General features: G+C 41.5%; 2 protein-coding genes across 3 annotated transcripts in view; both read right to left on the bottom strand.

Moving 5' to 3' along the window:
- Positions 1 to 1210: 1210 nt before the first annotated feature.
- Positions 1211 to 26260, bottom strand: GCNT4 (glucosaminyl (N-acetyl) transferase 4). Its single transcript, XM_032144958.2, has 3 exons — positions 26210 to 26260; positions 21713 to 21853; positions 1211 to 2643 (listed from the first exon to the last, which is right to left on the bottom strand). The coding sequence occupies exon 3, from the start codon at positions 2640 to 2642 to the stop codon at positions 1281 to 1283; it is 1362 nt and encodes a 453-aa protein (XP_032000849.1). The 5' UTR covers position 2643; positions 21713 to 21853; positions 26210 to 26260; the 3' UTR covers positions 1211 to 1280.
- A 15760-nt stretch (positions 26261 to 42020) lies between these two features.
- ANKRD31 (ankyrin repeat domain 31) overlaps positions 42021 to 72089 on the bottom strand; it is a 175456-nt gene continuing 145387 nt past the window's right edge. For both annotated transcript variants that reach the window (XM_032144985.2, XM_032144984.2), the window contains 4 exons: positions 61743 to 61883; positions 53513 to 53615; positions 48616 to 48687; positions 42021 to 42383 (listed from right to left, as the gene is read on the bottom strand). In XM_032144985.2, the coding sequence (XP_032000876.1) occupies positions 42238 to 42383; positions 48616 to 48687; positions 53513 to 53615; positions 61743 to 61883 (462 nt within the window). In that variant the 3' untranslated portion in view covers positions 42021 to 42237. The remainder of the gene's footprint in view (positions 42384 to 48615; positions 48688 to 53512; positions 53616 to 61742; positions 61884 to 72089) is intronic.

Consider the following 72089-nt stretch of genomic DNA (forward strand, 5'->3'; position numbering starts at 1 on the left):
TAAAATATATATTTTATATAGATTACATGTATAAAAATATATATATTATATATATATATATATTTGATTCATTTGGTGGTTTTCTCAAGTGTGGGTTTTAGAAAATATCCTTAATGAATATTCTTGCTGTGTCCTTAGGAAAATTAGCTTTTTTCTCTCTGGAACTAAGCTGAGAAAAAGACTTCAAGAAACTTAGAGCTTTTATCACTTTAAATCTGGATTCCAGTTGAACAGTTGCCAGAGAAGAAAATATTTTAAATGACAATAAAAATTAATTTAGAAAGCTGTCGTATTTCACACAACCTTTTCAAGAAAGTTTAGTGACTCTTAGCTTGATAGTTCCATACAACAGAGTTATAATGATTCCATAGAAAGTATTCCATTGTAAAGAAACTTATCTAGAATGATAACTTATGAATTGAGGACTTAGGCCTAATGTTCTGGTGTGTGACACTTGGAGCTATTGGTCAGTTCTTATTTTTAATCAGTAAATGCATTTTAAAGAAACAGTTGAACTAAAAAGGAGGCCATTCATGATACTGTTTTGTAGCACGATAAAAATGTTGTATAAATCCCTTCGCTCCTCTTTAGGTACTACCTGTCCCAACCCATATCCTCACCCCGTTCCTTAACTTTCATACACTATAAATGCCCCCCAACAGTCTTTTCAACCCTGAATTGACCAAGTAATGCACCAAAAGGCAGATTATGCTTTGGCAAGCAGGAAATTGGACTATTCTTTGAGATTTTTCTGAGGTAGTGAGTCTTTCCTCCTCTACTCTAATGGTTAAGAAATGTCTTGGAAGCTGAGCTAAGAGACAAGTGGAGTGTTGGTCACAGTACTTAAGCACTACTCTGAAATGGGTGGTTCATATGATCGGATGATTACCACAAACTTCAAAAGCTTCTTCAGTAGAATCCTGACTATTACATGGAGAATTTAAAGATACCGAGGTTGCTATGATGAGGATAAGCTGCAGTCTCTAAAAAAGTGCCTGTCATACAGTTAGGTGCTCAATAATGTTTGATGACTGACTGAATGTTTAAGATCTCTGATTTAGCTCAGTGAGATTACAAGCAAAAACAAACATTAAAAAAACCTAGCCAACTGCAGGCTAATAACATCAAAGGCTAGATCACTTTCCCTTGTGTATGGAATTTTGGACACCTTTTAAAATATGGGAGGACTGAGTTTAAACAGTATTGGGCATAGTATAGTATTTAATTCCATACTGACTCCATTTATCAGGCACCCTCTTATTTCCATCCTGATTTTACTATCATGATGTGGTTGTGAGATTTCTATCCATAAACAACTTTTCTGAGGACAAAGTGATCCAGTTTCTCTGTTGTTCTTCAAGCTTTTCTGCCAAGCATTTAATCAAGATAGGGTCCACCTTAGAATCAAATTTATTAGCAAACCAGTGTCCATCTTTGATAAGCCACCTTAATTCTGCAGCTCCATAAATACACACACTTCGAAGGTGAGATCCAGTACAACCGGGATAGAAAAAGCCTTCATAGTAATTCCACTTGACAAGGCGGGTCTTACTCTGCAGATCAGACACATCCTGGGCTGATCTGGAAATCTCCCCAGGTATTCCTGGAACCCGAATCAAGGTAGCCCAAAAGTGCTCATCAGGAGAGTATGTGTCTTTAGACCAGGCAAAAAAGTCTTGAATGACGGAGTTGTTGAAAATATATTTAACGAATGCTTGACTTAAAACAAAATAAGCACTGCCAACAAATATCTGAATGTTATGGGGGGGTGCTTCCTTGGAGATGTTTGTCCTTATTGGTAGTTTCACATATTCATAAGGCACCCGTCTAAGTTCATGATGGTAAGTGAATCTTTCCAATTTACTGTTTGGGGGTTTCACCGTCTCCAACATATTTGCTCCATTGAGTTTTTTCAACTCTGACACTAATTCAAAATTTGACTTCAGGGGAAAATCTTGCCCACACAAGTTGATAACATATTTCCACTGGACTGAAGACTTCAGAAGGTCCGACAAGCAATTTAAATCAGCTTGGAGTCTGGAAATGTGGGCATATTCCACAGCCTCTAGTTTGGAAGCAATGAAAATATTGGAGAAGCACTTAGCTAAATTGTTCATGGCAACTTTGAAGGTATCAGGTGCCTTACGATCATAATGGATGCAGTAAATGTTGTGCTGGTTGTATATAGCATGGATAAGCCTTTCAACCATAATTGCATCTTTGTGGACAACCAAAGAATAGGCTATTGGGAAGCTTTTCTCCTCCTTTGAGACAAGCTTTTGAGCATAACCTCTTAGAGTCTGATAAATGTCACAATCACTGGTCATTGCCACAACATCATCATCCTCCAAGTCAATGATGTCCCTTCTTCTTATTTCCAGACTCTTGCCAATTTCCAAAGGCTCCTGTTCATAGATACCCGAACAGTTAACTTCATACCTGACTTCATCCTTAACGTGAGTGTATCTGTTTCTTACAAAAGGCGAGGTACTTAGGGAGTACTCAACCAAGTAAATGTCTTTTTGCGGAAAGAGTCGTCTCACATTTAGAAGCTTTAATAAGGAGAGCAGCCATAGGGTTAAAAACAGGATGAAAACTTTCTGCTGCAGGGTATGTTTACAGTAACATTTGAATATCTTCATTCTGTAAGAGGAGAAATAAATAATCCAGTTGGAATATTAAGAGAAAATCAGGTCAGTTTATCCAAAATCTACTGGGTGCCTACCACATACTAGGCAGAATGCTGGCCCCAAAGATGAATGAAACAACGTTTTTACCCTTCAAAGAATCCAGAAATAAGGAAATGGAATTATGAAGAATGGTGGTATTTTGGGGTATTCTGTGTTAACTATACCTAATTTTGACAGATGCTGGTTTCCAAATAGAAGCGAAGGTAAACTCCTAAAATATAAATATAGTGTTTCTTATATTGTCTGCATTTCTGCTTAGCATATTTGAGGAGGGACTGCTCTGGTTTGGGCAGAGGTCTAGAGAACTGGATGTCATCAAGAGGGCATCAGAGGTGCAAAGGACTCACCTAAGGCCAAAAGGAACATTCGTTTTGATTCTACCTCCAGATCCCAATTAGATCCAGGTCTGAAGTTAAACAAGGAAAGCGCAGGGAACCCCACGTTCAGAAAGAAGGGTGGTGGGCAGACACCTAAAGGAGCTATACTAAGTACTAGAGACTGTAAAATGTATAGATAACAAAATTGGGTAAACCTGCATATTTTCCTTATTTTTTATTTTGTTAACACCCATTTCCACACAGGGATTAGCAATTTAGCCCTTAAAATAAAAAGGGCGTGAACCCGGGAGGCAGAGCTTGCAGTGAGCCGAGATTGCGCCACTGCACTCCAGCCTGGGTGATAGAGCGAGACTCTGTCTCAAAAAAATAAAAAATAAAAAAAAAAAATAAAAAGGGCCTGATTTTTCACTGAGAGTAGTAGGTGGGGTATAAAAACTACCTTGGGGGGGGGCAATTTGGCAATACCTGTCAGTTTTAAATGTACCCACCCTGAAGATCCCCTGTGTGTGCAAAGTCAAGCATAAGGAGGTTCCCTACAGTGTTTTGTATTCAGGCAAGACAGAAAATCTCTCAAACATCCTTGAACAGTGCATTGATTAAATTACATCCATGCTATAATATGTGAAAAGGCCTGAGACCAATCTGCATGTACATGCCAATGGGGAACAATCTCTAAGATATACTGTGAAATAAAAATAAGCAAAATGCAGAAGCATGTCTAGTATGCTTACATGTCTATACATACAAAGAACATACACTAGCAAACTTTTTTCTCTTTTATTTTTTTCAGATAAGGTCTTGCTCTGTCACCCAGGCCAGAGTGCAGTGGTACAATCATGGCTCAATGCAGCCTTGAACTCCTGGGCTCAAGCGATCCTCCTGCCTCAGCCTCCTAAGCAGCTGGAACCACAGGTGTGTGCCACCATGCCCGGCTAATTTTTTCTTTAGTAGGGACGGAGTCTCACTATGCTGCCCAGGCTGGTCTTGAACTCCTGGTCTCAAGTGATCCTCCTACTTCAGCCTCCCAAAGTGCTGGGATTACAGGCATGAGCCACCACCCTCAGCCTATACTTTTTCTTAAAGGACCAGATAGTAAATATTTTTGGCTCTGCGGGCCATATTGTCTCAGTCATAACTACTCAACTCCACCCGTTGTGGTAGGACAGCAGCCACAGATTATATTTCAATGAGTGGGTGTGGCTGAGTTCCAATAATACTTTATTTACAAAAACAGGCAGCTGGCTGGATTCAGCCCACAGCTGTAGTGTTTCCAAAAGGATATTGTATCCACATAACACTGGTAACAGGAGTTGCTTTGCAGGGTAGAGTGGGAAAGGACTGAGGACTGGGGCCTAGGTAGGAGGAGGATTTACTTATCACTGAATATCTTTTAGTATCATTTGCATTTAAAAATGATTGTATTACTTTTTCAGATGAAAACAGGCTGACTAGGAGGAGGGTACAGATGTACTTATAGGGAGCAGCAAGAAGGGCGGCCCCGGAAGTACTAGCCCAAGGCTGCAGGACAGGAAGGCTGGCAGAGCTTCCAGGGCTACTTCAGGAGGCTCAGATACTGAGAACTGGTGGGGTCTGAGCGCCCATGTGCAATTTTCTAACATATCTCAATAAACCTTAAACGGAAGACAATCATTGTATCCAATTTCATTCAAGAGAATTGCCAAGAACTTGGAACCCAGTTTAATTTTGTAGATTTCATCTATACACACCAATTGACAAAACTCTCCCCTGGGAATGAGATCCCACCTTCCTCATTCATCTCCACTTAAACCCCCTGTTTAAAGAACCACACCTTCACCACCATGAACTGTACCGCAGAATCCCACCTCTTCAGCCACATCTCGTCTCTCCTCTGTGAACTGCCCCAGGCTCCTATCCTCAGCTCACTTCTCTTCTCCTGCATACTTGCCCCCTATCTCTAGATTCCACCTTCCACACTGATGCCTTTCCATATTCCAACACCTTTTCCCCTAGCCCTCACCTCTTGCCCAAGCCTCAGAGGTGAACCTCCAGTCGCTGGATGGACATCGCCACCTGATATCCCGCAGGCACTCAGCCTCCACGAGTCCAAAACTGAACTCGACATCCTCACCTCACCTGCGTCTTCTGTCTCAACATGTGGCGAGACCATCCACTCATGGCCCATGTTTGAAACTAGAGTTACCCAACTCGTCCATTTCACTCATACCCATGTCAACATATCACCTCATAAATGTGTCTCAAATCCATCCTTTCTTCTCCATCCCCACTGCCAAGTCCAGACAGCATCTTTGCTGCATCAGCACCCAGGTTAAGAGACTCCTGGTCAGGCTCATAGCCCGGGGTCTATTGACTGGTCTCAGCTTTTTGCTCCTCCAAAGCACACTGAACAGGGTCCCATCACTCAGGCTCAAGGCCAGGGTTCTTGCCAGTTGTTCTAAAGCCGTGGAAAACTGTCCCCACCCCCGACTGACACACAAGGCAACTCACTGCAACTCCAGAAGCCTGGGCACATGTGTAGAATTGGGTGTTGTGGTACAGTAGAAGACTAATCAATCCCAAATAGGAGTGTGTGTGTGTGTCATTGTCTTAATTCATGGTTATTAGGCATAAATAGTATGTAGCTTACAGAAATGGCTAGAATTGGAAGGGGTCTAACTCAAAGTAAATTTTGGCTATTTCTTTTCTCACTTTATTAGTCAATGGAGTCTCTAATTAACATAAGCACTTCCCCCTGACACCACAGTGGTAAAAAGAAAACACCTCACATTCTAGACAGATTTACCAAGTCTCCCAGAGTTGTCATGTCATTTAACTATCATCTTCACACTTATATAAAAAAGACAAAGGCCAGCTCCCTGCCTTGTCACTCATTTCCAGGGCCTCTTCTGCATCCAGGCAACCTTGCCCTTCCTGAGAAGGCCTGGGGCACACACGTCCTGACTCTAGCCCGGGTTGGGAGAGTCTGAGCTGGGCAGGAGGCCATGGTTGCCTGCCCAGAGATAGGTCACAGGACATCCAGGGAAGGAAGAGGTGGGAGGCACCCAGTGAGAAGTCCTTTGGAAACTGGCTCAGGGGCCCACATCTGAGAGCCAGGAATGAGAGTGAATTTCAAAGAAAGAAGGGTAGGAAAATGGGACAGCCCAGGCACCTCACTTGCTGATATACCTTCACGCAGGGCATCTTTAAGGGAGAGAGTTTGTTTGTCTTGGGCTCAGCCTTTGATATCCTTTGAAAGGAGCAGCCTCTCCAATATTACCCTGTCTGAAATCAAAATAAAACCCCTTCACCTGCTTACCATGGCCAGAAATCCATTTATTTATTTATTTATTTATTTATTTTTACTTTAAGTTCTGGGATACATGTGCAGAACGTGCAGTTTTGTTACATAGGTATACACGTGCCATGGTGATTTGCTGCACCTATCAACCCATCATCTAGGTTTTAAGCCCCACATGCATTAGGCATTTGTCCTAATGCTCTCCCTCCCCTTGCCCCTCACCCCCCGATAGGCCCCGGTGTGTGATGTTCCCCTCCCTGTGTCCATGTGTTCTCACTGTTCAACTCCCACTTATGAGTGAGAACATGCGGTGTTTGGTTTTCTGTTTCTGTGTTAGTTTGCTGAGAATGATGGCTTCCAGCTTCATCCATGTTCCTGCAAAGGACACGAACTCATTCTTTTTTATGGCTGCACAGAAATACCTTTAACTGAAAAGCATTCCTTTCCCCAAAGAGGTGCGTAGGTGCAAAGCCACTTGGTATGGAATTTCTGTCAAATCCTAACAGGGGATGTTGGCCTCTTCCCAGCTGCAGTGGGCACTGATAGTGAGGGGATGCTGGCAGGAGGTTGGACAGGACCACCGGTCCCCAACCTTGGTTCAGCTGGCTTTGGCTTCCTCTGAAAAGAACATCTGCATAACACCCTTGGGCCCCTCCCATTGGACTCTACAGGGGGTACACCCCCAGAGCAGCACAGCCCCAGGAGACACAAGTTGCAGGGGGTGGAGGTGTGCTGGCAGAGGCCCCGGGCCTGGAGAAATGGGAACCAGCTCCTGAGGTCTGACCAGAGTCAGCTGGGCTAAGGCTGGCTGTCATGTTGGCCACATGGTTCCTAAGAGACCAGGCTAGCAATGTCACCTTCTGCAAACACTGCACCCAGCACTTTCCCTCTTAAAGGCTTATGGGCAGGAAGCAGGCAAGTGTTTTGCTGCCAGGAAGTGGTCCTACAATTACATTACAAATAATGCCTCACCCACAGGAGAAGCAGTATTTCCCCTTTTACTTGTCTGGGTAGACAAGGAGGTCTGACCTGTTGTGGAGTTTATTGCCACATAGGCACAAGTTCCTAGTGATGACAGAACTGAAAAAGCTGTAGCAAGGTTTGATGGCTATAACTCAGGTGAAATATGGTCTATAATAATTCAGTAAAAACCTACTCCTCACTAAAGTCCCAATAGGGATGTTGAATAAAGCATTTTCCCCAAACCATGTTCTTCTCCCCACCCATCCAGGCATTGTTGGAGCCTTCAAGGAAGCAGCAAGAACACAGAGGTGCACCCCAGCTAAGTGGACATGACCGCATTCAGGGACACCACAGCTAAGTGGACATGACGGCATTCAGGGACACCCCAGCTAAGTGGACATGACCGCATTCAGGGACACCCCAGCTAAGTGGACATGACGGCATTCAGGGACACCCCAGCTAAATGGAAATGACGGCATTCAGGGACACCCCATCTAAGTGGACATGACCGCATTCAGGGACATCCCAGCTAGGTGGGCATGACCGCATTCAGGGACATGCCAGCTAGGTGGGCATGACCGCATTCAGGGCTAAATGGCTACAACCATTAGCGGCTCTTCAACTAACTCTTCTTACCTTGGCAATTTAAAAACCCAGGACTGTCAAAGAAGTACAGATGCTTCCTTTCCCAGGGAAGAAAGGGGAATGGTAAATCAAGAATGGAAGGAAGGAGACTGAGGAGAAAAGGACTGAGTAAGATTGAGTTTGGGGACCAAGAATGCCTGCGCTTTTTTCAGGAACAGGTTGTGGGGCACTTGGGAGAGAGGAAGAAAGGAGCTGGGCTTCAGGATGCCACAGACCTTGGGCTTGAGTCCCTGGATGAACTCTTAGTAGCTGTAAGACTTTGATCAAACTATTTAAGCTCTCTGAAGGCCAGTTTTCTTGTTAAAAATGGGACTGGACTGCTCTAGGAAAACGTGGCCCAGATTGCTTTTTAAAGCGGCTCCATGATCCTGTTCCTCCTCACCGGGCGTGACCTCCCAACCGGGGTATCCAGCTACCCCCACGCTGGTGCTTTCTGGCTGACAGAGATTTCAACCTCCCTGGGATGGGCAGGCCACCATCTTTGCTGCTTTGCAACTTCACTGTTGATACCTGCAGGTACTGGAAAATCTGAGATGATTAGGGACTTCATGGCTTCTTTAAAGATCCTGCCCAGACCTGTGGCTTACTGTCCTGTTTTTCAATCTACCTCCTATTTCTCCACAAAGCCTCAACAAATTCAGTATTTTAGAATTAGTGCCCGAAGGCCTCCATGTAATGCTCTTTGTTAATTTTATGTATATTCATCCCTCAGTATATGCAGAGGATTCATTCCAGGGACCGTGTGCATACCAAAATCTATGCACACTCAAGTCCCACAGTCAGTCCTGAGGAACTAGGTATGGGAAAAGTTGGCCCTCCATACACGTGGGATTTGCATTCTGCAAATACTACATTTTCAATTTGTATTTCCTTGAAAAAAAACAAACACCTGTGTATAATTGGACCCCCTGAAGTTCAAACCTGTGTCGTTCAAGGGCCATACTGTAATTATTAATAATGTAGAATCACTCAATAAAGAGTTGTCACTAGGTGCAGTAAGTACTCTAGACGTAATTCAATCCCCTCAAGAGATCGATGAGGTAGGTACTACTGTTATCCCTCTTTTATAAGAAAGGAAACTATAAGGCAACTAAATAAATGCCCAAGGTTACAGTTCTAGAAAGTGCTTTAAATGGAACCTGAACCCAGAGAGTCTTGCTCCAGACTTGCACTTTTAACTCTTTATGCAATACTGTCTCTCGGAATATAAAGAAAAAATTCTCCGTATTTCCCGCAACAGTTTTAGCACTTGACTAAATTTTCTCATTACTATGTCTTCTCTACATGTCCTAGAACAGGAACAGGAATGGATTCCAAACATGGTCTTAAACCCTGTTTAAGAGATGATTTCCACGGAGAATGAGCCTGGAGGAATGCTGGGTGAGGAATCACATTCCGTTTCTGCAGTCAGAGGCTGAGCCCGATCAATGAGCTAATGAAGAGCTTAGTCAGTCTTCCAGCTCATAGAATCAATTCCAGGAAGAGAAAGCAAGCTCATCCTGAGGGATTCTGCCATCGGTTACTCCTGTCCCGTATCCTGTCACCGATGACTTTATCAATTCATTTGTTCTTATAGTTATCTGTGACACCATTTAAGCACAGAGAATTGCTAATTGTTTTAGAAAACTTTCTGGGCGAAATTTCTCTTCATGTGGAGAATATTCCCTCTTCAGGCCACCTTAAAGTTCTTAAACTTTGTATTATTGAATATCAGTTTGAGAAATAGGATATGAAGAGCTTATTGATTTAGAAATGTCAGGGCTTTCGCTTCTGTCTAAAGCCTTACTAAGAAGAATCATCAGTTAAGACGATCAATATAAAGACGAACTCACTAAAAAGCATCCTGATCTAGTTGAATAAGCTAACATCCTGCTACTGCAGCTCCTTGATTTCAATGAAGGCACTGATTCTCCCTTGGTGACTCGCTCATTGCCAAGCCCAGGGGATGTTCTGGAGTGAGACCATTAGGTGGGAGGATGACTCAGTCAGATGCGGTTCCTCAACACTCCCACAGCACTCCAGGAGTCATGCAGAGGAGCGGAAAGACAAGTTGCTTGCCTAGATCACCTTACATTCTTACTGTTCTAGAGGAAAGATTGCAAAAGCAAATAATAATCAGATTGTAAGCAGGTAAACATAGCAACTATGCAAAACACAAGGAGAGGTATGACTCGGTCAGAAATCCAATACAAACTGAGGACGAGCATTTCTCAAACAATAATAAGATATGGTCTCTAAAAGGAAAAGATTTTCTATTCTCTTTTTATAAAGTAAACACTTTCAGGCCAGGCACAGTGGCTCACACCTGTAATCCCAACACTTTGGGAGGCTGAGGCAGATCAGCCTGAGTGCAGATCACCTGAGATCAGGAGTTCGAGACCAGCCTGGTCAACATGGTGAAACTCCATCTCTACTAAAAATACAGAAAACTAGCCGGGCATGGTGGCGCACGCCTGTAATCCCAGCTACTTGGGAAGCTGAGGCAGGAGAATTGCTTGAACTTGGGAGATGGAGGTTGCAGTGAGCTGAGATCAAGCCAGTGTACTCCAGCCTGGGCAAGGCAAGATTCAGTCTCAAAAACAAAAAACAAAAAACAAAACAAAAAAAACCAGAAAAACAACATGGCACATGGATACATATGTAACAAACCTGCACATTGTGCACATGTACCCTAAAACCTAAAGTATAATAATAAAAAAAAAAAACACAGAAAAACAAAAAAACCCAAACCACTTTCATTAAAAAAAAAAAAAATCAGAAAAGTCCAAAAATGAAAATAAAGCTCACTAGGGGCCCATCACCTGGCAATAACATTTTGTAGACAGTATATCCTTCCAGACTGGTTTTAAGAAACACATTTTTTTTTTTGGCTTTGCTTTATAACAGGCTCACTATATAGGCACTGTCTTATCTGTTTCTTTCATTTCACAATATATTATGAACAAGTCCTAACCAAAACTGGGTCTGTAAATTATTACAGAGTAAACAAATGCTAACAGAGGTAAACATACTTTTCTACAGGAAAAAAAACATTCAAATAATAGAATTCATGTATCTAGGTCTTCTCCACCAATGCTTAATAAACCCACAGTTCCTGAAGAAGCCCAGAGGTGCAATATTAAAACTGGAAATAACTTTATAGGTGATTGAGCCCATATTTCTTCTCTAAATGTGTCTAGTGATCATTTAACCCCATCTCATTCCTGGGGTGCTGGGAATACCTTTCCTCCTTTACATTTGTGTCTTGGTTCATTCCTGCTGCTATAATGAAATAGACTGAATCATTTAGAAACAATAGGTATTTATTTCTCGCAGTTCTAGAAGCTGGGAAGTCCAAGATCAAGGCACAGATTTGGTGTCTGTTGACGGCTGCCCTCTGCTTCCAAGATGGTGCCTTGCTGCTGTGTTCTCACATGGCAGAGGGCAGAAGGGCAAAGGGGGGGAGGGGTGAATGGGCTCCCCCAAAACATCTTTTATAAGGGCACTAGTCCTATGCCTTAGGGCTCTATCTTCATGATTTAATCACTGTCTAAAGGCCCCACTTCTTAATACTCTCACACTGGTAATTAAATTTCAACACATGAATTTTGGGGAACACATTCAGACCATAGCAATATGTGTCCATCCAACTGCTCCCTATCAAGGGATTGGACAGAGGAGGGATGCCCAACTGCCCCTATTCAGGTCCCTTATGGTGGCATTCGGTCCAGCCTGGCTCCACTCTCCACTCCATGGAGACTGCTCTGGCTAAAGTCAACAAAAGCCTTCATGTTGCCAGAGTCAGTGACACATACCTGTCCCTTCCTAATGACCAATGCTAAGAGATAGCACTATTTCCATGATCTTATTCACTGTTTTTTTTTTTTTTTTTTTCAGATAGGGTCTTACTCTGTCACCCACGCTGGAGTGCAATGGCACAATCTCGGCTCACTGCAACCTCTGTCTCCTGGGTTCAAGCGATTCTCCTCTCCTGCCTCAGCCTCCCTAGTAGCTGGGATTATAGGCACCCGCCACCACGCCTGGCTAATTTTTTTGTATTCTTAGGAGAGACGGGGGTTTCACCATGTTGGCCAGGTTGGTCTCGAACTCTTGACCTTAGGTGATCCACCTGCCTCGGCCTCCCAAAGTGCTGTGATTACAGGCATGAGCCACTGCACCCGGCCTCTTATTGTTCTTATCTTATACTCAGTTCAATTATTCTATACTCCATTCAGTACATCTATGAGATAGGTACGATTATCATTACCCTCATCTTTCAGATTAAGAAATCAAGTCAGAAGATAAATAACTTACCTTAGTTCATATAGCTAGTATATTGGAGGAGCAAGGATTTTCAACTACAGTCCAATTTTCAACTATGGTCCAATTTCAGAGCCTAGACTACTAACCACAGCTCAAGACTGCCTTTCTGATTTCCTGGCAGTAGTAGAACCTGTTCTACATCCAAAATGTATTTCAAATCCACCTACCTCTTTCCATTCCATGGGAACCTCTCTAATCCAAGGTAGCATCAACTCTTCCCTAGATACAAAATAACCTTACCTGGTTTCCCTTGCTTTCCTCTAATCCATTCTCTGTACTGTAGCCAAAATGATTTTTTAAACATACAAATCAGATCACTGCCCCTCCCTAATCCCACTCCCTACATCTAAAACCCTTCACTGGGATTTCACGTCATGTAGAATAAAATAAGAAATCCTTTTCATGTCCATAAAGGCCCAGACAGTTCCCATGGCTGCCTTACTCTACGAGTTCATCTTATTCTACTCTGTCTTTCTCATAAAACTCTAAGCAACACCAGCTTTCTAAGAGTTCCTAGAACATCCTAGTCTCTTCCTTGCCTCAGGACCTTTGCACCTTCTGTTCCCATGTCTAGACTACTTTTCCTGGATCCTAGCATGACCAGCTGCTCTAGGAAAAGACATAGCTTTTCCTCAGGTCCTCTCTGATAACTTTTTTTTTTTGAGAGAGTCTCACACTGTTGCTCAGGCTGGAGTGCAGTGGCGCGAACTCAGCTCACTGCAACCTCCGCCTCCCAGATTAACCCTTCTTAAATCTCTCTCCTATCACACTCCTTGTTTTCTTCCGAGCGCTTGCTACAAGGAGTAGTTACTTTACTTGTTTATTACCTGTCTTAAGACAGAAACATAAGGTCTTTGAAGGCCGCACTCACTACTTTACCCCCAGTACTAAAGACATCCATACCTGGCACAGGGTAGTTGCTCAATGGGACAGAGTCAGAAGACCTAAGTTCTAGTCTGGGCTCTGCTACCAAAAATTCTTCAAGTGACCCTACCATATCACTTAATCTTGGCAAGTCTTTCTTTCCCATGTGTTAAATGGGATAATGTTTTTTCTATCCCACAGTGCAACTGTGAAAGTTTATGATGTAATGCATGTGAAAGCCATGGGGAAAAAGACAACTTTGGTATGCAAATGTCAGGTATGAGGACCTCCACAAGAGGAATGGTTTCTTGAGAAAACTGAGAAATAGTCAATATGTTATAAGTTGGTTTTATTTTTCTAAAACAGTATGTTCATTATTCCCTTCATTCTGACATTCTAATTATTGTTGGTTTTTCGCTACTTGACAGCACCTTTTTTTGTTAATATCTGGAGTATAAATTGTCCATAAAGTTTCAGAATTATGTAGACAAATACCTGTCTTGGATTTTGAGAGCTAGGTAGAAATGTAGTTAATCTTTAGAGTTGTTTTTTACCCCAGTATGCTCGATATTTTTCAAATTATTAATTACCAAAAAATTTATTTAAAAGACAGCCAAGAGCACATGCAACCAGTTTCATGCAGAGTTATGATCGGCTAAACGTGGTCTGTAAGTTTATGTGTTGTAAAAGCTATAAGCTTTTCCTGTAAGTTCATTATCTTTTACGGGCAATTCTCCAGGTATTGCAAAAGTGCAATGACTTGTTCTTGCATCCCTGTTTGGCAAAGCCATCCCTAAGGACCATGGAACCCACAAAGCAGTACTGAGGATTCTGCAGCAATGTGAATACACAAACACACCCTCACACAGGGCCTTTGCCAGTCCTCTGTCACTCAGATCAAACATCAGTGAGACTGGCTCAGCTCAGTGAGTTGAGATGCCCTCATCTAAAGGAGCTCTGTTTGATGTTCCTGCGGAATGTTTGACAATTGACAGCTTTCTCTCTAGGCCTGCAATTATGAACGTCATCATCTTCCTTAAATAAAGGACTACTTTACCTGCAAGATTTGGAGAATAGAGACCTAAAGGAAAACACTGAGCATGAAAATAATTCTATCAACCACCTCTACAGATTATAATTCTTCTAGCTAGAAACTTTACTGGGGCCTCTCACATTTGGGCAGAAATAAAGGACCTGTAAGATTACATGGGAAATGAGCAACCCACATCAGGATGTACATACCCAGGCATAGACCTCTCAAGGTCATTGGAAATCTGGGCTGTAGCAATGTAACAACAACAACAACAACAACAACAAGCACAGAATTCAGCCACGGTCACACCAATTGGGAAACAGTAGACTTGATTCTGGGCTTTATTTCATCTGGTCCACAGGGCAAATATCAAAAGCTGAGTGTGTGTGTATCTAGCTGGGCAAAGCTACATGGCTAAAAAGTCTTTAGCAGGAAGTGTAAAGGGCCATATACAATGAAACTGAATGAAAAGTTTTTGTTTTGTAATAGATTGTGACCCTCAACAGGGAGTAAAACATTAACAGTTTTTCTCTAAAGAAAATTCTAAAAAATATCAGAAAATTCAAAAAAAGTCAAAAATACTTATGCCTTCAAATTTCAGTTTGATGAAGAAGCTCACAGGAAATGTTTGCTTCTTTTTGGATATAAAGGATTATGAAAAAGGGGTGAATGAATGCATTAGATCTTTGCCTCTCAAGCTTTATCAAAGAGGTTTCATTCCTTCTTGGGATCCCCGTCTTCCCTGCCCTTCTCACTTAGCTTGACACAACATAAAGCCAAACTACATTTTATGTTTCATGTTCTAAGTTAAAAATATGGGTTGACATTAAAATCCTACAAGAAAACTTAGGCAATACCATTCAGGACATAGGCGTGGGCAAGGACTTCATGTCTAAAACACCAAAAGCAATGGCAACAAAAGCCAAAATTGACAAATGGGATCTCATTAAACTAAAGAGCTTCTGCACAGCAAAAGAAACTACCATCAGAGTGAATAGGCAACCTACAGAATGGGAGAAAATTTTTGCAACCTACTCATCTGACAAAGGGCTAATATCGAGAATCTACAATGAACTCAAACATATTTACAAGAAAAAAACAAACAACCCCATCAAAAAGTGGGCAAAGGACATGAACAGACACTTCTCAAAAGAAGACATTTATGCAGCCAAAAAACACATGAAGAAATGCTCATCATCACTGGCCATCAGAGAAATGAAAATCAAAACCACAGTGAGATACCATCTCACACCAGTCAGAATGGCCATCATTAAAAAAGCAGGAAACAACAGGTGCTGGAGAGGATGTGGAGAAATAGGAACACTTTTACACTGTTGGTGGGACTGTAAACTAGTTCAACCATTGTGGAAGTCAGTGTGGCGATTCCTCAGGGATCTAGAACTAGAAATACCATTTGACCCAGCCATCCCATTACTGGGTATATACCCAAAGGACTATAAATCATGCTGCTATAAAGACACATGCACACGTATGTTTATTGCGGCACTATTCACAATAGCAAAGAGTTGGAACCAACCCAAATGTCCAACAACGATAGACTGGATTAAGAAAATGTGGCACATATACACCATGGAATACTATGCAGCCATACAAAATGATGAGTTCATGTCCTTTGTAGGGACATGGATGAAACTGGAAAACATCATTCTCAGTAAACTATCGCAAGGACAAAAAACCAAACACCGCATGTTCTCACTCATAGGTGGGAATTGAACAATGAGAACTCATGGACACAGGAAGGGGAACATCACACTCCGGGGACTGTTGTGGGGTTGGGGGAGGGGGGAGGGACAGCATCAGGAGATATACCTAATGCTAAATGACGAGTTAATGGGTGCAGGAAATCAAAGTGGCACATGGATACATATGTAACAAACCTGCACATTGTGCACATGTACCCTAAAACCTAAAGTATAAAAAAAAAAAAATGGGTTGAGAATATTTTGGCTTCTTTTTCTATAAAGTAGAAAAACTGAATTGAAAAACATGTCTGTTTTTGAAAATGTGTATTTATTGCACTAGAAAGAAAATAACTTTCTCCACCTAATATCTACATGGTATGCTTTTTCCCCCCTCAGAAATTTCTGGAAGCATTTATTTTGGTATTATAAGGCTAACTCCATATTTTTTAACTGGTCAAAATTAATTCCTCAAAGATTCCATGGCTAGCTGAAGAGGTATGGGTGACTGATTTCTAAATGTGCATTTAAAGTAGAATCTCCAATGTCCATCGCAGAGGCAGCACAGGGATAAACAGACGTGAATCAAGGGTATTGATATCAGAAATGGCTTGAGGCCAGACCATACTCTTCATGAATGGATTAGACACCCTGAGTTTAAAATCATCACCCTTAAAACCCTGAGTTTTAAGTCATGAGAAGAGCTTGTTTGTTTTCTGGTTCTTCCAATATGGTGGGGAGCTCAGCTGGAGACTTCAACATGCTTCTGCACTTCCACTGAAAAACAAGACTGGCAGCTCTTGGCATGACTTCATCATTTAGCTAAGATCTGTGTGTTTCTTGGCTTAAAATGTACATATTGCTCTCAGATCTTGTGTGCATATTAGACACAATAAAATTAAGACTCGGGAATTCAAAAATTAAGTTAAAAGGATGGAAGAAATAAAAATCTGCAGTGCTCGGGAAAATTCCGCCACAATAGGAATTTCAAAAGCAGAGATTTCAACCTACCGAAAGTCAAATCTAGAAATGATTCCAGAAAGCTCGCCAACTGCCATCTCCTACAAGGATCCCTTCTAGCCATAGTTTTAATTAAGTTAACAGGTCTTTCTCAATATGTAGGTTTTATTTCAGGTTAATAAAAAGTAAAAAGATTGTTTAGTTTACTAAGCGTCTAAGCCAACTTATATGTCAACTGTATACAAAGCAAAAGTGAAAACCAGACTCTTCAGATTTTCCAACAGATTATGATGTTAAAACAGTATGGTCTGGTGCCAGTATAAAGAGAGATCTGTGGGATAAAATCCAGAAACAGATCCATGGGTAAGGGTTTTATATATGGCTCTGGTAGACAGCCAGTTGCCTTTCAACATCCATCCTCTCTTCTTTACTAAGAGAACACTATATTGTTGGAGGAAGAAACACGTCTCTTGAAAAGACTTTTCTCTAACTTCTATTGTAGAGGAATAAAATATAATGTGGGATTTTGGGAAAGTTTTCCTATAGGGGACTGATTCAGGTAGGAGGTACGCCATTTTGTTCTTTCTTTTGTTCTTCTTCCACTTTTCTGCTTGGAACTCCAATATGATGGCTAGAATTGTTGCACCCACCTTAAGACCATGAGGAACAGACCAAGAGAATAGCAGAGACCTCAGCCCCCGTATCCTCAAGCCACTGAACCACCACCAGAAAACACCCACCTTGAATTCCGGTTACATGAGAAAAGTAAGCCCTTATATGCTTAAGCAACGTGCACTTTGAAAGATGACCGTAGGAAAAGGAAATGCTTAACCAACATATACATACGCATGTCCAGGAGCCAAATTAAATTTAAACCAGATTAAAGTGGCTACTTACACAACAGTACATTCCTATATATAGCCAAGTGCAAAATAATGTGTCTTAAATGATGCTGAACTCCTCATCCATCTATATTTAGAGGCAGATGGAGGCTTTAGGTAAACATCTGAAGGAAAGCAGATGCCAAGATTTACCAAATTAACTCTGATGTTGGCAAGAACTGTGCAGTCTGCTCACCATGCCTCAGTTAAGCACTCTTCAGCTGATGGCAAACTTCCTCTGTGTATGGTTTCTAGTCACAGGCAGGGTACAGGTCACATAATCCCTGAAGGTCACCTTGCAGGTTGGCTGTCTTCTTGAGAGCTTGTTATGTAACAGGGGACTTTGGAACCAGCTTTTCAACAAATAGCTATCAGTACCATGTAGATATCCACTCAACAAGTGCCATGTTGAATAGTTCTGAGCCACCCCCTGAATGTGCCCCTTTTCCCTCCCCTTGCTGCCTGACCCCATTCCTCTTCTTTCTGCCCCACACTGGACCCCCTCCATGTTACCTTCCTGCTTTACTTCTGTGTGTATCATACAGGTTTAGAATTTAAAGCCAATGGTTCTGAACTGAAGTCCTGAGTCTGCTGCTAATAATATGTCATTAATCTAGTAGCCTTCCGCCTCCTCATCTGTGAAAGAGGAACAAGGGCACTGACTCACATGGTTACTGCAATGACTAAATGAGCTAATGCACTGGGCACATTTTGGCAGGAAAAACAGCCTGGCACAGGGCTGGATGATGGTAAGGGATCAAAAGCATTTGAAGCAGCCAAGTGTCATTGACCAGTGGCCATTCTGTAAACAAGGACTGGGCTTCAGCTTCAGCATGCTACGTACACTCCCGCACCCAGACACCATCTCCAAAGGCAACAGCCACGGATTTCCGCTGGGTAGACTGGTACAGAAAACACATCAAAGGCTTCCACGCTTCTCATGGTCAAGGAAGAATCAGACAAGGGCCAACTTGTACTATTTTTACAATTTTTCTTCAGGTTTGACATTTTTTCAAAACAAAAAATTGATTTTTTTAAAAAAGAGAATCATAGGGATAATGGGGAGAGGGCAGAATGAAAGTGCTCTAAGTCTGTGCCTCCTATTAGGATTCAGGCAACACATTTTTAGTAGCACGGTTTTGAATATTTTTTAGGTCTAGTGTCATTGCTGTCTTCTTGCTATAACCTATACTTTCCAAGTATTATCTGGTTCACTTCTTTGTTATAAAAATAACTTTTCTTGTTTCTTATTTATAAATTAGTTCATGAACATATTCTTTTTTTCTATTATGGTGGTGAAATATACATAACATTTACCATTTTAATCAATTTTAAGTGTACAGTTCAGTGGCATTAATTACATTCATATTGTTGTGCAACCATCACCACAATCCATCCACAGAACACGTTCATCTTCCCCAACTGAAATTCTATACAGATTAAACACTAACCCCACAATATCCTGCTTCTGGGCCCTGCCAACCACCATTCTACTTTCTGTCTCTACAAATTTGATTAGGCATCTATATCATAGGAATCATACAATATTTGTCCAATATTTGACTGGCCTATTTTACTTAACATGTCTTCGAGGTTCATCCATGTTGTAGTGTGTGTCAAAATTTCTTTCCTTTTTAAGACTAAATAATATTCCATTGTATGTATACATTACATTTTGGTCATCCATTCATCTGTCAGTGGATATTTGCTTTGCTTCCACCCTTTCAGCTATTGCGAATAATTCTGCTATGAACTTGGGTGTACAAACACCTGTTTGAGTTCCTGCCTTCACTCGTTCGAGAATATCCCCTATATAAACCTTACATTCTTAGATATCCAATTTCTATCCTGGTTGCCCATCCATCCCACAAACATTTACTGTGTGCCTACCATGTACTAGGGAGGCACTGTGTTAGATTCTGGAGAGATACAACTAGAAACTGTACTGCCTGGAGGAATGCAGAGAGAAATAAACAGTGAGGTCCTAGGTGACTGATAACACAATTCAAGAAATCCCAGTTATTTTGTCACATTTGAATTCCTTTTCTATAGAAATTCTCCAGAAAAGACAAGTCACTAGCTAGCATTTGGAAATGTTTTTTTTACATTCAGGGATTTTCTTGCCATGATGTTGAATTGACGTTCAATTCAATGAATGATGTTCAATTCAATGTTCAACATCAGTTGAAATGATGTTCTTTCTTTCTGAGGATCTCTTCTCCAGTTCTGCATCCCATCTTTCAGCTCTACAATCCTTCCATTAATGTTTTTTTCACATTGTAACTTTGCAACCTAATTCGTGTCTACCTTGTGTATCACTCCATTTCTTTCTCCTGACACATCTGCCATTATGTCTCTCTGAATTTGCCAACCTCAGAGGAGGGCAGGAGGGTTGCTGGAAAGGCTAAAGGAAGAAGGAACCTGGTAGAAGGTGATGGCTGGGCAGAGTGAGCTCCTCCCTGTTCCACTGAGGTAGAATGTGGGGGTGTAGAGAAAGGACACAGCACAAATATTGCAAATGTGCTGCAGTGACACAGAGAGCAGAGAAGGAGGAAAAAAAGGAGCCTTAGCAACCACAGGAACTCTGCTAGGTGTTGTTCCTTCTGGTCCTGGGCCGAACTGTCCACCGTCTGCTGCAGTCTGAACGAGCTGCTCTCTCGTGGACCGTCCAGATCTTGTAGATGACCATGAGAAATGTCAGGGCTTGCAGACTCTTTGGAAACAGGTCTAACCTACCCAGGAGCAGACAGGCTGACTGCACAAGCCCGGGCACATCCAAGAAGCAATTCTCCAAAGGGTCATCCTTGCCAGTTTTCCCCTTAACTAGATTAGAAACCAGAAAACCCAGAAAACCAACAAGAGAAGATGGGGTTGCACAGGGGAGGGAAATGAAAAGCAATAAAAGAGCTAGAAGCACAGAGGATTCCTGGGGAAGGAGTTAAGAATAGGCCACTCCAAAATATGCCACTCTGATATTGACTTTTGAGTTAAGGGCACTTGCAAAATAGCAGGTACAAGACCACTCTGCCCTTCGTGCTGTTTCTTAGAAGCAGGAGATGAAATCCTTATGTGAAATGAGAAAGTTGACAGACAGTCTACTTAACAGTCTTATCAAGGACAGAAAGTTGTGGCCGAGAAAAATTTGTACAAACTTTGTTACACAACCCGTATCTTCCTAGCTGCTTCTCCCAGTTAACTACCCTAGCCCAGGCCGCTTTTTGCCTTGCTACATTTTCATAATTTCCTACTCTTTCTCCAGTCCACTATATAAGCGTTCAATTCTCACTGCATCTCTGGGGCTTCATTTCCTTATGAGGGCTCCCCTGTCACATAAAACTTACATTAAATAAATTTGTGTGCTTTTCTCCTGTTGATATTTCTTATGTCAATTTAATTCTCAGGCCCAACTGAAAAACTGTAAGAGTGCAGAGGTAAATTTTTGCCTTCCCTACAACAGAGATTTACTTGAGACTACAGAGAACTTTATTACTACCAGGTGCTTTTTCACTTTTATTTATTTATTATTGATTTGCTTACTATGGCAAGGGAGCACATGGCATCAAAAGAGGTTTGGAGGCATTTTGGAGCATCTTGGAGGAGGAGAGCGGCTGGATTTTATTGAGATGTTGAGGCTTGGTTTAAGGCTGGAATTTCACTGTGGGTGGGGTTTGGGGGTAGGCTTGACTTGGATTGGGTAAGGATCATGATCCAACAGTTTAGGACTCCAGGTACTTTTTCATGCTCTAGAAACCATGGCTAAAAGCATTCCTACCACAAAGTTGTTCTGCCTTTTGCCTTTAAAAACAATTTTCTGCAATTATATTACCTAATTGTACTCCTTTAAGAATCATGTATGAGCAACATTTTAGGTTTTTTTTTTAATATTAAATAACCTGAATCTCTTGGTTAAATCTAGACTTTAGCACAAAACTCTTAGGTTTTAGAGCTTGGGGGAGATAAGTAAAGCAGAGAGAAATTACAAGGCACAATTTTTTGCTTCCTATTATTTTGAAGCTTCTGAATTCATCTTAATCTGACTATAAATAAACTGAAACTTACCTTTGTGTCACCTCCAAAGAAAACCCCAGGCTGATGGTATAAACAGCACAGGGAAAGGAACATCACCGTCAGTTACTGAGGAGGTGCTACAGATGGCTGTCCTGGGACAGTGACCGAGGATGCAGTTCTACAACATGGGCCCTATAAAGAGAAACCATGTGCAGGAGGACTTCAGAATAACAGTAATTTAAATGCAAACAATGATTGGACTGATGACAACTATTCCTCTGATGTTAACCCAGAAGGATTGCAAAAGATGCCAAGTTTTTGAGTCTCATTAACTGTGAGGAAGGCCTCTAACAAAGATGCTCACATTATTATTAACTCCTCAAGCAGGATATCAGCACCCAAATAGGCAAAGGACACAAAGGTGAGACTCAGCTTATATGGAAAATAACAGAAATAGGAACCAAGCAGATTACTTGGATCTAGTAAGATAAATTTTAGCAGAGAGAAGTACAAAGCTAACACGTGCAAAAAATTGACTGTATTCGTTAATTGAGAAACGTGGTTCATGGAGAATTGTGGTTCGTGGAGAAACGTGGTTTGACAGAGCATCTCTAGAGGCTAGTTCAGTGTTTTGGCTGACCATCCGTTTGGCATGAGTCACAGTTTGGTTCGAGACTGTCAAAAGAAAACAAAATGCGGCAAAACAAAAACAAAACCAAAACCATCGCACTCTTGGACGGCACGCGAACCACAAAGCTGCAGATGCGAAAGCTGAATGCAGGGTGCGAATCCCTGTTTCTATGAATAGTACCACCCAAAGAGGAAAGCATTTCCACAGTTTAGACCTTGGGACTAAGGAAGGGACCACCCCACTCTGCTCTGTCCCGAGCAGACACCCTGAGAAATGAGTTCGTGTCTGGCTACATCCCTCTGCTGGATAGTAACTGATGGAAGTTAGGCAGCCCAGTGAGAAGCTAGTGACCACAAGACAGACATGGAAAGGTTAAGGCTGAAGAAGTAATGACTCAATAGATGAGTGAAAGCTGGCTCTAAATATTTAAAGAACTTATTAAAACACAAATTGCTGAGCCTCACGGGTTCCCAGGTGATGCTGATGTGGCCAGTCCTGAGGCCACACTTTGAGAACCGCTGCTCTACGTGACAAAATTGTAGTTTGTTTTTTTAATACTCTGTAGTTCTAAGATTCCACTAAGACCCGATGGCCTATTTCTCAGTAAATCCACATTGGGAAGAATTCACTGTTTTTGAAGCCTCACACATTTGTGATTAAGATTATGTTCTTTCTAACATTTCATATCGCTTAGCATAAATTCAATCTTTCCTTTATGCCCCTTAGTGTTTCTTATTAGTTCAGCTTCATAAAGCAGACTTCTGTTTGTGCTTCATTTTCTGGCATCTTATATGGTAGACATTTTTCCTCTGGTCTTCTTCCACTTTGCCTGTATTTTTCTGTTATGTTCAGCAGATCAAACTTCATAACATATTAAGCTGTGAGCTACCTTTATCAAATGATATCTGGCTCCCCACATCTAAAATAGTAAATACTGATCCAATCCTGTCTCCAAATGCCCACACTGAGGCCACCATCCCCAGAGATCTATTAGGATGGAAACGGCTGCATTCAATTCCTGATTAATTTTCTCTTCTCTTATATACTTGAAGCTTCAGTCTTTAGATCCCACTAGGAAAATTACAAGCATATGGGAATGCATATAACTGACATGCAAAGTAATGCAAATTAATACAAAACATACATCTCTAAATTGCTTGAGAAAAGTCTGTAAGCCTCAATGTTGATGTTATTTGCTTTGCTTCACTACATTCTGGCAAGCAGTGACTGGATCCTTTTATTACAGTTAATTTTATACAGCATCGAGCACCTGACACTTGTTGACACATTAAGTGGAAGGTGCCTTGCCTTGTGAGTCAGGCAAATGGGATCCTGGCCTTAACTCTGCCATTCCTTGGCTATATGGGCTTGGACAGGTTCTCAACATTCTCTAGGTTTCAGATTCTACAACCAGAAATGATAGAAATGGTATCATGATAATAAACCCACCAGCACTAAGGTTTACTGAGCACTTTATGTGCTTGCATAATACACACAGGCAATCCTTACAACAGCCCACAAGGAGGTGCTGTAGAGCACGTACTCCTTAGGTTTGGTGCCATTTCAGAGACCAGGAAACTGAGACAGGAATGTCAGGAAGCTTGGGCCCGGTCCTAAGCTAGGGAGTGACAGAGTCAGACCCAGGAGCTCAGCAGTCTCACTGCGAGGCCTTGCTCTTAGCTATGCTGCATCTGTGTTGCGTGATTATCATCCATGTTTCTCCTAAACATTACATTTGTATGATCTGTGAAGTAAATCACTCACAGTCACACGTGCTTTAAAACACTGTTTCTGTAAGATGTTGACAGTTTACATTATATGAGCTTGATATCAAAATACCATCGCAATCCAAGGGGGAGGGGATCCAGACATCCTGTGTGTTCAGCTTCTCCTTCCAACTCGCTCCATCGCATTCACATATGTCTAAGGCTCCCTCATCTTAAAGTACCTAGCCCTCTGTCCCACCTCTCACTCTGGGAGCAACTTCCAGTCCTCAGACACCATCGCCTCGCCCCACCCCATCCACCCCAGGATTCAGACCCCACCCTTCGTACAGACGACCACGATCTTTGGAGAGTCAGCCAGCGAGTGCACTATGTGGCCACTCGGGAAGCCATTCCACTTAGGAGCCTCGAAAGCTGCCCAGACTCAATAAAACCAAACTTGTCTTTCCTCCTCCAATGTTCCCTGTTTCCGTAAATAGCAGCACCCAAGCTTAGAGGGAGTCACGCTGCACTCTCACACCCTACACAAAATTCATCTGCTCTCACACCCTACACAAAACTCAGCCCCAAGTCACTCCAGAGCCGGCCTTGAATCCGCTCACTGTGTTATCCCTACTGGCACTACCTCAGTCTCAACTGCCAGGCCTCCTGCACCCTCTGACCCAGCCCTGTCTACTTAGGGGCTCCTCAAGTCCATTCTCCACGGGGCAGCTGGAGTTTTGTTTTGCCTTTAATCCATATCTCATCTGCGTACTATCAGGTGTGAAACTGTCCTGAGGATCCACTCGCCACAACGCCCCTTGGCATCACCTGGCCGTGGTATCTGCTGGCCTCCCCAGTGCCATTCTCCATCCTCCCCTCAAGTCATACTGAACCTGTCTTTTCTTCCAACTCTCAGGCTCGCCTCTCCTCTGGTCTCAGCACACACCATTCCCGGGGATGGGAATACTCCCCTTTCTCCCCTCTCCCCTCCCCCATGGCTGCTTAGTTTACACAGCTCCCACTCATCCTCGAGCCCACCTTCAGTCTCCCCAGCAAGGCCTCCTGCCTCAGCACAGATGCAGTGAGCTGCAGCACATCTGCGCCTCACAGCAGCCAATGCGCCTGGTTCACAGCCAGTGCTCAACACAGGTGGACTGAAGAACTCACTTCTCAGCCTTGCTTTGCTCATTTTTACTGTCTCACTGCTTTCTTCCCGCCTTGTAGCCTAAGAAGGAAATCCCCCGAAGGTGACTCCGTTTTACCTCTCTTATGTGGTGCTGTGATAAGCCCCAGGTCATGCTCCCAGCACCCGTGGGTCAAGGGTGAGGCAGAAACAGCACCGTCAGGTACAGGGCCCTCTACCTGCTCTCTCTCCCCCTCCCTTCCTAGAAAACAACCATAGGTCCTTCAAAGTCAGTTTAGGAAGCACCTGTATTTATGGCCTGCTTATCTTGAAGGCACTTGGCCAGGTGCCAAAAAGTGCCAACTCTGATTGCCCAACTATGCCTTTCACCCCTACCTACCTCTGTGCAGGAGATGTGACATTTAGCAAATCAGTATAAACTTTTTCCCCCAAAGAAAAGAGTATAAACCTTCTCATCCCACCACCACCCCGCAGCAGGAAACCCCTTTCAGTCCCTCCAGAGAAAATTCAGTGGCCACACAATTCCTTGACTATTGTTTCTCTCCTGATACCAGAAAGAGATAAATCAACAACACATCTTAATTGGTCATTTCTCACACAAAATGGATCCTTAGAAAGTGCAACATAGGATATGCTCTCTATAATGATTCACTTTTTCACTTTTAAAGATTTTACTTCCTTAAGAGACTATCAACAAAAGCTGTCAGAATGAACTGTTAGTTTCTAGAATGTTTTAGGCTTATTGATGCTTTAATAGGGGCATGTTTTATGAATGCAAGATCAAAAAAGGCGACTTCTGTCTACTCACATGAGACAACTAAACGCATTATATTAGCCCCAACTCTGTTAATCTTCTGGTTTGTTGTTCTTCCATTTTTAAAGAAAAAAAAAAAAGAAAAAGAAAAAGAAAAAAGGGAATTTTAAAAGTGCCCCAAGGCCAATATCGCCTCTCTGCCTGCCCAGCAAGGGGACAATACACTGTTTCCCAGGCTACGTGACTCGGAAAACTTCCCCGTCAGGGAAAGCTGAGTCTTTAAATTTACAAAACACCCACTCGCCCCGTTTACCTAGCACCGTTTCCTACGTGAAGACTGCAAATGAACTCGAGCGTCCCGTTTCTCGGCTCGGATCCCAGAAGCTCCCGACCCGCTGTGGTAGGCACCGCCACCTCGCAGGGGGACGATCCCGGCCCGCTCTGCAGTACAAAAAACGACCTTAAAAAGCCCAGAAGCTGGTCTCTGAGAAGGGCGCGGCCTGGGAAGCGCGGCCCGCAGCTTCCGCCCCCAAAGAACAACTCGGAGGCCCCCTCCAGCCCCGGTTGCCCTGGCGCAGAAGCCGCGGTAGCAGTCCTGTCACGCGCCCCGCGTCCCTGTCCTGAAGCCCAGGGGCGGGGGCTCGGGCAGCATCGCTTGTCCCCTCTGGTCCAGGGCTGCGGAGAAGCGGCAGGCGGCTCCGAAAGGCGAGCGTCAGGAAGCTGGGCTCAGTAGCTCCCCGGGGCCCCCAGCGCCCCGCAGCAGCGCGGGCCAGGCTGGGCGGCGCTGGGCTCCGAAGGGCCAGGACGGCGGGATGCCCCTGCTCCCGGCAAGGGCGCGCCCACGAGCCGCTTCTTGGCACTCGGGGAGAGTCCCGGGAAAGCCCGGCGCCGGCGCGCCCGCGACTCCAGCCTGGCGGCTCCGCTCAGCCCGCGAGCCCAGGAAGCCGGCGCCGCGGCCCGCGCCCGTTATCCAGGACACGCTCCGCGCCCGCCGCCCTTTCCCCCCGCTGGCCTCGGGGAACTTCCCCGCGTCTGGCCGGCGTCTGCTAGGCGCGCGCCGGGGTCGCCCACCCGGCCTGTGACGCTGTGTCCGCCTGCCGCGCGCTCTGGTTGGCCCCGGGGCTCCTGCAGGCGCGGAGAGAGGCCGGGGTTCAGCCCGGTTCCCCGCGCACCTCCGGGAGGGCGCCCCCGCCTGCCACCTGGAGATGGACGCGGCGCCGAAGTTTTCCCCGGCGGGAAAACGAAAGTCGTGAGGAGCAGAGCGTCGGGGCGTCCCGGCGGAGACGAGGCTGAGACCGGGTTAACATCTCCAGCCCCGGGCGACCCTCGCTCCCCCGCGTGGCCAAGCCGACTTAACGAGAGGGAGCGGGGCAGCCCCGAACGCGGGGTCCGTGCGGCTGCGGAGGCCGCCCCGGCGGGGGCCGCGGGTTGCGCTCTGGGCTCCCAGGCTCTCCGCGGCGGCTCGCTCTCGCCCCGCTCCTCCGTCGCCTGCTGGGTAGCCGCTCTCGCCCGGCCCGGGGTGGGAGAGCGCTGAGCGGCCCCCATGACGTGCGGCGAAAGGAGGAGCGCCTCCGCGCTCCCGCAGAGGGAGCTCCCTGCCCTGCGCTCCCAGTCCCCGCGCCGCGCGTCGGACAAAGTTCCCAGGCGCGCGCGGTGATCTCGGCTCTCCGCCACTGCCCGGAGCGTCATCCACGTTCGGTTCCCTCCCACATTAGACAAGAAATCTGAGGTCAAGAGAGCTAAGTAACTTGCCCAAAGTCGCTCACAAGGCAGTGACAAAGCAAACTTACATCCGCGGCTCCTTTTTTCCCCCTGAACGCCGGGCTCTGCGGAGGCTCAGGCCCTGCAGGAATCGCCCAACCAGACAGAAGGCAGCTCGCTCTTATGGGTGAGACGAGGAGTGTCCCACGCAGCCGCGAGAAATATTATCAGCAGCATGGGAAGGTGGAGCTTTTTGCCGAATAACTAGAGTGCAAAGTTGTTTTTCAAACAGTGCCTACATGCCAAAGGCTTGCTTTTTATCCTCAAGCGAGAGTGAGGGTGGCGGCTGTGCGGACGCCAATCGGGATCACCAAATAAGTGCACTGGAAAGAAAGCACACAGCTAGTTAACCAATTGGCTGACATCAAGGACTTGGCCTTCCCAGCGGGTTCTTGTGAATATGCTAACTTTGTAATGCTTGCTGTTCACGCACTTCCAGGAGTCTCCCGCGAGGCTCCGTCCTTTCGGGGCCGGGGGCTCCCTGGGCTTGCCTTTCAGGGCAGGGAGTGGCACCAGACAAGTCAATCCCCATCGGTTTGTTCCTTTATCCCTTGCGTCAATCAGTATTGACTGAGGGCCTGCAATGTGCATGGCTGTTGGGTGGGGAGCTGGGTAGGACCTAGGACCTAGGACCCAATGAGTCTCAAAGAGGGAGGGTCACATAGGTCCCCGTATGCTTTACTCTCAGAATCTGGAATCTGCCCAAAGCAGTAGAGAGACTTTGAGTCTAGCCCAGCCCCCACGCCTTTTTAAAAACTCCCTGTGCTCAGAGAACAAGTGTTTTAATATTCGTTTTACAGACGTACTTTCAAGCAAATGGCCAGCTTTGCCTTCATTTCCTCCCCATGGGACCGCCTCTTTCTGGAATAATAATTTACAATTCCTGGGTCTCCCTCATTTGCACATGATGATGGTGATAGTCATGATGGTAAAAACAACTAAGGCTTCTATTGTCCACCCTGGGCACTCTTCTAAGCAATTTATGCAGATTAACTCTTTCAATCCTCACAACTTTATGAGGGAGGTGCTATTTTAATTCTGATTTTACAGATGACGAGAGGGAGGCAGGTGAGGTGAAATAACTTGCCAGTAAGTGGGTGGTCTGTCTGGTGTCCATCCTCTTAACCACTGAGGTCTCCAAGACTGGAATTCAAAGGGACCACCAGCCATCATTAACCACAGCTTACACATCTCAAACAAGCCATGCTAGGAAATACACGCACTTCCTCCCAAAGAGGTCAATTTTATTATTTTGCGTATATCATGTCATAAAGTGGATATCCATTCACTCACTTGCTCCTCTATTTCCAGCTTCCAAATCAACTATTTTGTCCTAAAGCAAACTATTTCTTAAAAACCTATTCATCATAAAGTTTGCAATTTTTGTTTTGGATTGTTTTTTTCTCAGACCATACCCAGCTGTTTCCCTCTCCTTTCTACTCACTGCCTTAAGTTACGCTCTTTTTTCTTTTCTTTTTTTTTTTTTTTTGTGAGATGGAGTCTTGCTCTGTCGCCCAGGCTGGAGTAAAGTGGTGCAATCTCGGCTCACTGCAACCTCCGCTCCTGGGTTCAATCGATTCTCCTGCCTGAACCTCCTGAGTAGCTGGGACTACAGGCGCACACCAGCACGCCTAGCTCATTTTTGTATTTTTGGTGAAGACAGGTTTCACCATATTGGCCAGGCTGGTCTCGAACTCCTGACCTCGTGATCTGCCTGCCTCGCTTCCCAAAATGCTGGGATTACAGGTGTGAGCCACTGCGCCTCGCCAAGTTACTCTCTTTCATCCCTTAAAACCTTGTTGTAATCGGCCCCGCAGCTCTTCTGAAAGTGGGTTGCCCAAAGATGGTAGTGGCCCCAGAATGGTCTCTGCCACACTGTAAGCATGCTCATTGCGCTCATCATTCCTGTTTTATTCTCCTAGGACTGCCTAACAAATACCACTGACTGCACAACTTAAAACAACAGAAATGTATTTCCTCATAGTTCTGGAGGCTGGAAGCCTGAAATCAATGTGTTAGCAAGGCTGGGATCCCGCTGTGCCCCTTCCTAGCTTCTGGTGGTTGCTGGTAATTCCTGGCATTCCTTGGCTTCCAGCTACATCACTCCAGTCTCTGGCCTTTTCCTGTGTCTCCTCTGCAAACACATTTCCCTCTTCTTTAAGGATACCGGTCATTGGACTTAGGGCCCACCCTAATCTAGTATGACCTCATTTTAACTTGATTACTCGGCAAAAACCCTATTTCCAAATAAGGTCACTTTCACAGGTTCCAGGTGGACATGAATTTTCAGAGAATGCTGTTTAACCCGGTGAAATCTCCAAAAGTCATTGTTAATAAAAACATATTGCCTGAGCTAAGGATGCAAAGAGGTGTAAGTCACAGTCCCTGCCCTCCAAGAAACTCTAGTTACAGAGGTAGTCCTTGCACTGAGAACATAAAGACGAGTCACTAAGAGCCAACTAACTAGAACCAAATGACAATCTAGGGACCAAATGGCAGCTGCACACAAGGAACTCAGCCAAAGGGGCACAGTCACTGAGGATACAGCTACAAGACTTCACTCAAAGGTGAGGGTGATTCAAACACATTTGTGAGGGAAAAATTGAAAAAGCAAAGAGAAATAAGGAGAGCTTATCAGAAACACAGCTCCAAGGGGAAGAGTGTGCCTGGCAGAATTTTACTTCTTGAGTTTCATGCAGAAATGAAAGACTGAAGGGATGCAAATACCTACCATACTGAGTATAAGAACATGGTGAATTACTTTTACTGTACTGATAGCATGCTGTAATGCCATAACAATTAGCATGCTTTAAAGTGCTCTCTTCATTGGGCACAGTGGCTCATGCCTGTAATCCCAGCACTTTGAGAGGCCGAGGTGGGAGGATCCCTTGAGGTCAGGAGTTTGAGACCAGGCTGGTCAACACGGCAAAAACCAGTCTCTAGTAAAAATACAATAATTAGCTGGAGTGGGGGTGGCACCTGTAATCCCAGCTACTTGGGAAGCTGAGGCAGGAGAATCACTTGAAACTGGGAGGTGGATGTGGCAGTGAGCTGAGATCACACCACTGCACTCCAGCCTGGGTGACAGAGTGAGACTCCTTCTTGAAAAAAAAAAAAAAAAAGGGCTCTGTTCTTTCAGTAATTTTATTTGATCTTTATGACAATCCTGGGTGTCATCAGAGAAAGAGACATCATACTTTATAACCACGGATCCCAAGCTCAAACAGTCAAGTAACTTGCACAAGTCAAACAGCAAATCATTTGTAGGGTTGATATGAAGCATATTTGCCTGGATATTCCTCAGCTAGGACTGTCCGCAGGATGTTGGCTCATGGGCCAGCCTTCCATTATTGATTGCATTGTTTTTGGTCCAAAGAAAGCATTTAAAGAAAAAGAGAATCCTGCAAGAAATGGAAAGTTTTTCTAAAAGCTACATGAATCTCAAACTGGAATTATGAAAAACCTTCCCCAGACATCTGAACTGGTTTCACTAAACCTTCTGAGGATTTGCAGGTATACTGAAGTCTCCTTTAGGCCTTCAGAGACTTAATAGGATCTAGTGGGCTTCTGCAGAACTTCACTGATTATCTTAAAGAAATAAGGGTTGAATGAAACTTTGAGGGCGCTCAGAACACTGAGAAGTTGAGGGGAAGCTGAGTAAAAAACAAGAAACTACATTACAGGATGGTATGCCAGCAGAAATTGACAATTAAAACTCAGCATCTGATCTCACCAATGTGTAAAGTTATACACAGACGACCAGATCTTGGCATGTTTTGAAAATTTTCTGATAAGAATCTGCAACTATGACTAGCAACGGAAAGCAAGCAGGAAGTCTAGTGTTGGGCTGAGTATCTGATGATTTAATGTGTTTCCCTGGATTTTCCTTTGCTTAGCAAGCAGGTAACTTGCTGAATCTTCTGCTGGCTGTCTTTAAAAGTATATTTAAGCTTGAAATGCTTTTGATTCTAGTGTGATTCACTGAGTCTTGGTTGTGCATAGTGCTACACTGGTTGCTATGGGAGAGTACAAAAATATAAAAGACAGTTCCTGACCAAAAGAAAATCCCATCTAATTCAGGACACATGAGACATATAGAATAAAAATTATATAAGTGTGGTCGCAATGGAATTTGTAAGCAGTTATTACTCAGTTCTCTGTTCAGATGCAACTTCTTGAAAACAGGCCCTCCTTGGCTACACTTTTTAGAACAACAGCCTTTCCCAACTCCACATCACCTGTTGGCCTTTTTCCTGCTCTGTGGTCTTTATGACACTTATTACTATCTGACATTAAATTGTTGTTTACTCTGCTCCTAGACACACTATCTCTGAGGGCATGAGCTTTGTCTTATTCTCTGCTGTATTCCTAGCACCTGAAGAAATGTTGGGAACATATTAGGTGCTCATTAAATGGTTGTTAAATAAATGAATAAAATACATATTAACCAATTGAAAATGGACTAAGATAGCTTGGATTAATGCTCCTCACAATTGCCTGATAAGACTCGTCTAGGTATTTGGAAAAAAATTTGCTACAGGTTCTGATTCAGTAAGCCTAGAGTGGGGCTCAGGAATCTATAGTTTTAAGACATATCCCAGGTGATTCTTTTAATAGGACTGTCTGGGAAACATGCATTACTACAGTAATAGAGGGTTGGTGGGAAAGAAAAGTGAATAACAGCAGGTTGCAGAGGTCAGTGGCTGCTCATTGCAATTATCTGGAGGAGATTTTAAAAATACTGATACCCACACCAGACCAATGAAATTAGAATCTCTTAGGTGGGGGCAGACTTGGGCAGGGTATTAAAGCCCAAGGCAGAGCCCTTATGATGTAATCACCTTTTAAGGGTTCCGCCTCTCAACACTGTTGCATTGAGGATTAAGTTTCCAATACATGAACTCTGAGGAACACATTCAAACCCTAGTCCCTGGGACTACTGATGCTCAGACTCATTCTCAAAGATTCTGCTGTATTGGATATAAGGGAGTTGTTTTTCTTTGTGTGTGTGTGTGTGTGTGTGTGTGTGTGTGTGTCTGTCTGTGTGTGTGTGGCAGAGAGGAGAGAGAGAGAGAGGCAGCAGTGTTGCTAATTAGAGGTTTAGAAAGAAAGAGGAGAGCCTGGCCCGTAAAATCTTCATAATAACAACAGCTATCATTTATTGAGCAGTCACTATGTATCAGCCACTGTGATGCCTGCTTTGCACAGAGTACCTCATTTAATCCCGCACAGAAACTGTAGGAGGGAGGCACATTGGCAGCCACATTTACAGACATAGGATGAGACTGGGGAGGATTACAAGGTTCTATGACTAGGGATTGGTAGAGCTGGGACATCAGCCTAGAACTTATACTCACATCCTCTGCCAAAAACATGTCTGAAGAGAGTGTCAACGAGGAGAAATTCTCCGTGGTAGAGGTCACGTCCAGTCATTTTAAGCTGTTTGCTGTGCTGTGTTGTGCTATAATTCTTTCCTCTTTGCCAGCAAGCTTTAAGCAAAGCTTGTTCCACATCAGCTGGCATGGCTGGTGTTGTGGGGAAAAAGGAACCAGGTGGGGTGAGGTTAGCATAAGGCAGAAGGATGGAGGAGGTGGTGACAGCACTAGAGACTGACAGCAATGCCCAGGGACCAACCTGACCGGCAGGCTGATGGAGAGTTTCATAGAAAAGCAGCCAGAGTGGGAGAATGTAATTTCTTGGGGAAAATGTAGAGAAATGGGGTATAGGTACTAAAAGTGGGGTGTTAGTGGACTGTGAGGCTCAAGTCATCCCACAGGGCTTCTAAAGGAAAAGACAGTCCACAATTCCAGAGGGCTAGGGACTCTCTGGGCTTGCATTACTACATATAAAGTCATTTGTGTCACAGAGCTGGGCTTTTCTAAATTTTACTATTTTTTTATGTATCCTGGATTTTGGGTGGGGGTTAAGACACATTTTCTTAAACCTTTTCATTTCTATCATCAGCATTTCTTTTGAGGCCATTTTTACACAAAGAAAAATAGTTTTGACTTTGCTCTATTTAATCATTTTATGACAGTTACTGTGTAGGCAATAAGGAACAGAGAACAAAAAAGCTATGCTGAGATAAAGATGTGAGGTGACTGGTGGGGCTCACCCACCAGCTAGGCAACTCGCCTTACCACTTCCTTGCCTCCGCTTTGAAGGATAACATAGAACCTCATATCTCAGCCAAACTGCCATGCGTCATGGAACTTTAAGATGTCTTGAGAACAGCCAAAAACATAAATGTTAACTGCTTTTAACTTTTAGAATACCAGTATTGACATTACAGCTTCGAATGTTTGCGTCTACCATTCCTACTTTAAAGCTTAAAAAGCATCGTAGCCCAAGTGAAAAAAATAGGAACTTAAAAATATATCCAGGAATTGAGAAGTTAGCCACAAATCCTGAACTAGGGGCTAAAGTCGAGGCAAGTTGATTTGACATGGCCTCAAGTTCTGTTCCTTTTATTTAGATGGCTAAAAAAAAATTAGGGACATAAGAACATTAAAATGAAGTTTAAGGAGAAATGAATCACATTTCTTGGCTTTTACATGTTAAGAAAGATGTATCCCTGGTTTCTTTAAAATAGGCGTCAACAAAATGAAATGAGAAAAAAATTGGAGAGGGACTCCAAAGAAACACATGCAGAGCTGATGTGCTCTTGGCCTTCAATAGCACAGAAAATCCAAACGGACTTAAAATCCAGGCCCATTGGGCGCATGCATTCACTTAAAAGCAACAAGCTAGTTTCCAGTGCGCACTGAATTTGAGAAATATCTCAAACAGAATAAGCTTTGAATAAAGCTTTTTCTTTTTTCCTGGAATGCACTTGATTGAAAAAGAGAGAGATTCAAGAGCAGGTACTAATGTGTTTATATTAGAATTTATCAGTGAGGCTTCTGCATTCCATTTTCTCTCAGTGAATTTATGTTTATCTTTTTAGAGACAGGGTCTCACTCTGTCACCCATGCTGGAGCGCAGTGGTGCAATCATAGTTCACTGTAACCTCAAATTCCTAGGCTCAAGTGATCCTTCTGCTTTAGCCTCCCAAAGGGTTGAAATTACAGATGTGAGCCACCCAGGCTTGGCCCTCAATGAGTATTTCTGTCTGCCCTGTATGCCTTTCATTCATTCAAAGGAAGCAAAAGTTGACTTCCCCAGCATGTATAAGTGGAAGGAATCAATAGGGCTACCATTACTCAGAATGATGCTGACACCGTTTTAATAATTTAACATATATTTTGAGGTAAATACTTTTGGTTAAGCAAGAGACATACATAGTGCCTAACAGCATGAGCTCCGATGCCAGATTACCAGGTTTGAATCCCTGCTCCACCATTCAGTAGCTGCTATGTGGTCACATTACTTCATCCTGCACCTGCTACCTCATGTGCAAAATGGAGATAATAATAATCTCCTACCTTTTAGTTGTGGCGAGGATTAAATGAGTTAATACATCAAAGGTGCTTATAACAATGACTGGTATATATAAGTGCTCAATAAATATTAGCTCTTACCCCAATCTTCTCCATCCTCCCTCCCCCATTTTGTTTCTGCTTGCTCATTTGTTTTTTTAACTGGCAGAGTCTGGAATTTGTGCAGCGGACTGCTCACCTGCACATGTGCATGTACTTCTCTCAACCAATTAAGGTAACACCACTTCCCTGGCTAGAGAGGAATGGTAGGTGGTACAATTCTGGCCAATGAGACACAAGTTTCCTGGGGTTAGGGTGTGTTCAGGGAAGGTTTCTTTCCAAAATAAATGTCTTGGAAAAAACGTCTAATTCCTTATCCTAATGATGCTGTTTCTACTTGTATAATGACCTGTAACAGCGCAGCCATCTTGGCACTGTGAAGGGACCAAGAAGAACGGTGAAAACAATAATGACATTGTTGAGTTGAAGACTTAATCAACCCTGAAGTTCCTGCCTCTGGATCTGTTAAATGAAATGATAAATTTTCCTTATTGCTTAAGCCATTTTGAGTAGGGTTTTCTGTTATTGTATCTGAAAACACTAACTGGTTGATATTTCTCGATCACCTACTATGTTCAAGATATTTTATAGGGAATACAAAGTGTAAAACCCTGAACCTGATCTCAATAAGTTTTTCAGATACATGAGGTAGATAAACCATAAACAGAAAACTAGTAATGTCAGTGATATGGTTTGGATCTGTGTCCCCACCCAAATCTCATGTTCAATTGTAATCCCCAGTGTTGGAGGTGGGGCCTGGTGGGAGATGATTGGATCATAGGGGTGGTTTCTAATGGTTTAGTACCATCCCCCTAATGCTGTTCTCGTGATGGAGTTCTCATGAGATCTGGTTGTTTAAAAGTGTGTGGCACTTCCCCCCACTTCCTCCTGCTCCCACCACGTAAGACATGCCTGCTTACCCTTTGCCTTCTGCCATGATTATAAGTTTCCCGAGGCTTCCCCAGAAGCCAAGCAGATGGCCAGCATCATGCTTCCTGTACAGCCTGCGGAAACGTGAGCCAATTAAACCTCTTTTCTTTATAAATTACCAAGTCTCGGTTATTTATTTATTGCAATGTGAGAACAGTCTAATATAGCCATGCAGTAAATGTTAAGTGCTTGGATTGGGATGGTCTGAGAAAGCAACACAGGTGGTCATATCTGAGGAGAGGCCTCAAAGAATAAGAAAAACATAGATGGGCAGAGAGAGGAGGGAACATTCTAAGTAGGGGAAATAGTGTAAACAAATGTAGGGAAGAGTTAGGGATTAGTTTGCTAGGGTTGCCATAACAAAATACCACAAAATGGGTAGCTTAAAACAAGTTTATTTCTCATAGTTCTGGAGGTGTGAAATCCAAGGTCAAAATGTCCACATGGTTGATTTCATTCTGAGGCCTCTCTCCCTGGTTTGTAGATGGCTGCCTTTTTGTTGTGTCCTTACATGATCTTTTATCTATGTGCATGTATCCTGGTGTTCCTTTGTGTGTCCCAATTTTTTCTTCTTATACGGATAGCAGTCAGATTGGATTAGAGCCCACCCCAATGACCTTATTATAATTTATCTTATTGTTAAAATACAGTCACAGTCTGAGGTACTAGGGGGTAGGAATTCAAAATATGAATTTTGGGGGTACACAATTCAGCCCATAACAGAGATGAAAAGGCAGTTTAAGGTCAAAGATTAGAAAGCATTGGGAGGTAAAGTTGAAAGGTTATGTTAGGGCCAGATAGGTAATCTTGAATACTGGGCCTAGATTTTACTTTTGCAGCAGCAGGGAAGCAACATAGATCTTTAAGAAGAATAATTTGGCAGCAGTGTGTCACAGGTGTATAATAAGGGAAAGAGTGGGAGTATGAAAAATGGGTTAGGATTGCTGCTGCATAAGTCCAGACAGGCACTGATAAGAACTGAACTCAGGAGAGGAAGTTGAAGGGATTGAATGAAAGAGAAACTGAGAAAGAAAAGACAAGATGTATGTTTTAGTCTGTTTTCTGTTGCTATAACTGAATACCTGAGACTGGGCTATTTATAAAGAAAATAAATTTGGTTTTTATTGTTCTGGAGGCTGGGAAATCTGTGGTCTCAGGGCCACATCTGATGAGAGCCTTCTTGCTGGTGGGGACTCTCTGGAGCCCCGAGGCAGTGCAGGGCATCATCACAAGGCAGGGGAGTTGACCGGAGAGAGCCAACCTGGCTTTTTATACAGACCCACTTTTGTGATAACTAACCCACTCCCATTATAACCCATTAATCCATTAACTCATGAAAAAATTAATTAATTTATTATTCATGAGGCCTGGCCCTCATGACCCAGTCACTTTTTTTTTTTTTTTTTTTTTTTTTTTTGGAGAGGGAGCTTTGCTGTCGTCCAGGCTGGAGTGCAGTGGCACGATCTCGGCTCACTGTAAGCCCCACCTCCCGGGTTCACACCATTCTCGTGCTTCAGCCTCCCTAGTAGCTGGGACTACAGGCACCCACCATCACGCCTGGCTAATTTTTTATATTTTTAGTAGAGACGAGGTTTCACGGTGTTAGCCAGGATGGTCTCAATCTCCTGAGCTCGTGATCGGTCTGCCTCGGCGACCCAGTCACTTCTTAAAGGCTCCATCTCCCACCACTGCTACACTGGGGATTAAGTTTCAACATGAGTTTCAGAGGGAACCACCAAGCCATAGCAACGTATGTTTAGAATTTTCCAACAGTCAAGCCAGTGGAAGCTGTGCCATTATAATTCAGCTTGTAAAAAAAAGAAGTATTATCATTTAGGGCTGTGAGGCCTGTAACATAGGGGCTCCAGCTTTCTAACACTGAGGACTACCTGTTTGAAAAGGAATAGGCTTCCTTTTTGGGTATGGAGTACTCCAGAGATGTTCAAAAAATCAGTTTTATAAGAAGGATAAAAGTACCATGTAGGAGATTGATTAGATATTTTTCATCTATGGTTTAGGGTCAGAAGCCTAAAGCTTTCATTTAGAACCCAGAGTAGGTAAAACATGTAGCTAACGTCCTAAATTGCCCAGTCTTCTCACAGAGATAATCTAGGGTAAGGTAGTTCTCTCCAACTCTGGTTGGAGTAGACCCTTTTGTTGTTTAGTTTGGGCAATGCTCAGCATGCCCAAAGGGCAATGGATGTTATTTCAGTCACCAGTTGGTATATAAAATAGAGTAAATGGGCTTGGGAAATTAAGAATTTAATCACCAAAATGAAAACTTAGAATTACAAGATCTTTTGTATTAAAAACTTAGCGTATATGACTTTCATAGATTCTAATCACTAGACAAAATGCCTGTTTTAAAAATTATTATCTTAAATTTTTTTTAATTACAAAAGATGTGTGCCTAATTTCTTTTTGAAGTTGAAAGTAAACTATAAAAGTACCCTTTCATCCTCCTCAGTCTAGCTTCCTTAGGGATAGGCACTATAAACATTTGTATCTGTAGCATTCTAGAACTTTTACTGAACATATCCCCACCTCCACCCCACACACATAGAAACACACATTTTTTGAGCTATTTATTAAAAAGTATATATTATATATTTATATATAGTATGCATATATAATATACTTCATCTACATATATACCAGTATATGTGTATATATTATGCATGCGAAGGTGTATAATTTTTCTTTAATAAACCAGTACTTGCATTAAACATTGTCCAACAATTTACATTTTATTTATATATATAATTTAATTAGTACATATATTCTCAAATGGCTCAATTTTAATTATTTTCTTAAATAATAAAGCAAAATACAGAATAAAGTCTCATACAGATTATTTAAGAATTAGAAAAATAGGCACTCCAAGGAAATTATAGTGAAACAATACAATTTTCTGTTGGTTCTCAAATATAACAATATGTAGGGTTATTCTATCCTGAACATTTTCACTGGACTCTTGAAGGAAGAAAAATAAAATGATTTAATATGTCTTTACACTTTTATTAATAGACAAATATTTCCAGGTATATATAGTCAAAAGTAGGTCTTTTTCCTTGGTTCTCCAACCCCGTAATTTATTTCTCCAGAGGCCACTGTTAAGCAGTTTCTTATATATTCTAAAGATGTATCTTAATGTTGTATACATTTAAAATAAGAAAATATTCAAAAAGCAACACCATATCACCACCCACCAAAATCACTGGACTTGCATGAGAGCAGGCACACCTCATTTTATTGCACTTTGCAGATATTAATTTTTTTTTTTTTTTTTTACAAATTGAAGGTTTGTGGCAACCCTGCATTGAGCAAGTCTATCAGCACCAATTTTTCCAACAGCACATGCTCACTTCGTGTCTGTGTCACATGTGGGTAGTTCTCAAAATATTTCAAACTTTTTTGTTATCATTATATCTGTTATGGTAATCTGTGAGCAGTGATCTTTGATATTATTATTATAGTTGTTTTGTTCCGACAATATTGAAGTTAGGCCAGTTAGTAACCCTATAATGGCCTAAGTACTCAAGTGCAAGAAAGAGTTGCACACCTCTCACTTTAAATCAAAAGCTAGAAATGATTAAGCTTAGTGAAGAAGGCATATTGAAAGCCGGGATATGCCTAAAGCTAGGTCTCTTGCATCAAACTGTTAGGTAAGTTGCGAATGCAAAGGAAGAGTTCCTGCAGGAAATTAAAAGTGTTACTCCAGTGAACACACAAATGATAAGAAAGCAAAGCAGCCTTATTGCTGAGATAAAGTTGGAGTTGTCTGGATAGAAAATCAAACTGGCCACAACATTCCTTTAAGCCAAAACTTAATCCAGAGCAAGGCCCTAACTCCAATTCATGAAGGCTGAGAGAGGTGAGGAAGCTGCAGAAGAAAAGTTTGAAGCTGGCAGAGGCTGGTTCATGAAGTTTAAAGAAAGAAGCTGTCTCTACAATACAAATGCAAGGTGAAGCAGCACGTGCTGATGTAGATGTCATAGTAAATCATCCAGAAGACCTGGCTAGATTATTGATGAAGGTGGCTATGCTAAACAGATTTTCATTATAGATTAATTAGCCTTCTATTGGAAGAAGATGCCATGTAGGACTGTTAGAGCTAAAGAGGAGAAGTCAATGCCTGGTTTCAAAGCTTCAAAAGACAGGTTGACTCTAGTTAGGGACTAATGCAACTGGTGACTTTATGTTGAAACCAATTCTCATGTAACATTCTGAAAATCCTAGAGCCCTGTGCAAAATCTACTCTGCCTGTGACCTAGAATTGGAACAATAAAGCTTAGATGACAGTACATTTGTTTGTTTACAGCATGGTTTACTGAATATTTAAAGCCCACTGTTGAGATGTGCAGCTCAGAATAAAAGATTTCTTCCAAAATATTACTGGAGTACTTTTGACTTTCAAGTCTTATTATTTAAGAAATATATTTTGTAAGACTACAGCTGCCATAGACAGTGATTCCTTTGATTGATCTGGGCAAAGTAAATTGAAAACCTTCTGGAAAGAATTCACCTATCTAGATGCCATTAAGAACATCTGTGATTCATGGGAGATCAAAATATCAACCTTAACAGGAGTTTGGAAGAAGTTGATTCCAATCCTCATGGATGACTTTGAGGGGTTTAAGACTTCAGTACAGGAAGCAACTGCAAATGTGGTGGAAACAGCAAGACAACTAGAATTAGAAGTGGAGCCTGAAGATGTGACTGAATTGTTGAAATCTCATGATCAAACTTGAATGGATAAGGAGTTGCTTCTTACAAATGAGCAAAGAAAGTGGTTTCTTGAGACAAAATCTACTCCTGGTGTGGTGATGTGAACATTGCTAAAATGACAACAAAGGATTTAGAGTATTCTATAAACTTAGATGATAAAACAGCAGCAGGGTGTAAGAGGGTTGACTCCGATTTCAAAGAAGTTTTACTGTGGGTAAAATGCTATTGAAAAGCAATGCATGCTACAGATAAATCTTTCATGAGAGAAGAGTCTATTGATGTGGCAAATTTCATTGTTGTCTTATTTTAAGAAATTGCCACAGCTACCTCAACCTTCAGCAACCACCACCATGACTGGGCAGCAGCCATCAACATCAAGGCAAGACCCTCCACCACCAAAAAGATTACAACCTGCTGAAGGCTCAGATGCTCATATTCTTTGGTAATATTCTTAAATTAAGGTGCATACATTGATTGTTTTAAGATATGCCTTTACACACTTAATAGACTACAGTATAGTGTAAACATAACTTTTATAGAAACTGGGAAAAAAAAATCACCTGACTCCCTTTAGTTGACATTCACTTCACTGCAGTAGTCTGGAAGTAAACCTGCAGTATCTCTGAGGTATGCCTGTTATGTTTATTGCAATTTTGACTTCTATACTCAAAAGAAAGAGAAGGGATAAATAAGGCCATGGAGCCAAAAGCTTATTTGGGACCCTGGGGTAATGAAAGACAAGGAAAGAGTAACTTGGCTATCAAAGGATTAAGAGAGACCCTTGAGAAAACTGAAAAATCTCTTAAATATATCTCTTTTTTTAAAAAAAGTCTTCATGGTAATGTAGCAAAAGTCAAAGGTGAAGTATGTTCTATTTTAAATGATCAGACTCCAAATCAACACTTGATTCATTCTTTGTTCCAAGACTTAACACAGCTACAATCCTATCTACACTAAATTTTATGAAATTTAAACCTCCTTCATAATTTTACATTTTGATTTTGAGAAAAACTTCACAGGAAATGTTAAAGGTATTAGGACTTTAAGTTCTTAAGGGATTCGTTTAACCTCGGCCTTTTTAGGACCAATTATCCATGGATTATGCTTACTTGTATCCTCATTTCCTTAGGGATCAATTGTTTTTTATACAGAGGTAGAGGTGTTGATTGAAAAGTTAGTTTTAAATTTATATTAGTAAAAAGAAAGCCAGAGAGCCAATCAATATGGTCTAGTTCAAACGTGCCTTTATTTCAATGGCAAAAAAGCATTAATCTTATATAATTGTTGAACAGTTACATACATCTTAAGAACAGTAAACATACATCTTAAATAGCAACTCATATAGTGTATGTTAAAATAGTCCCACCAGATTATACAAGATGAAATATAAATGTTTGTTGATAATTTGAACAAATACCTAATAAAAGACTAAGAAACCAAGGTTTTAGAGTGTTAGTTCCTCACATTCCACACAAAACTTCCAATGCTGATCCATTATGTGGCATGGGAGAAATTCTTGATCACTGATTAATAGTATTTCATTTATTTGTAGATAACGTGGGATGCTTTGAATTGACTCTCTGGAAGTTCCTGTTTAAAGAAGTATCAACAAATTAAAAACTGCCTTCTGAAATTTAAGATGTAAATTTTGCTATTACAAATCCTAGAATCCAATCAAGTCTATGTGAGAGCACACATAACAGGTTTTCTGATCAGGACCTTTTCCCTCAACCTATTTTCTGTACTCAAGACAAAGCTATGAACCAGCATTGGCTGATCTTGGGAAAGAGGGACCTGTTTGAAGTTTAAAACATCAGCAGAAAAAGGATGGTGGAAGCTTCTGAAGCTAGTTGTACAAGCTCCTCTGTGCTCCAATAAATGGAGAATAAAACAGTTGTATTAAGTGAGATTTTGCATGTGAAATTCTTAGCATACCGCCGGGCATATAGCAAATAATAAATACTAGACGCTATTATTATTTAGTACTAAAAAGAGTATTAGGCTGCAAGATTTCTAGCCCTGCCTCTGCCACAAACTTGATGTGGGATCTCAAGCAAGTCATATGGCTTTTCCAGACTTCCATCTCTGAGATGTGAGAGGTGTGATGATGAAGAGGGTTCCTTTTGGCTCTGCCAGTCTAAGGGGCCAATGGTCCTAAAACTGGTTTCTGCAAGCTCCCTGACAGTCTGAGAGATATTTTTTTCTCTGAGATTGGCTATATGAGCTGTACGTCTTTCAGCAAGTTGAATCTTATTCCACAGATAGCAATAATATGAGTGTCACCTTTGTATGGCCAACCCTTTCTTCATACTCGGCCCACATGCTTCTGGTAGAGTTGTTTTCAACCTCCTGATATGCTTAGATCTACACCAATGAGTGAACAGGTATAGATTCAGGGGTCAGAACATATCCCATTCAGAGGGAAGTGACATGCAATGAGTTTTTTTTTTTTTTTTTTTTTTGAGATGGAGTCTCACTCTGTCGCACAGGCTGGAGTGCAATGACACGACCTTGGCTCAGTGCAACCTCTGCCTCCGAGGTTCAAGTGATTCTGCTGCCTCAGCCTCCCAAGTAGTTGGGATTACAGGTGCATGCCACCACACCCAGCTAATTTTTGTATCTTTAGTAGAGATGGGGTTTCGCCATGTTGGTCAGGCTGGTCTCGAACTCCTGACCTCAGGTAATCCACCCGCCTCGGCCTCCTGAAGTGCAATGAGATTTTTATTGGGTATTTTGGCAAAAAGTCACATACAGAGTCTTCTTTTTTAGATTTGAACCTGGAAGCATGTAGCCCTGGGATGATGAGAAGAAAGGCTATTAGGATGGAGCCAAAATGAGGAAATGGAGCTGAGAAATGGAAAGCAAGAGAAACTGGTGCTCTGTCATGCTCTTTGAACCCTGAATGAAACCTGAAGATCTGTTCCTGGTCTTTCATGTAAATGAGTCAATAAAATTCCTTTTTGAGGGGTTGAGGCCGGTCTGATGTGGGTTTTAAATCATCACTATGATCCAAAGAATTTAAACTTTTTTACACATGGTCCATATGTAAACATAGTAATTCCCTTATTAGGAGCTTTGTTTCATAGACTTCCGGAAACAAGGTATCTCATAAAAGTTAAGGAACATTTTTTTCTTAGGAAAAACCCAAAGAAATAAATCTTTACATATTAATTTAAATTCTTTTCATCAAAGTTAGCCGAGTTTCATCGTTTAAACACTATTATTTAACACTAGTCTTTTCCTCTATAAGGTACTGTCCCCCACTTTAGTTATGATTTGAAAAACTTGCATCTACCATAATTTGTTTATAATTCATAATTTATTCCTCACTTTTCACTATTCAGGCATGTGCCAATACTTCTATAGGACTGATACTCAGAAGCATAATTACTGAGTTGAGGGGTCTGTAAACATTTTACATTTTAAGAGGTTCTGCCAGAGTGCCCTCCCAAGTGCATCCTTTTATACTACCACAAACAGTATTATGAGACTATGTGTGACAATACCTGTTCTTTTCTTCCACATCTTTGCACATACTGAATATTATCAGTCTTTTTAAGTTTTGCCATTCTGATGTTAGAAAAATTTGTCTACTATTTTCATGGGCATCTTCCTGATTAGTATTTAGCATAAGCATCTTTCATATACTTAGCATCCATTAAAGTTCCTAGGAATAGGAAAGTGTCTATTAAAAATTTTGTCTGGGGCTGGGCGTGGTGGATCATGCCTGTAATCCCAGTACTTTGGGAGGCCAAGATGAGTGGATCACCTGAGGTCAGGAGTTCAAGACCAACCTGGGCAACATAGTGAGACCTTGTCTCTATAAAACAAAATTTGTCTGCATTGATTTGGTCAAATATTAATCAGAGCATGGAGCTAATTAGGTCAGGAATTTAATATCTGTATGTATCAAGATTCTGTTCCAAAACTGTATTCCTTAGTTCAGTGGGCACCTTCAGTGGAGCATAAATGTTTCCTTAAATCTAGTGTTCCAAGTAAAACACAGTTAAATCTCATGTTTTGGTAACAGCTCTGAAGTATCTATATGCTTAAATATTTAATTCAGCCATTGCTTTAGAGAACCACTGCTTATAGTTCTTATTCTATGAAGACTAAAATGAAGTTTTGAGGTAACTCATTTTTATAACTTTTCAACACATTAAATATTTTAATAATGTTTAATATTTTAATTATATTTAATATTTAATAATATTTAAAAACATATATCATTATTTAGCAACACATTGAAATGGAAGTAGCTGCAATACTTCTTATTATCACTTTCCACAATGTTATATGAAACTGCCAGCAAAATCAACAAGATCATAATGCCTAATTCAAGCACAGTTTAACTGACATCTGAGAAAAGCTGTTTTTTTTTTTTTTTTTTTTTTTTTGAGGTGGAGTCTCGGTCTTGTCACCCAGCCTGGAGTACAATAGTGCAATCTTGACTCACTGCAACCTCTGCCTCCCAGGTTCAAGCAATGCTCTTGCCTCAGCCTCCTAAGTAGCTGGGATTACAGGTCCCCACCACCACTCCCGGTTAATTTTTTTGTAATTTTAGTGGAGATGGGGTTTCACTATGTTGGCCAGGCTGGTCTCGAACTCCTGACCTCAGGTAGTCTGCCCACCTCGGCTTCCCAAAGTGATAGGATTACAGGTATGAGCCACCGCGCCCGGCCGAAAAACTGTTCTTAATAAAGCATAGCAGAAATGATTAGGGGTAGGGCAGGAATCTTTTGACACCATGGCACCGGCAGTTCCTAGATGTGGTGCCAAAGGTGCAGAGCAGGGAGGCCTCTAGCTAAGAGGGTACGCACAAAGCCCCATCACTTTACACTTGTGCTCTCTTATAGTCTTTACTATAAGATTAACCCTGAAATTCTACTAAAAAGAAGTTCTTGGCCGGGCGCAGTGGCTCACGCCTGTAATCCCAGCACTTTGGGAGGCTGAGGCAGGCAGATCACGAGGTCAGGAGATTGAGACCATTTCTGGCTAACACAGTGAAACCCCATCTCTACTGAAAATACAAAAAATTAGCTGGGCACGGTGGCGGGCGCCTGTAGTCCCAGCTACTTGGGAGGCCAAGGCAGGAGAATGGCATGAACCCGGGAGGCGGGAAGCGGAGATTGCAGTGAGCTGAGATAGCGCCACTGCACTCTGGCCTGGGCAAAAGAGCGAGACTCTGTCTCAAAAAAAAAAAGAAATTCTTAAATGGTCTAATGTATACAAAATAACGTAGCAGAGGGCCTGGCACATGGCAGAAGATCAACAAATATTTAATTTTCTTCTCTTTCCTTTCCTATTGGTAGATATATTATCTACCTTATGAGTTAGGTTAAAAGAGTGTTAATCATGATACCAGAGTGAAAAAAATTATGATTAAAAAAATGAAAAAGAATCGAGAGTGGTAAATAAGAGCTGAAATAAACACCCTATGCACTGTTATCAGGTACCCATCTTTGGGTGTTCAAGGTTTAAAAAGTGCTTAACCACATAAAACAGAAGCACCTGTGGATGTTTGTGTTCTATTATGCATACTTTTACAGAGAAATGACAAAGCATAATAATAGAACTGAAATGAAGAAAACTCTGTCATTGAAGTCATTTATTTACAACTGATTATCAGTAGGACTATTTTATCAAATGGACCATTTTATTAGGAACAAAAAAATAGCCTATTTTTTTCTGGAAAAGCATGTACTATTTTCAAATGAACAAATGATGTTAGGTCCCCATGAAAGAAAATATAATTAGTAAATTATTATAATGATGGCTTGGGAAATAAAAAACTTCAGGGATACTTTTATTCTTTTGCTTAGATGAATACAGTTAGCTTAATGTGTTTTGAGTATCTTGGTACTATGGTGACAGGAAACATAAATATATAAAATTGGTTTTCCTGATAAATAATGAAATGTGCTCTATCTTAACAGAATTAAAAAAGAAATAACTTTGTGAAAAATATGTCAATACGTCCATACCTAGTGATAACAAATAATGTAGAAATTTGGAAATGCTTATTTTTTTCCCTTCCAGTTTATACTGAAATATCAGTGAGGATTCACTCAATAACAGAAGAGGAACTATAGCCAAATAGGCAAAAAGGAGAGAGGCTTGGGAGGAAGTTTTGAAATTTCAAGGGAAAATGCCCCATAGACTCACTCCATTTTAAAACTTAAAAGGACTTATAGAGATCATGGATGGTTCAGAGGTTTCATCAAAATTTCATTTTTAAAGGTTTGTGTTTTTATGTTTAAAGTCTTTAATTAGAAAGAACACATACCTTCAAATGTGTTAGTATACCACATTTTAACACTCTGGAGTCCATCAATGCATTGACTTGAGTTACCAATTTAATTAGTTTTTGTATACAATTCAGAATAAAGCTTTTCCATCATCTCTGATTCACTGAAGAAAGTTGTAAGATGGCAAGATTAAAAATTTTTATCATTTGTCTTCATGATTCAGGATTTTCTTGATACCACGTATCCGAAATGATATGAAAACAGATTGGATATTGAGGCTTCTGCTATTTGTTCTATTGAATGTGAACAGATATCCTCTAATTCAATAAGTTTAGGAAATACTGATTAACAAATTTAAATAGAATTCTTTATGATTTCTCATAAAGAGGGAGAGGGAGAAGAAGAATAGGAGGGAGAATTCGCTTTTAAATTTCTGGCTGAGAAAATGTGAAAGGCCATTACTCTTTTTTTTTTTTTTTTTTTGAGACAGAGTTTTGCTCTTTGCTCTTGTTGTCCAGGCTGGAGTGCAGTGCAGTGGCATGATCTCGGCTTACTGCAACCTCCGCCTCTCGGATTCAGGCAATTCTCCTGCCTCAACCTGCCGGGTAGCTGGGATTACAGCATCTGCCACCATGCCTGGCTAATTTTTTGTATTTTTAGTAGAGATGGGGTTTCATCATGTTGGCCAGGCTGGTCTTGAGCTCCTGACCACAAGTGATCCACCCGCCTTGGCCTCCCAAAGTGCTGGGATTACAAGCATGAGCCACCGCGCCCGGCCAAGGCCATCCCTCTTATATTCCACAATTAGGAACAGTAAATTCAGGTCTGGGCATGGTGGTGCATGCCTGTAATCCCAGCACTTTGTGAGGCTGAGGTGGGCAGATCACTTGAACTCAGGAGTTTGAGACCAGCCTGGGCAACATGGTGAAACCCCCTCTCTACAAAAAAAAATTAGCTGGGCATGGTGGCACATGCCTGCACTCCCAGCTACTTAGGAGGCTGAGGCAGGAGGATCACTTGAGCCTGGGAGGTCGAGGCTGCAATGAGCCGAGATCGTGCCACCACACTCCAGCCTGTGTGACAGAGTGAGATTCTGTCTAAAAAAAAAAAGAAAAGAAACAGTAAGTTCAGATAAAGGAGATAGTATTAACTAACCAAAATCCCATTTACTATTTGTTAAATTCTTCACCACAAATTCCATTATAGCCTACAAGATCTAGGTATGTCCACCCTTAAGACAATCAATTAAAGTAAATCCAGTTTTAAAACAGCAATTTTTAAATCATGTTCATGCTTTCATTTACTTATTCATTCCTTTATTCAATGAGCATTTATTGGAAAGGTATGGTGTGCCAAGCATTGAAGAATATAAGAAGTAAGAGTTCATAAAAGTTCTCTGAAATCAAAGATCTTCTCAGTCTATCAGGAAATAAAGATGATGTAACCAGCAATTATTTATAATATGGAGTGATATGCATAATATTTCACCATCTATTTGATTTATTTGCACAATATGTAGAATCTAAACACTTATAAAAGTAAATGGAATTGAATATTTTCTTTTTTTTTTTTACCTTGTCCAAATTTTGTTTTCTCAAACATTGATTTGTTTGGTTCCTGTACTGGGTCATCTAAACAAGCAACTTCTGAAAGTGAAACAAAACGTCAGTAATAATTTTGCTGAATTAGGGGACTGCTCTGGTCAAATCAGGATGATGGTCACCCTACCAATGGGAAATATAAATAGCTCTTTCTTGATATTTTAGGCGAGATGATTTAAAAAATAAAATAATAAACTAAAAATAGCTCTTCCTAGTTCCCCTTATTCCCCAAAAACAGTATTCTAAAAATTATGGTCATCAAAAAGCATAAGAGAACAGATTATGTTTGTAACCTGAGGTAGGCTGATGAAAGCCACACAAAATTATCATTATTTTTTAGACTTTCTGGTCTCTACAGTGTCAGAGCCATGATTTCCATGATGATATTTTGATATGCAGAAGAGGGAGAAAGATTCTCTCCTGAGTGTTTTTCTTGTAATAGGGTTAGAGAGTTTTACATTGTTCTAACTTGCCAGGTCTCTGGGTTTCTGTCAGGTACCACAAAACCAGCTACAGAAGAATTCTAATTAAGGAGATTCAAACAAAATTCCAACAGCAGCCTACAGAATGCCAGCAGGGCCCTGCCTGTAGATTCTTAGGTCCAGACCAAGGTAGCAAGAAGCTGGTTGGCACACTGCTACCTCCATGGTTCTTAAATTAACATTAAAATTTCCTTTCCTTTTTTTTTTTTTTTTTTAAGACAGAGTTTCACTCTTGTCACCCAGGCTGGGGTCCAATGGCACAATAACATAAAAAATTTCTGAAATATCTAATGGAAAGAAAAATCAGGATTTGTGAAAATAAATAAATAACAGGAAACTGTTTATATTACAGGCAACAGAAGTAGCAGTTCAGAACCCATTTCTGATTTCATGCTCACTTAAAAGGGAGATTGTGTGCCCTCTGAGGAAGGAGATGCCTATCTAGGGTTGGAAATGCCTGCCTAGAACTAGAAAATCTGAGGAACAGATGACCTTCATGATAGAAGGAAATACTTACTGCTCTGCTTCAACTCTTAGGTTAAAAACCAGAAGAAGAACGCATTTGTTTGGTTTTGCTTCAAGTGTGTGTTTGGGGCGGGTGGCGGGGAGGAGGCAGAGAGAGAGACAGAGAGAGAGGGAGAGAGAGAGAAAGGGATGGAGCAATGGGGGCGGAGAGAGAGAGAGGATAGAGTACTTTAGCAATTCCAATTCCACCCTCAGGAATCAAAGTAAAGGGGTGAATATCAAGGACTGTCAAATTATTATCTGCACAAGAAATTAAATACTATTAGTCATCCAAAGTCTATAGTCAGGCTGGCTGTGTAAGAGTCACTTTAAAAAATTCAGATTACTGGGCCTTACCCCATGATTTGATTAGGTAGATTAGATAGGTAGTCAGCTTAGGAACCAAAGGCCATGAACTACTACAAGAACTCCTTTCAATTTCTTAAGCCCTTTAACTTCCCCACAGTTATTAATGTTACCTGTTTTAATGTTACCAGTTATTAATGTTACCAGTTATTAATGTTGTCTGTTTCCCAAAAATGATGAAAAACACTTTTGAGGCTGTCTTCAGAAAACTGTGGAGAATGCACCCTATTAATGGAGCCAGTTTTTATGACAGAGGAGGATCCTGAGAAATTAGGGTGCAAAAGTTAGGAAAGGAATGTAGTTTGAATTATTGGGGCTTGTTACAGGAAAGGAACAGTCCCAGGGAGGCCCTGGGTGGGGACTTGGTGATAGAAACCCTGTTTAATTCTTGGCCCTGGTTATCACAGTATCATCGTTTTTTGTTTTGTACCTCCTCTCTTCTGTATTGTCCCCAAATGGTCAAAGACAGGGATACTAGGAAAAAAAAGAGGGGATGCTGTAGCAAAGGAGAGTAATATAACTGTAGTTACGGCTATTTTTCAGAAATGTGTGCTGCCTTTTTCCAGATCATTTCAAAATCTGCTGCTCACTGGTGAAGACTACATTCTCTTTAGTTTTCTCAGGCTAAAGGCTATTCCATCTGATAAAGGGTATTAGTTTACTCTAATAAGCAAAGATTTATCTTAATGCCTATTTTTAGAAAATAAATAAGACCAAATCATATCTTCAGAAAGAAAAACAACACTCATTTTTTTCCTTTTATATGACACTTAGAAATCTATCCAAAGTAAGTACAGCATAGATTCAGAGAAAGGAATTGTGAGGGATGGGGTCATTTCTTAAATTCTCCTAGAATTAACTAAGGTTAAAAATTGAGTGCTATAAAACAAACAGAAAATAACAAGTGTTGCAGAGATGCAGAAAAACTGGAACCCTTGTACATTGCTGCTGGGAATGTAAAATGATTCAGCTGCTATGGAAAACAGTTTCGCTGTGCTTCCTATATAGAATTACTATGTAATAAATATTGAGTATCCCTAGTCCAACATGCTTGGGACCAGAAGTATTTTGGATTTTAGATTTTTTCAAATTTTGGAATATTTGCATATACATGAGATATCTTGGGGATTGGCCCAAGTCTAAACATGAAATTCATATATGTTTCATATATACCTATACACAAATCCTGAAGGTAATTTGATCCAATATTTTTAATAATTTTGTACAAGAAACAAAGTTGTTTTTTTTTTTTTTTTTTTTTTTTTTTTTTTTTTACTTTTTGACTTTTATTTTAAGCTCAGGGGTATATGTATAGGTTTGTTATATAGGTAAACTCATGTCACAGGGGTTGTTGTACAGATTATTTTGTCACCCAGGTATTAAGCCTAGTATCCATTAGTTATTTTTTCTTATCCTCACCCTCCTCCCACCCTGTACTTTCTGGTAGGCTCCAGTGTCTGTTGTTCCCCTCTCTGTGTCCATGTGTTCTTACAATTTAGCTCCTATTTACAAGTGAGAACATGTGGTATTTGGTTTTCTCTTCCTGTGTTAGTTTGCTAAGGATAATGGCCTTCAGCTCCATCCATGTTCCTGCAGAGGACATGACCTTGTTCTTTTTTATTTGTCATGATATTGAACCAACATTGATGGGGGTAATTTTAGGACGTTTCATAGACATTTCCAAAATATGTCCAACCTGACAATGACACAATCCTGGCAAGATTTTAAGGATAGGTCATGGACAGGAACTGAAGTCTCACTGCCCCTTTGTTATTATTAATTTTTTTTGCACACAAAACAATAAACATTTTCTAAAAATACATACAAACAAAAAGATGCATATCAAACATATTATGAAGGTTGCACATGGGAAGATGGGGAATATAAATGGGGGGTGGGAATTAAAGAAAATAAATGAGAGAGGGACTTTGTATGGATCAATGATAATAACTCAATCCTCTATTTGACAAAGAAGAAGGAGAAGGAAGAGGAAGAAAAAGAAAGTGGGATAAAGGATCAGAAAGGGAGGAAAATAGAAAAAATTAGAGTATGACTCCAGGGTAGACCTGTTTTGTTGTCACTGGGTTGGTTGGTTGGTTTGTCTGTTGTATTTTTCATATGTTTCGCCATGTTGGCCAGGCTGGTGTTGAACTCCTAGCCTCAAGTGATCAACCCGCCTCGGCCTCCCAGAGTGCTGGGACCACAAGCGTTAGCCACCACGTCCAGGCCCCACATTGTGTCTGGCCTCCGTGGTAGACCTCCCAGATGGGGCGACCGGGCAGAGGTGCTCCCCATATCCCAGATGGGGCGGCCGGGCAGAGACGCTCCTCACTTCCTAGACGGGGTGGCGGTCGGGCAGAGGCGCTCCTCACTTCCCAGACGATGGGTGGCGGGGCAGAGGTGCCCCCCACTTCCCAGTTCCCAGACGGGGGAAACAAAGTTTTGACTGTGACTTGTCACATGAGGTCAGGTGTGGAATTTTCCACTTGTACTAGTATGTCAGCACTGAAAAAACTTCAGATTCTGAGATTTCAGATTTTGGATTTTTGAATTAAGGATGTTCAACCTGTATAATAATTCTACTCCTAGGCACACACCTAAAAGAATTGAAACCAGGTGCTCAAACAAATATACATATGTCTATTCATAGCAGCACTATCTCTAATAGCCAAAAAGGGGAAAACAGGCCAGGCCAGGCACGGTGGCTCACACCTGTAATCCCAGCACTTTGGGAGGCTGAAGCAGGCAGATCACCTGAGGTCAGGAGTTTGAGACCAGCCTGGCTAACATGGTGAAACCCCATTTCTACTAAAAATACAAAAAATTAGCCGGGTGTGGTAGTGCGTGCCTGTAATCCCAGCTACTCAGGAGGCTGAGGCAGAAGAATCACTTGAACCCAGGAGGCAGAGGTTGCAGTGAGCTGAGATCGTGCCATTGCACTCCAGCTTGGGCAACAAGGGCAGAACTCTTGTCTCAAAAAAAAAAAAAAAGTCCGGGGGGAAGCACCCTAATGCCCATCAAAGGATGAGTGGACAAATTATGGTATATCCATATAATGGAATATTATTCAGCCACAAAAAGGAATGAAGTATGGATACATGCTATGATGTAAATGATCCTCAAAAACATTATACTAAGTGAAAGAAGTCAGACAAAAAAGGTCACATATATTGATTTCATTTATATGATATACTCACAATAAGTAAATCCATACAGACAGATAGCAGACTGGTGGTTTCCAGAAATCGGGAGGAGTAGAGAATGGGAAACAACTGCTGAGTGGGTACAGGGTTTCTTTTTGGGGTGATGAAAGTGTTTTAGAATTATATAGAGGTGGGTGGTTGCATGACATTGTGAATTTACTAAATGCCACTGAATTGTTCACCTTGAAATAGTTAATTATAATGATTGTTAATTTCACATCAATTAGAAAAAAGACAAAATAAAATGAGTGCTTTTCCAGTAGGTTTTGGTGTTTTTATCCCACAATGAAGAAATGAGTATTCTTCTGTACATACCTGGAAGACAAGGTTGATATTGCTGAGGTACTGAGTTTGGTTCTGGAAGTATGGGTGCATCCTCAGAAACATACTTCAAAAGCTCCTTCCCAAGATATGTTACCTGCACATAATTAAGCACAAAATTTACAAATCATACATTCTGTAAGAAGGAAATACACCTATGTCCTGAACATTGTAATTTTTATAAGGTTTTGATTGTTGTATGTTGTGGATTAGCAAGCTTCAGTCCATGGCCAAATCCCACCTGCAACCTTCTTTTCTGTAAATAATGTTTTATTGGAAAACAGTGATGCTCATTCATTTACTTAACATCTATGGCTGCTTTCATGCTATAACATAATTGACACAGACCATATGTCCATGAAGCCCAAAATATTTACTATGTGACCTTTTACAGAAAAACATGTGTTGACCCTTGTTGTGTGATATTAATTCACTCACCTATTCACTTATTCAACAACTATTAATCCAGCACCTGCTACTTTATAAATTTAAAATTTTAATGTTACATTAATAAAATTAAGCCATAAAAGTAATGGTACTTTTCAAGAAATCACATATTTAACTGATTAAATTAATAACATTTCAGGTCTAGACATCCATTTTTTTTGGTGGTTTGTGAACTTAGCTATATCATTATCAGTGCAAATGGTCAGAGCTTAGAAATATCTACACACAAATAGGCAGGGCTGAGGCAGAACTGGTAAATTCTGCCAGAAATGTTCTGGGCCCAAGGGTCTTTGGGTTCTTTACTCTTAGCTTTAGGAGAATCTATTAACATACCTCCAGAGGTTAGTTCACTGTGGGCAAAGCATCAAGATTCAACTTGAACATCCCTTCCTCCAGGATGCCTCCCTATAACCTCTAGTTTCAAGTAATGATCCTCCTCTAGGTTCCCAAAGCTTCTTTACTCATATTGCTGTCATGGTACTTACCTCGTATAAATGAAATTACGTTTTAATACATCTGTTTCTATTAAACCGTAAGCTCCTTGTGGACAGGGTCTATATCATATTCATTCGAATACCCTCAGCAGTTCACAGAGTGCCTGACGATACTGGATAAAAGAATGAAGTCCCGGCTCCTTTTCTTTTCTTTTAATTTTTTTTTTTTTGAGAGAGTCTCACTCTGTCATCCAGGCTGCAGCACACTGGCATGATCTTGGCTCACTGCAACTTCCACCTCCTGAGTTCAAGCAATTCTCATGCCTCAGCCTCCCATGCCTCAGCCTCCTGTGCCTTAGCCTCCCTAGTAGCTGGAATTACGGGTGTGCGCCACCATGCCCAGCTAATTTTTGTATTTTTAGTAGATACAGGGTTTTGCCATGTTGGCCAGGGTGGTCTCAAACTCCTGACCTCAAATGATCCACCTGCCTCGGCCTCCCAAAGTGCTGGGATTACAGGTGCGAGCCACTGCGCCCAGCTGTGAAGTCCCAACTCTTAGGCAAGATTCTCAAATTCCCTAAGCCTCAATTTGTGTTTGTAAAAAAAGTGCCTCCAGCTTATTAAATTGTTATGAGGATTAAAAGAGATAATGCATGAAAAGCATCTGGCATACTGTCTAGCACATTCCAAGTACTCAATAAATGTTACATTGAACAGAGTGAGAAAGGTCTAGGGGATCTTAAAGGTACAGATACCCTTTGGACTCAATCCTATGACCAAACAAAGCCTGGCAATGAAAATGGAACAGACCTGGCCTACTCAATGTGTCAATCCCTTCTCACTTGCCGTAGAAAGTAGAGGAAAGGCCCCTGAATGCCATTTGTCAGTTCTCCAAACAACCAGTTATTGGAAACAATAGATTTTGTATGTGTTATGCCCTGACAATGTCCAACACATCTCATAAATCCATCAAAGTGCAGGCACAGTATGTTCTCACCTGTATCTCAGACTTTAAAAATATTTTTATTAGTTGGTGCTGGGCAATATAAAGTGACTTACATATTCCACTGCAGGTACTTCAGACAAAGAACACAGTTTTAAGAATATCCACCAAGTTAAAAATCTATTTTCCATTAGGTAGGAGTGATTTATTGAACAGGTTAATGAATAGACCTCAGAATGAACCGACACTAGATCACTTCTAGAAAATGTGCATTTCATATTAGTGTCATGAAAAACCTCCAGTTGGCTAAAGCATAAGGGCAGTCATTACATTTGTGTATGACTCAAACTCTGAATCCTGAACTAAATCTCTCTGGATTCAAATCTAGCTCATATGCCTACTCTGACAGAGGCATGGTAGGAAGAGCTGGAGGCTAAGTTCTTAGGCTCTTGGACAACATAGCCTCCAGTGATCTCAGCAACTTCACTGTCCAAAACCCATTTTGATGAAGGGCAGCTGATAGGATGCCAGATGAGAACATGTAAGAGAGATGGAGCTTAGTGTAAGGCATCGATATCTGTAGGTTGTTGCGTTCTTGCTTTGCTAAAAGGTAGAACTGGAGGGGTGTTTTGTCCTAAGGCCACTGATGCTTTCCCTGAAGCTCCTACAACACTCCATTATTCCTTAGAAATTAGTCTATGCTGATTCTCCAATATCATACTAGGGAAAAAGTAGGCAGTGTAGAATGTTTGTGTGTGTGTGTGTGTGTGTGTGCGTGCATGTGCATAGACACACATGCATGTTTGAGGAAAATAGATGACTCAGCCAGCCAGTATTCTGGAAACGTAGTTAATGAGCCAAGTGAAATTATTAATCAACTTTATTTTGGTAACGTCTTTGGAAGAAATAAAGTGCAGTATTGTCATTATTAATTGCCATAATAAATATTTCTCTACATCTTATGTACTAATATGCATCAAAAAAGAATGAAACATAACCTGCCTTTGCATATACTTCCCTTTTGGGACTCCATTTTATTTGAAAGTATCAGCCCATTTTTCATATGCCTTCAGAAAAACCATTTGTTGGTATTGACTAATAGAAATCTGTTCGTGGATGACCGGGCATGGTGACTCATACCTGTAACCCCAGCACTTTGGGAGGCCGATGTGGGGGGATCCCCTGAGGTCAGGAGTTTGAGACCAGCCTGGTCAACATGGTGAAACCCCGTCTCTACTAAAAATACAAAAATTAGCCGGGCATGGTGGTGCACGCCTGTAGTCCCAGCTACTTGTGAGGCTGAGGCAGGAGAATCACTTGAACCTAGGAGGCAGACGCTGCAGCAAGCCGAGATCAGGCCACTGCACTCCAGCCTGGGCAAGAGAGCGAGACTCTGGCTCAAAAAGAAAAAAAAAATAAATAAAGAAAAGAAATCTGTTCATGGATGATCAAATAACTACTTTTTTTTTTGAGACGGAGTCTCACTCTGTCACCCAGGCTGGAGTGCAGTGGTGCAATCTCGGCTCACTGCAAGCTCCGCCTCCCGGGTTCACGCCATTCTCCTGCTTCAGCCTCTCTGAGTAGCTGGGACTACAGGCGCCCGCCACCACGCCTGGCTAATTTTTTTTTTTTTTGTATTTTTAGTAGAGACGGGGTTTCACCGTGGTCTCGATCTCCTGACCTTGTGATCCGCCCGCCTCGTCCTCCCAAAGTGCTGGGATTACAAGCGTGAGCCACCGTGCCCGGCCCAAATAACTACTTTTATTCCATTGCAAGTTTTAAGAAGTCAATCTTGCAAAAATTTTTGCAACCTACTCATCTGACAAAGGGCTAATATCCAGAATCTACAATGAACTCAAACAAATTTACAAGAAAAGAACAAACAACCCCATCAAAAAGTGGGCAAAGGACATGAACAGACACTTCTCAAAAGAAGACATTTATGCAGCCAAAAAACACATGAAGAAATGCTCATCATCACTGGCCATCAGAGAAATGAAAATCAAAACCACAGTGAGATACCATCTCACACCAGTTAGAATGGCCATCATTAAAAAATCAGGAAACAACAGGTGCTGGAGAGGATGTGGAGAAATAGGAACACTTTTACACTGTTGGTGGGACTGTAAACTAGTTCAACCATTGTGGAAGTCAGTGTGGCGATTCCTCAGGGATCTAGAACTAGAAATACCATTTGACCCAGCCATCCCATTACTGGGTATATACCCAAAGGACTATAAATCATGCTGCTATAAAGACACATGCACACGTATGTTTATTGCGGCACTATTCACAATAGCAAAGACTTGGAACCAACCTAAATGTCCAACAACGATAGACTGAATTAAGAAAATGTGGCACATATACACCATGGAACACTATGCAGCCATAAAAAATGATGAGTTCATGTCCTTTGTAGGGACATGGATGAAACTGGAAAACATCATTCTCAGTAAACTATTGCAAGGACAAAAAACCAAACACCGCATGTTCTCACTCATAGGTGGGAATTGAACAATGAGAACTCATGGACACAGGAAGGGGAACATCACACTCCGGGGACTGTTGTGGGGTTGGGGGAGGGGGGAGGGACAGCATTAGGAGATATACCTAATGCTAAATGACGAGTTAATGGGTGCAGGAAATCAACATGGCACATGGATACATATGTAACAAACCTGCACATTGTGCACATGTACCCTAAAACCTAAAGTATAATAAAAACAAACAAACAAACAAAAAAGAAGTCAATCTTACAAAGTTTCACTGCTCCAAGAGGAGTAGAAGGAGGAAAGAATAATTGCTTTTTATCTCAGGGTGGAAAAAGAGCAAAGAAACCAATAAAAAACTGTAGGTTTTCTTTTAAATTCATTGTAACACAAACTACATTGTGGCTAAGAAAATAAAAATATTTCTCAAATAAAATATTTCTTTAGGAATTCACAATATAAGACAGAAAGTAGTTTCAAAGTGCAAAAACTGCCTTGGGAGAGCTGTTTCTATGAATGATGATGCAGGTAAAGCTCACCTTCATGGTACCAACCTCCCCATTCCAGACTCTTTTTTCACACTCCCAACACTCTATGTAGCTAGAGGCAAGAGAAAGCCCTTCATATTATTTATATTTTCAGGATCCAAAACTCCTGGATATTTGTATTTTAAAAGAGGTCACATATCTAACCATCTCCTTCTTCTTTCTGTTCTAAAATGTAGCTGAGTAGAAGCTAGGTTCATAGGTTTAGGACACATTGAGAGTGTGAGTAATTGACAGAATAAGGCTGTCTGTCAAGATGAACAATTTCCATCAGTTTCTATGCTCCCACCCCAACCTTTCCATATCTTGATATTCCTAATCATGATGGTGAGAGGAGTTGTTCTTGAAAAGTATGTGTGGGGGGTGAGGGGAACCACAGAGAAAAGTGATCACTAAATCCAAAGGAGTAGAAAGGGTGGAAATAAGGATGGAAATTCAGGAGGCATCCGGATGGGAAGTATGTTTGCAGAAGAGATCTGTCTAGTGTTCCTTGAAGCACTGCCTAAAACAGCAGCCTACTTTTCGTCTGCAGTAATTCACTGTTGAGTATTTACAAAAATAAACCATCATTTCCATTCTTATGATTCTTACGATTTTCATCCTGCAACTGTATCACAGAAAGGCATTTTTCCTGTGGAAGTGGGCAATAGTTGCTGCACATGACTAAGGCTTTGCATACATTCACAAAGGTGGCTAGACTGTACTGTGTGCTCTTTTGAGTTCAGAGCAACCTGTTTCTAATGAAAGGAATGTGTGCCTCTCTTGTGCCTTTATACATACAGAAAAGAATGTACAGGGAATCAGAAGTCCTGGTTCTGGCTGGCCTCAAGGCTAAATCAGGTCACTTAACCTCCCAAACCTTTGTTTTCACATCCATGAACAGAAATAATTGTTGATCTTCCTGCCTCATAAAGTTGTTGCGTAAAACTGCTTTATAAATCAAACAGTGCTCTTCAAGCTCCACAATTGCTACGTTGGAAGGGTCTTTAGATATCACCTAGCACTACTTATTTTATACATAAGAAAGCTGAAGTTCAGAAAGGTGAAATGGCTTGACCTAGATTAATCATTCTTACTGAGGCTGCACATTAGAATTGCCTGGAATGCTTTTTCAAATATTGCCACTTGATCCCCACCTAGATATTAGATCAGAAGTTATGGGCTTAGAGTCTACTAGGCACTAGTGGTTTCTAAAGGCCCTCAAGTGATTCCAATGTGATTGAAAACCATTGCCCAGATAATATAACTTATAAAGAGTGGAACCAGGAACTAGCTTGGTCTGCTGCCCCCCACCCACAAATCACTCGGCCACACCAGAATGTTGTCCAATGGCTGGGAGGCTGCAGAAGAGAAGTCAGTGATGCCCTCTGTGAGTAAGCATCAGGATTTCCTTGGCAAAGCTGTTCAGCAACTGCTTGGGTTGGAAGTTTGAGTCATCTCTGCACCTACTGGCTCTGTCACCCTGTCAGATACAGGGCAATACCTTGTTTTCTGGCATTCCTTGCCTGACCACCAACCACCACCCCCACCACTCTCAGAACTAGTCAGTAGAAATGTTCACATTTACCCATGTAGCAAAAAGCTCCTTTCCTCAAGAAATGACTGAATTCAGAAGTTACTCCAAGACAAGAAGAGGCAGAGGTTTCTGTGGTAAACTTTAAAAGACTTTAAAAGAGCCTTTTAAATATTGTAAAGAAAATCACTAGGATAATGTTTCTCAGCTTGGGGTATTTACTAGAAGTACATCAGTGCCCACAGTAATTTTTAAAACTCTATTTTCACTTTTTTGATAATCTAAAGAAAATAAGCCTGTTTAGATAATCTGTAGGAATATGTTATATCTGATAATTGTCCTAATTTTAGTGCCCACATTTGCATGTAGCTTCACTATCACATAGGTGCTAAACAGTATAACTCTAACTGACATGGCTATGAGAAAATGCTAGAGTCAATGAGATATGTAAATGAGGCATTAGTACAGAGTAAGGGCCAAATGATGTTACAGCCAGCTATTCAAAGGCAGGAAATAACAGTAGTTCTAATGGAGAAACAGAGTGGGCAAATGGAGTCATCACCAGGCACACTGCAGCACACGCATGTTGAGCTCAAAAGAACCTAAGCTACAGCATTCAGTATGCTATCTGTCCTGTGAGCAAAGATTCAGTTTCAGCCAAACAGTATAATCTATCATAAGTTTAAGAAACCTTGTAACAAAAAGGGATTTTCATGGGCAAGATGCTAATTACTAACATTTAGATATGAATTAAAAATCCATGGAAAGGATTGGGTAAAGGGGCTAAAACGAACTGAAAGCAGATGGCCTGGAGACTCCAGGAGTGGGAAATAAAAACAAACTTTGGGAAAAAGTCAGACAGACCATATAGCAGATAGAAGCCAGAATGTGCTGATGTAAGTGAAGGAACTGAAACAGTGCTAGATACACTTGCCAACGAGGTCTAGAAGACCAGAATGCAGAGTTGGGGCACAGAGTCTGGGACACAGAATATAGACTTTAGGGGCACAAAGGGGACTGGGAGGGAGAGTGGGCAGACCTGGGTTAAACAAAAAAGAGGAGAGAAAGCTGTGCTTCCTATTATTGGTACACTGAGGTTTACTGTAATAGTTAGTAGAGGTTGAGTGTATCTTCTAGTCTTCGAAACAGTCATGGCAGATGTCTGAAGATTCAGACTTTCCTGAAGAATCATTTTAAGACTGTCCCTGAAGTCTGGAGGTGGATGAACACTAGACCTCAAGAATATCAGTCATTACTGGGCTTATAACTCAGAAGCCAGAACTGAGAGGGAGGTTACTAAGTCTAGGAGGTCTAAATGAAAGTAATTCATTTTGAAAGGCTAGCAATTCATGGATAAGGACATGTTCAAACATAAAAATACATGATAATATCTGAGGGTTTTAGGCCTCTTGCCAATTTCTTTTGTATTTAGGAGATTTTGCTTTACTTCGTTAGAATAATAACATGTATTAACTAAGTTACCAATACACACCAATGGTTCCAAATTTTCCATACAGAGTTACAAAGACCTGAAATCCCTTGGGAGATCAAATGGGAGGATTAAAGGCATTAAAAGTTCTGAGACTAGATAAGGAGTAAGAAAGGGAAGGTGCAGTCAGCTATGCAACCATGCCCATGGGGAATTCTGGCAAATAGGACTTGTGGGAGAAAGTGATGTGTTCATTCTGTGACATGCATGTAGCATGATATGCATATAGCATATACAGAATGAACACATGAATACAAAACTAGCTTGGAGATCTTTCAGATTTCCTTAAAAAATACTTTCATCATAAAAATATGTACTTTTCCATTTGAATATGAAGTTAAAGATAAACTTAAGAATGACCCACCTTACTCCAAGCATAATTCCAGGTCACATAACTGTTGCCTCCCAGAAGATCCTTCAGCCAGGTGACTGGGTTTTTATAAATCTGACCACTTTCTACCTTAAGTTTGCCATTCAATAAAATACTGGCTTTGTGGGTAGTCTCCTGAAGTGAAAAGTAAAACAAAAATTAAGGTCAAAAATAGCTGAAATATGTGAACTTTTACTTCTGGCCATGACAAAGTAACAGGGACCAGATATACCCTAACACCTGATGTATTTTTGTATATAAATTTAATGTATCTAGAAATGGTCATAAGGGCATGTAGCAAATGATGAACCATCTAGTCAACAAAGTCTACAAAAATTGGATTAAAAAGGTGAGAGTCTATGGTATTTGAACCAAGACTGCATCCTCCCTCCCCACTCCCAGCTCTGTGAAGTAGAGACTCCACTCTAGATTGCTGTAGTCAAGACTACAGGGCTCCCTGTTACAGGGCTGTCTTCCTGGGAGGGGCATAACTTCAGCATTTCTTATCCTGCCCCCAGTTATTGTTGCTAAGGCTAAGTTGCCAGCAACTATAACCCAAGGGTGGAGGCTCCCTTCTCCTGCCCAGCTCTGAGTGGTGAGACAGAGGCTCCACCTTTGGCAAGGCACCACAGACAATGCTGGGATCCTGATCACCCTTGCCTTGGCTTGTAAGGTGGTGGTTTTGAGAGGTGACAGCGTGCTGGCAGTCCTCACAGCCCTCGCTCACTCTTAGTGCCTCCTCTGCCTGGGCTCCACTTTGGCGCCACTTGAGGAGCCCTTCAGCCCACTGCTGCACTGTGGGAGCCCCTTTCTGGGCTGGCCAAGGCAGGAGCCGGCTCCCTCGGCTTGCGGGGAGGTGTGGAGGGAGAGGCGCCAGCGGGAACCGGGGCTGCGCGCGGCACTTGCGGGCCAGCTGGAGTTCCGGGCGGGCGTGGGCTTGGCGGGCCTCGCACTTGGAGCAGCCAGCCGGCCCTGCCGGCCCCGGGCAATGAGGGGCTTGGCACCCGGGCCAGCAGCTGCGGAGGGTGTACTGGGTCCCCCAGCAGTGCCGACCCACCGGTGCTGCGCTCGATTTCTCACCGGACCTTAGCTGCCTTCCCTCAGGGCAGGGCTCAGGACCTGCAGCCTGCCATGCCTGAGCCTCCCACCCCTTCCATGGGCTCCTGTGCGGCCCGAGCCTCCCCGACGAGTGCCACCCCCTGCTCCACAGCGCCCAGTCCCATCAACCACCCAAGGGCTGAGGAGTGCGAGTGCATGGCACGGGACTGGCGGGCAGCTCCACCTGCAGCCCTGGTGCGGGATCCATTGGGTGAAGCCAGCTGGGCTCCTGAGTCTGGTGGAGATGTGGAGAACCTTTATGTCTAGCTCAGGGAATGTAAACACACCAATCAGCACCCTGTGTCTAGCTCGAGGTTTGTGGATGCACCAATCGACACTCTGTGTCTAGCTGCTCTGGTGGGGCCTTGGAGAACCTTTGTGTCCATACTCTGTATCTAACTGATCTGATGGGGACGTGGAGAACTTTTACGTCTAGCTCAGGGATGGTAAACGCACCAATCAACGCCCTGTCAAAACAGACCACTTGGCTCTACCAATCAGCAGGACGTGGGTGGGGCCAGATAAGAGAACAAAAGCAGGCTGCCCCAGCCAGCGGTGGCAACCCGCTCGGGTCCCCTTCCACACTGTGGAAGCTTTGTTCTTTCGCTGTTTGCAGTAAATCTTGTTACTGCTCACTCTTTGGGTCCACACTGCTTTTATGAGCTGTAACACTCACCGCGAAGGTCTGCAGCTTCACTCCTGAAGCCAGCGAGACCACGAGCCCACCGGGAGGAACGAACAACTCCAGACGTGCTGCCTTAAGAACTGTAACACTCACGGTGAAGGTCTGCAGCTTCATTCCTGAGCCAGTGAGACCACGAACCCACCAGAAGGAAGAAACTCCGAACACATCCGAACATCAGAGGGAACAAACTCCAGACGCGCCACCTTAAGAGCTGTAACACTCACTGTGAGGGTCCAAGGCTTCATTCTTGAAGTCAGTGAGACCAAGAACCCACCAATTCCGGACACAGTTTCACATTGGGAGAGGCAAACGGAAAAGACATGAAACTACTGCCTCCCCTCTACCGAATGCTCAGCTCCTAAAGCAAGGGTATCACTTGAAAAATCACCTTTGTCCCCACCCTCAGCTCCAGGGCCATGGCTCAGGGATTCTGCCTGAGAAGAGAAGCAGGCCTTAAAACAGATAGCTCCTAATCTCATCCTGAAGAAACTAACTTCATTTGCAACAGAGCATGAAGAACTTCAAGCTCAAGGGCACTATCAGAAATAGTAGAAGTTGTGGTAAAAGGCAATTGTGAGTAGACTGGTAGATTCATTCGTGATGTAGGCTAAGCTGTAGGCAGGCAAGTTTGCAAGAGACAACTGGGAAAAAAGCTGGAAGGAGCCTTCCTAGGTTCATAATAAACTTCAAAAACTGACCTTGGGAACTATCCCTTCAAAGGAGCCCACCTTTGCTTGGATTAGTCTGTAGAGCAATTTGTCCCCCTAGGACATTGTTGAAAACAATAAAACAGTCAATGGGCAATAAGTGGAGCTTAAGAGCCATGGGTGGTCAGGGAGGTCAGGGAAAGAGGTGGCCAAGGCTTTAGTCCCTGAGGCTCAACATTAGAAGTTTAGCACTGAAGTGGGGACTTCACTAAAACAGACTTCACTAAAACAATCTAGCCGGTAATTAAACAAACAAGTAAATAGCAGTAAGAAGTCCAAGAGAAGGTGGGGTAGAGTTGCTACAATGCATTGTCTAAAATGTCCAGTTCCAACAAAAAGTTATGAGACATACAAAGAAACAGCAAAGTATGACACAAACACTGGGAAAAAAAACAGACAAGAGAAGCTGCCTGTGAGAGTGACCAGACACTGGATTTAACAAAGACTTCAAAATAACCATTATAAATATGTTCAAGGAACTAAAGAAAACCATAATTAAAGACATTAAGTAAGGAATGATGACAAGGTCACATCAAATAGAGAATATCGGTAAAAAAGAAAAATGTATCTAAAAAGAACCAAATAGAAGTTATGGAGTTGGAAAGTAAAATAACTGAAATAAAACATTCACCAAAGAGGCTCAACAGATTTAAACTGGTAAGAGAAAGAATTAGTAAACTTGAAGACATTGATACAGAGTATGCAAGACAAAGAAAAGAGAATAAAAATGAAAAAGTCTCAGAGAAATATGGAACACCATTAAGCATACCAATATATGCATAGTGAAGGAGAGGAAAAAGCAGGAAAAATATTTGAAGAAATATAAGCCTAAAAACTTCCCAAACTGGCCAGGCACGGTGGCTCACGCCTGTAATTCCAGCACTTAGGGAGGCTGAGAAATGTGGGTCACCTGAGGTCAGGAGTTCGAGACCAGCCTGGCCAACATGGTGAAACCCCTGTCTCTACTAAAAATACAAAAATTAGCTGGGCATGGTGGCAAGATACTGTAATCCCAGCTACTTGGGAGGCTGAGGCAGAAGAATTGCTTGAACCTGGGAGGCGGAGGTTTCGGTGAACTGAGATTGCACCACTGCACTCCAGCCTGGGCAACAAGACCAAAACTGTGTCACAACAAGAAGAAGAAGAAAAAAAAAACTTACCAAACTTACTGAAAAGCATTAATCTACACATTCAGGAGGCTCAATGACTCAAGTAGGATAAATGCAGAGATCCACAGACACACAGTAAAAATATCAAAAGTCATAAGACAAGGAGAAAATATTAAAAGCAGCAGGAGAAAAATAACTCATCATTTACAAGGGAAACTCAAGAAGATTAACAGCTGTGTTATTATCAAACAATGGAGGCCAGAGGCAGTGGAATGACATATTCAAAGTGTACAAAGAAAAAACTATTAACTAAGAATCCTATATCTAAGAAAACAATCTTTTAAAAATGAAGGCAAAATAAAGACATTCCCAGATAAACAAAAACTGAGAGACTGAGAAAATTGGTTGCTAAGAGATCTGCCTTACAAGAAATAATAAAGGAATTCTTCAGGTTGAAAGCCAATGACCCTATAGGCTAATATGAATCCACATGAAAAAACACAGTACCAGTAAAGGTAATTATGTATTATAAAAGACAGTATAAATGCATATTTCTTCTCTTTTTGTCTCAACAGATTTTAAAAAGCAATTATAAAAAACAACAGATACAGAAGTTAGTGCTGGGCCTATAACTATAGAAATGTAATATATTTGCCAACAGTAGCACAAAAGAGGTAGGTGGGAGCAAAAGTTTATTGGGCTAAGGAAATGACTCCACATGATAACTCAAATCTACAAAAATAAATGTAACAATCCAGAAAGGATAAATAAGAAGGTAGGTATAACAAAAGCTATAAATATGTATTGCTTTCCTTTCTTCTATCAGCTTCTTTAAAAGTCACAAAATTTTATAAAGCAATAATTATATCAATGTATTGTTGGGTTTATAAATTTATAAACATAATACGTATAACAATAATATCATAAAAAGGAAAAGGAATAATGCTCTACAGAAATAACATTTCTATATTTTCCTGGAATTAAGTTAGTATGAATCTGAAGCTGATTCTGATAAGAGAAAATGTATGTTGAGTCCTAGAGCAGCTACTGCAGGCACAACTCAAAAAATATGATGAAAAAAGTCATTAAAGAAATTAGAATTCTACATTGGAAAATATTCACCAATTGCAAAAGAAAGCAATAAAGGAAGTACAGAGGAACAAAAAGATATGAGGTATATTGAAATAAAAAATAAAATAGAAGACATAAATCCAACAATATTAATAACAATATGAAATGTTAATGGATTAGACAACTTAGTCAAAAGGCAGAGATTATCAGACTGGACTAAAAAAATAAGACCCAACTATATAATGCATATAGGAGACAGATTTTAGATTCAAAGAGACAAGTAAATTGAATGTAAGAGGATAGAAAAAGTATATCATATAAACCGCAACCACAAGAAAGCTAGAATGGCTATACAATATCAAACAAACTAGATCTTAAAAGAGAAATTGTTACAAGAGATGATGGGGGACATTTTATAATGCTAAGAGGCTCAATGCATCAGGAAGATATAACCATTATAAATGCATATGCACTTAAAACACAAAACAGCATGAAAATACATGAAATAAAAATTAACAGAAATGAAGGGAGAAATAGCTCAACAGTAAAATACTTCAATATCCCACTTCCAATACGTATGGTAGTCCCCTCATCTGTAATTTCACTTTCCATAGTCAACAGTGGTTTGAAAATATTAAATAAAAAATTCTTGGCTGGGTATGGTGGCTCACGCCTGTAATCCCAGCACTTTGGGAGGCTGAGGCGGGTGGATCACAAGGTCAACAGATTGAGACCATCCTGGCTAACACAGTGAAACCCCGTCTCTACTAAAAATACAAAAAAAAAAAAAAAAAAAAAATTAGCCAGGCTTGGTGGCGGGTGCCTGTAGTCCCAGCTACTCGGGAGACTGAGGCAGGAGAATGGCGTGAACCCGGCAGGCAGAGCTTGCAGTGAACGGAGATCATGCTACTGCACTCCAGTCTGGGCCACAGAGCGAGACTCTGTCTCAAAAAGAAAAAAAATCCTGAAATAAACAATTCACAAGTTTTAAATTGCACAATGTTCTGAGGAGTGTGATGAAATCTCACACTGTCCCACTCTATCCTGCCCAGGATGTGAATCATCTTTTGTCCAGAGTATTCACACTGCATATGCTACCTGCCCATCAGTCACTTGGTAGAAATCTAGGTTATCAGATTACAAGGCTTGGGTTCGAGTAATCTTTATTTAACTTAACAACATCCCAAAGCAAAACAGTAGTGATGCTGGCATACTGTTATAATCATTTCTTTTATTATTATTGTTAATCTGTGTCTAATTTATAAATTAAACTTTATCATGGGTATGTATATATAGAAAAAAACAGTATATACAGGGTTCGGGACTATCTGTGGTTTCAGGCTTCCTCTAGGGTTCTTGGAACATAGCTCCCGCATATAAGAGGGCACCACTATATAGACCAAACAGGCAGAAGATCAGTGAGGAAAAAGAAGACTTTAACAAGGCACTATAAACCAATTAGACTTAACAGGCATCTATAGAAAACTTCACCTAACAACAGGAAAATACATATTCTTCTCAATTGCACATGGAACATTCTCCAGGATATGAGCTAAGCCATACAATAAGCCTAAAAATTTTTAAAGAACCGAAATAATTTACATTCCCACCAACAGTGTAAAAGCATTCCTATTTCTCTGCAACCTCGCCAGCATCTGTTATTTCTTGACTTTAATAATCGTCATTCTGACTGAAATGAAATGGCATCTCATTGTGGTTTTGATTTGCATTTCTCTAATGATCAGTGATGTTGAGCTTTTTTTGGTATGTTTGTTGGCCACATGAATGTCTTCTTTTGAGAAGTGTCTGTTCATGTCCTTTGCTCACTTTTTAATGGGATCATTTGTTTTTTTTCTTGTAGATTTAAGTTCCTTGTAGATTCTGGATATTAGACATTTGTCAGTTGGATAGATTGCAAAACTTTTCTCCCGTTCTGTAGGTTGCCTGTTCGCTCTAACGATAGTTTCTCTTGCTGTGCAGAAGCTCTTTAGTTTAATTAGATCCCATTTGTCTATTTTTGCTTTTGTTGCAATTGCTTGTGGCGATTTCATCATGAAATCTTTACCTGTGCCTATGCCCCAAGTAGTATTGCCTAGATTTTCTTCTAGGGTTTTTACATTTAAGTCTAATCCACCTTAAAAAATTTTTTTTATTATACTTTAAGTTCTAGGGTACATGTGCACAACATGCAGTTTTGTTACATATGTACACATGTGCCATGTTGGTGTGCTGCACCCATTAACTCGTCATTTACATTAGGTATATCTGCTAATGCTATCCCTCCCCCCTACCCCCACCCATGACAGGCCCCAGTGTGTGATTTTCCCCACCCTGTGTTCAAGTGTTCTCACTGTTCAGTTCCCACCTATGAGTGAGACCATGCGGTGTTTGGTTTTCTGTCCTTGCGATAATTTGCTGAGAATGATGGTATCCAGCTTCATCCATGTCCCTACAAAGGACATGAACTCATCCTTTCTTATGGCTGCACAGTATTCCATGGTACATATGTGCCACATTTTCTTAATCCAGTCTATCATTGATGGACATTTGGGTTAGTTCCAAGTCTTTGCTATTGTGAATAGTGCCACAATAAACATATGTGTGCATGTGTCTTTATAGCAGCATGATTTATAATCCTTTGGGCATATACCCAGTAAATGGGATGGCTGGGTCAAATGGTATTTCTAGTTCTAGATCCCTGAGGAATCGCCACACTGTCTTCGACGATGGTTGAACTAGTTTACAGTCCCACCAACAGTGTAAAAGTGTTCCTATTTCTCCACATCCTCTCCAGCAACTGTTGTTTCCTGACTTTTTAATGATCGCCATTCTAACTGGTGTGAGATGGTATCTCACTGTGGTTTTGATTTTCATTTCTCTGATGGCCAGTGATGATGAGCAGTTTTTCATGTGTTTTTCGGCTGCATAAATGTCTTCCTTTGAGAAGTGTCTGTTCATATCCTTCACCCACCTTTTCATGGGGTTGATTTTTTCTTGTAAATTTCTTTAAGTTCTTTGTAGAGTCTGGATATTAGCCCTTTGTCAGATGGGTAGATTGTAAAAATGTTCTCCCATTCTGTAGGTTGCCTGTTCACTCTGATGGTAGTTTCTTTTCCTGTGCAGAAGCTCTTTAGTTTAATTAGATCCCATTTGTCTATTTTGGCTTTTGTTGCCATTGCTTTTGGTGTTTTAGCTATGAAGTCCTTGCCCATGCCTATGTCCTGAATGGTATTGCCTAGGTTTTCTTCTAGGGTTTTCATGGTTTTAGGTCTAACATTTAAGTCTTTAATCCATCTTGAATTAATTTTTGTATAAGGTGTAAGGAAGGGATCCAGTTTCAGCTTTCTGTATATGGCTAGACAGTTTTCCCAGCACCATTTATTAAATAGGGAATCCTTTCCCCATTTCTTGTTATTGTCAGGTTTGTCAAAGATCAGATCATTATAGATGTATGGTATTATTTCTGAGGGCTCTGTTCTGTTCCATTGGTCAATATCTCTGTTTTTTTTTTTGTTGTTTTTTTTTTTGAGACGGAGTCTCGCTGTGTCGCCCAGGCTGGAGTGCAGTGGCACAATCTCAGCTCACTGAAAGCTCTGCCTCCCGAGTAGCTGGGACTACAGGTGCCCACCACCATGCCCGGCTAATTTTTTTGTATTTTTGGTAGAGATGGGGTTTCACCGTGTTAGCCAGGATGGTCTCGATCTCTTGACCTCGTGATCCGCTCATCTTGGCCTCCCAAAGTGCTGGGATTACAGGCATGAGCCGCCGTGCCTGGCCTATATCTCTGTTTTGGTACCAGTACCATGCTGTTTTGGTTACTGTAGCCTTGTAGTATAGTTTGAAGTCAGGTAGTGTGATGCCTCCAGCTTTGTTCTTTTGGCTTGGGATTCACTTGGCGATGCAGGCTCTTTTTTGGTTCCATATGAACTTTAAACTAGTTTTTTCCAATTCTGTGAAGAAAGTCATTGGTAGCTTGATGGGGATGGCATTGAATCTATAAATTACCTTGCGCAGTATGGCCATTTTCACGATATTGATTCTTCCTATCCATGAGCATGGAATGTTCTTCCATTTGTTTGTGTCCTCTTTTATTTCGTTGAGCAGTGGTTTGTAGTTCTCCTTGAAGAGGCCCTTCACATCCCTTGTAAGTTGGATTCCTAGGTATTTGATTCTCTTTGAAGCAATTGTGAATGGGAGTTCACTCATGATTTGGCTCTCTGTTTGTCTGTTATTGGTGTATAAGAATGCTTGTGATTTTTTCACATTGATTTTGTATCCTGAGCCTTTGCTGAAGTTGCTTATCAGCTTAAGGAGATTTTGGGCTGAGACAATGGGGTTTTCTAAATATACAATCATGTCATCTGCAAACAGGGACAATTTGACTTCCTCTTTTCCTAATTGAATACCCTTTATTTCCTTCTCCTGCCTGATTGCCCTGGCCAGAACTTCCAACCCTATGTTGAATAGGAGTGGTGAGAGAGGGCATCCCTGTCTTGTGCCAGTTTTCAAAGGGAATGCTTCCAGTTTTGCCCATTCAGTATGATATTGGCTGTGGGTTTGTCATAAATAGCTCTTATTATTTTGAGATATGTCCCATCAATACCTAGTTTATTGAGAGTTTTTAGCATGAATGGCTGTTGACTTTTGTCGCAGGCCTTTTCTGCATCTATTGAGATAATCATATGGTTTTTGTCTTTGGTTCTGTTTATATGATGGATTACATTTTTTGATTTGCAAATGTTGAACCAGCCTTGCATCCCAGGGATGAAGCCCACTTGATCATGGTGTATAAGCTTTTTGATGTGCTGCTGGATTTGGTTTGCCAGTATTTTATTGAGGATTTTTGCATCGATGCTCATCAGGGATATTGGTCTGAAATTCTCTTTTTTTGTTGTGTCTCTGCCATCCTGGTATCAGGATGATGCTGGCCTCATAAAATGAGTTAGGGAGGATTCCCTCTTTTTCTATTGATTGGAATAGTTTCAGAAGAAATGGTACCAGTTCCTCCTTGTACCTCTGGTAGAATTCGGCTGTGAATCCATCAGGTCCTGGACTCTTTTTGGTTGGTAAGCTATTGATTATTGCCACAATTTCAGAGCCTGTTATTGGTCTATTCAGGGATTCAACTTCTTCCTGGTTTAGTCTTGGGAGGGTGTATGTGTCCAGGAATTTATCCATTTCTTCTAGATTTTCTTGTTTATTTGCATATAGGTGTTTATAGTATTCTCTGATGGTAGTTTGTATTTCTATGGGATCAGTGGTGATATCCCCTTTATCATTTTTTATTGCGTCTATTTGACTCTTCTCTCTTTTCTTATCAGTCTTGCTGGAGGTCTATCAATTTTCTTGATCTTTTCAAAAAACCAGCTCCTGGATTCATTGATTTTCTGAATGGTTTTCTGTGTCTCTATTTCCTTCAGTTCTGCTCTGATCTTAGTTATTTCTTGACTTCTGCTAGCTTTTGAATGTGTTTGCTCTTGCTTCTTTAGTTCATTTAATTGTGATGTTAGGGTGTCAATTTTAGATCTTTCCTGCTTTCTCTTGTGGGCATTTAGTGTTATAAATTTCCCTCTACACACTGCTTTAAATGTGTCCCAGAGATTCTGGTATGTTGTGTCTTTGTTCTCACTGGTTTCCAAGAACTTCTTTATTTCTGCCTTCATTTTGTTAT

The sequence above is a fragment of the Hylobates moloch genome, unplaced genomic scaffold, assembly GCF_009828535.3.
Source record: "Hylobates moloch isolate HMO894 unplaced genomic scaffold, HMol_V3 SCAFFOLD_23, whole genome shotgun sequence".
Classification (NCBI taxonomy): Eukaryota; Metazoa; Chordata; class Mammalia; order Primates; family Hylobatidae; genus Hylobates; species Hylobates moloch.

What these genes read in the sequence shown, in the direction of transcription:
- GCNT4 (XM_032144958.2), bottom strand. Translation starts at nt 2,642, where the DNA reads ATGAAGATATTCAAATGTTACTGTAAACATACCCTGCAGCAGAAAGTT.